Source organism: Pinus tabuliformis, chromosome 2_1 (assembly GCF_031772625.1).
Source record: "Pinus tabuliformis cultivar Carrire ecotype Pingquan chromosome 2_1, CPIR1, whole genome shotgun sequence".
NCBI lineage: Eukaryota > Viridiplantae > Streptophyta > Pinopsida > Pinales > Pinaceae > Pinus > Pinus tabuliformis.
Window position 1 is genome coordinate 823389915 of NC_142299.1, and position 72089 is coordinate 823462003.

The 72089-nt window shown below is 34.4% G+C and overlaps 2 long non-coding RNA genes across 2 annotated transcripts; one reads left to right on the forward strand and one right to left on the reverse strand.

The window, feature by feature from the left end:
• The first annotated feature begins 23101 nt into the window (after positions 1 to 23101).
• Positions 23102 to 46050, forward strand: LOC149203182 (uncharacterized). Its single transcript, XR_016253605.1, has 4 exons — positions 23102 to 23357; positions 23452 to 23651; positions 23755 to 23836; positions 45610 to 46050. It is a non-coding gene; the product is annotated as an uncharacterized LOC149203182 (long non-coding RNA).
• On the reverse strand, positions 38373 to 49709 carry LOC149203183 (uncharacterized). The gene is made up of 3 exons (XR_016253606.1): positions 49577 to 49709; positions 39394 to 39459; positions 38373 to 38714 (listed from the first exon to the last, which is right to left on the reverse strand). It is a non-coding gene; the product is annotated as an uncharacterized LOC149203183 (long non-coding RNA).
• Positions 49710 to 72089: the final 22380 nt, after the last annotated feature.

Here is a 72089-nt window from a genome sequence, read left to right on the forward strand (position 1 = left end):
TATCATTTATTAATTTAATAAAATCAAACATAATTACATCATCACATAGTTTCCATCCCATCTTCCATAGCCATTAAATCCAGCCATAATTTGAAAGTATAAAAATAGCCATGTCTGAAAGAGAAAGACATAGGGGTGTTACATCTTACCCCCTTGAGTAAACATTGTCTCTGGTGTTTCTTCAATTCCATATTTTCTAAAGACAGGGAAGGAAATTCCTCTTGCATTTCTATTTTATTTCTCATAATAGTCTCTTTAGTGATAAAGTGCTTGCCTTTCCCTTTATTTTGAGCGATGGCTAAATTTCAGAGTAAAACCCACTCTTGTATTCAATTCATGCTCATTTCCTAGCATGTTTCCATACATGTTGAAGATGTTTTTCCCATTTTATTTCATACATACCCGTAAAGGGTCATCAAACTACACCCAACAACGTTATCAACATGCACCCAACAAGATCAACAACATTAATATAGTATATCATCAATAACAACATGTCCTTATTTTCACACTTACCCACTGGCTATGCCAAGTGATATGGATCTCATTCAATGAAATATCCAATTTCGTCTAATGTCATTTACCCAACAACAAAAAAATTTAAAATTTCAGTTACTTACTTGGCTACTCCTTATTAGTCACAACTAGTGACCTGCTATATGAAATAACATTCTATTTTGTTTTATTGATATCATAATAAAATAAGTTTTAGTTATGCATACCTAAAGGGTAAGATAACGTCTTGTCTCTACCACTTTAATGAATGTTACATTATTGCTAATTCTGGCCCAAAGTGGACTTAGTCAGGTCCATCCTCGGTGTTCTACCACCTTTTTCATACATTTTCATAAGTACAAAGACTGAACCATTGAACCACAAAGGGATGAGGAAAAAACAATTAAATAATTCACAATACCACATAATTAATTAAGGGGTAGCTTGACATACTCAAATTTCCTATTCAAAATGACAAAATGTAGCTTCACAGATCTACAACATTACCTGTTTTTCTTCATCCCATATTTTCCTCTAACTCACTCTTTTTAGTTTTTCAACTTATCCTTTATTGCAGGTTATTGTTGTAGGTTATGTGCATCTTATTTTCGTGTGCAACTAGGAGTCTCTACCCCTTGCATTTCTATGCACATCGCTTACTTTAAAATACATTATATTAATATATGTATCTTCATCACTTTAAACCATTTTCTCACATATATATCTGTGTATAGATACATCATATCCACTAGAAAATATATGTTAAAATATTTCCTTCCATAGTTATAGATACATCATTCAACCATTATTTTTGCAATGTCCTTAGGTTATCACATCGCTATTTTCTTTTGGTAGTTTCACTCGTCTATTCCAAAACATCCATCAACTATCCACCTATTTATCCTATTATATCATTCAATCAATATTTATTTAGCTACCAATTCAATGAATGGGTTAATTATTTTTTATATGAACCATACTTATAAAATAAACCAATTGATTCATTCATCCATACTAATATGTAATTCATACAAACTTGATATCTATTTCATTCTTTAGGCCTAAGCCATAAAATATTTCTTTGCTTATTTCACAGTCTACCACAGTTTCATTTTGATAAATTGTAGGTTTTCACTTTTGATTTTTTCCTTAATCAACTTCACTCTTACCCATTTCTACATAAATCTGGAATTTTTGGCATCCTTTCAGGTTTTCCTAGTTCTTTGGATAACCAAGAATTCATTATTATTGTTAATTTCAATGTGATAATATCTAATTTATTTATTTATTTGTTATTTATGTGATTAATTTTGTTTTAATCACAATTTATTGGGATATTGCATCCCATCTTAAATACATACCACCGATTTAATATCTTCCCCATCAATGTGACCCTCCACTTATTCTTAAGTTATATTCTTGTTTATCAACTCTCTTGGTTACCAACTTTTTTTTCTTGTATTCTTATATACTTTTGCAAGGACATTACCAATAATCCATTATCCAAAAAAGTTTGAATATGTTAATTCATCTTGAGTTTCTCATTATGGCATTATGGATTATTTTGTCATGTAGAAACCTTATTTGATACTACTTTATTTTATATGTAATTTCATGGTTCCTCTGTTGAAATAATAAAGTTTTTGAGTTTCTTTACGCTCAACCTAGAGCACATTACTAATTCCCATATTCAACCCTTCTCATATTGTTTCATGTATTTAAAATTTATCTAATGAATCTATAGAGTATGTGTGAAAAACTCAATTTGGATATAATTTATACATCAGAACATAAGAATGATTTGTATTCTCTATTTATTACTTTAAATTCCTAATTTTGCATTCTCATATTGTAGTTTGAGTATACTCATGGATATATTTCTTATAGAGCATCTCAATCACTATTAGTACTTTCTTCTTTCTTAAAACATATTTAATATAATATACAAAATTTCCTTTGAACCATACCTTGTATGAATGGATGGTTATGAGGTTCTTGTGCTATTAAGTTGTTCAATTTCCATCTTATCATCCATTTTCTAGCTAATAAGGCTTATCGAGACCTTTCAATCCAATTTATATCTTACTTGTATGAGATTATCCACAAGATTTATCTCCCCTTTTTCTTATTCCTCTTAAAGTTTATATATGTTTATATATATATATATATATATACACACACACACACACACACACAATTATGGCTATATAATATGTTATTTAGCATTCTATTGTCATCTACCTATTGTTTTTTCTTATTTCTATCCTTAAGTTGATAAACACTTGTTATGACTTGTTGATTTGATTCATATTTCCCCACTTATTTTTTTATCATAGAAACTACATACATTTCGAAGTATTCTTGAATATTAATTAATCCTTGCACTCTGAACAGTTAGTTCCACAACCTTTATTACATCATCACACTTTTTATACTGTGGTTTCTCTTCATTATCCCATATTCTAAGACTCATCTCCAAGTAAGGAGTGAGCCACTAATCTTTACACTTAACCCAATGTACTTAATAAGTACCTATTTTGCACAGATTTTGCACCTTATATAATATTATCTTACACACTTATGTCACTGTTTATTTTTGGATAAACAATATTAAGCAATAATTTTCTAGTTTACATCCCTATATAACCTTTTAACATTGATTATGAAATTATTTGATGACAATTCTATGTTATAAAAATGTATACATATACATTATCTTTAGACATCCCATAGTTTATATCATTTCTTATGTAATAGTTATTGCATGCTATTCATGAGTCTCATTCCATTTCTCTCTCTTCATCATAACTAGCGAGTTAATAACATCCTTTCCATGCACAAATCCTGAATTTAACATCTAATGGGTCATCTCCCTTAGGTAGATTCCTTGACTATAATTCGTACGAATATGGAAAGGATAACTTAAAATAATGGTAATAAATGGACAAAATCCCTAGACAAGATTACTCAACAGTAATTTTTCCGTCATATCCATATCAAACAACAACATACTTCAAAGAAATAGGTCTTCTAATTCTAATTTGATTTAAAGCACCTCCAACTTATACCACTACATTCTTCATTTTATACTGATGGGATTTACATTATATTTCTTCTCTAAACTTTTTTTTTGAATTATGAATGAATGAATTTCATTTAGTCCTTCATTGGTACTATTTATTGAATCTATAATGGTTGGTTCTATCATTTTTATACTCTCTAATAGAGTTCAAGTCTACCTTAATACCATATGCATTCAATAGTCTATTTACTACAATGTGTACTACTTCCATACATTTCCTACAAGAACCATTATTGGACGACTTATTGTATTATTATTTCATTTTGAACCAGTAATGGAGCCACCTCTTTTGTTTTTATATATTTTAATTTCCTCAACCACCAACTTTGAATGGCTTAAAAAGGCTATCTATTTTTCTTATAACAAATGTGTGTATGGGTTTAATCCTATTATTGTGTTATTACATTATATCTAAGTATCTAAATCCATTCAATTATATATATTTTTGGATACGACTAATAAAATCAGTTCATATTTCTTTCTCATCTACAATATATTAATATTTCATTCATTTTATACACAGATAAGTGTATATATCCATCCTTAAATTCTTTGTTTTCTTGGAATAATAACTAGTTTAACAAAAGAGACTTTTTTCTTTCTAGCCTAGTTGTCACCACCATGCCCTTGTACACATCTCTCCCCCAATTCTTCATATTTAATCGTCTACAAAATTCTCTATATATGGTTTATTTAATGGAGAAACACACCTTTGGTTCCCTGCTCCTATTTATAACCATCTTCTATCAATTTCTCTTATAACCAGTTAGAATTATATCCCTTAGTATTTTTCTTCTTCCAATAATTATGTCATATGAGATGACAATTTATCTCTTATTTGCACTTAGATCTACTTTATTACTAGAATATCTAGTAGATATTTTATCATTCATGTCTTCTTTTCTTTACACAATTCTTTCAATTGTATATATTTTTGGACAGGATTAATAAAATCTTTGTCTTTCTTTCTCATCTACAATATATTAATATTGCATTCATTTTACTACATGAACAAGTGTATATATGCATCCATAAATTCCTTGTTTCCTTGGTATAATGACTAGTTTAAGAAAAGAGGCTTTTCTCCCTTTAGCCTAGTTATCACCAACACGCCCTTGTACACTTGTCTCCCCTAATTTCGCATATTTAATCCCCTATAAAATTCTCTAATGATGGTTTACTTAATGGAGACTAATATTTTTGGTTCCCTTCTGCTCTCTATAAGCATATTCTATCAATTATTTTACAACCAATTAGAATTATATCCCTTAGGCATTTTCTTGTTTCAACGATTATGTTGTAGGAGATGACAATTTATCTCTTATTTGCACTTAGATCTACTCTCATTTATTATAATATCTAGTAGATATTTTATCATTCATGTCTTCTTTTCTTTTATTTACACTTTTTTTTTTTTTAATTTTCCACTTAAGGTTGGCCTATAGGCCTTAAAGTTATGTACATCATTATGACATGACTATTTTAACTTTTCAGAGTACAACATTTTCTGTGAAATACGTTTAGTTGTGGTTTGACCTTTAGACCTCACATATGAACCTACAACTCTCATACAATATGTAACATACCTCTTTTCCACATACTAAAAATAAATTTCTTTCCTTTTATACCTATAATAAACTCAAAGGATTTCATTCCAGTGTAAAGAACTATATTGAATTTTGAACATTATTCTTAATCACACAAATTTGACTTTACACAGTTGTTAGATGCTATTGTCATATTATTATCCAATGTAAGGTTCTTGGTATGAGGCATCACTTTATTTTTATCATTAGATACCATTACATATAAATGACCTAATATTCTCATATTTTTTTATTTTTTTTAAATAATAATATGGATTTACCTTTCTTTCATTTCTCTTTGCAAAGTTTTGCAAAGTTGCAAAGTTTTGTTGTATGTAATATTATATCATTAATTACCTAGTTTAATTTATCAATATACTATGGTAAAACCTTGGTATTCCTTATATGACATTAACATTCCCTTCGTATTATATATAAACACTTTATCAAGGTTATACCCTATCGAATAATACCATACTTATAACTATACAATTTATTTGATCGACTCACCACAATTCATATGGACCATTTTAACCTTCTTACCTAGTTTTTAATATCTATTACAATGATTTCGTTATTTTATGTGTTATATATATTATAAGGCCTTGCGTTAGGCTACACATGGGACTTAGTTGAGTGATATAGTACCCTTATTCACGTGGCTTTCTCGTGGCTTCGACTACGATGTCTCCATCGACTATTCAGATGAAACATTTCAATCCAACGATGCGGATTTTTTAGGGTTGCTCAAAACCCTTAACCCAAATTTCGAACCTCATTTCATTCATCCCATTTGGTGAGAATGACCACAATGCTACTCAGCAACTCTATTTCAAGGAATTTCTACTTCTCATAATAGTGTTTTCTCTTGAAGGCTTTAATGTCAACTCAGGTTTTGAGCATAATGATTTCACTAGTTATTTTTAAGGAGAGGTATTTTCTTTCCCATCATATTGGTCTCGTGATGTGAAAATCATTTTTTTTTCATATTCTTTCAATTTCTTTATTGAATCCTAACTCATCATTTTCTTCAGATTCCTTCAATTTCTTCATTGAATCTTAAGTCTTTCATTTTTTTCCGCTTCTCTATGTTTACACCAAATTTGTGTAGAATTTTTATGCATTCTCTCTCACTTCAACCGAGGTTTTTGAACCCACTAAGGCTGTCGACAAGAGGTAACTCCCTTAGGCTTACTCTGGTGAGTATCTGAAGATTCTTTATATAATATTTCATTAATTAACTCTCTTGTTAATTTACAGAGAATGAGAGATGTCATTGGCATGAGGTTTTCATTATAGACATAGCTAGAGAAGTTACCACGTAACTAACTTTCCTTTACGATTTAATATGGATATTTTCAATTAGAATTCGGTTATATATCGGGTGTATGTGGTTGAAGGCTCTCGTGCTCTAGACGAAGAGCCAAATAACTTAACTCTTTTATCTTATTTTGTTATAAGATGATAGCAATATAATTTATTAAGTTCCTACGCGAATTTATAAAGAATTTTTCGCCGGGGTTATGGACATGGATTCCAACACATTTCTAACACCTAATAAGGGGTCAATGACATTTTTATATATTTACTTTTACCTCAAGCTCGACGATTTCCTTATATGAAAATATAAATTTTATTTGCTCTTAATTCTGGATTCACCTTCCTGTGCATTAGTCAATGTAGCTTGTAGTACACCGGACTATATATTTCTATGGAAGTTTTTAATTCCTCTGGTTATTTATATAAATTATATAAATATATAATGTTCCACTGATTTTCCATTTTATATTTGTTTTATAATGGAATACCATACTATTATACCTTACAGTCTACATTATTATTTTACATTTGTTATCCTTCCTTCTTTGCCCGACAATATTGTATTTTCTCTTGTTATATTATTGTATTGGACAATGTTTTGGTTGAATCAATTTTATATAAAGAGTGCCTCACGGGTCTATATTAAATAAATTTTTATTGTGTTTTGCTAATTTGAAAGTAAATGAAACCTTTTCGAGGAATAATCCCACTTGGATTATTAACTTGAATGATTTAACTAATCCTACTTCTCTAGATAGCATTAGAATTAGAAATATTAATTTTAGTTGTATAAATGAATTTATTACTTAACCTTACTTAAAACTAGACTATGTATATAAAATCACTCTCTTATATAATTAACTATTATATCATGTTCACAACCAAAATAATTAATTTGATAGTCTATGGTAAAACAGATTATATTCCATGTTTCCTTGTTTGTAGAATAAAATAGATGTCCTTTCCAGGCAGAACATATTCTCTATCTCCTCTTGTTTACAATAGTGTGTTACACTTATAAGAGGTTTAGTCCAATTGATTGTACCATTTCCCATGGTCTCCAATATAGTTTACTTATGCATGAGCTCATGTACATAAACCACAAGTTACTAAGTTGTTTTATTCTACTATTCCCAAGTTACAATAATAGTTAAAAGGGAACAAAACATTTTGTTAACCTCTTAATTTCTTCAATTTTGTAACTTATTCTATTCCTATACCTCTATAGTTTATACTTCCAATAGTACTCATTTAATTCTTCTCCTTACTAATCTATATTTATCCAACAAAATAGTTTAATTATGCATCCACTATATGTTCCATCACTAACTCTAATTAGAATACCCAATATAATTGTACATAATAATTCCATGTATTCATAGTTTAGTTGTTATACCACTATCTCTTACTTTCTAGTTCATCCACTTGTTTCAACACACACACATATAACCATTTTTGCACACATAATTTTACAGTTTTGTTACAGATAAATTCAGTATATATATATATATATATATATATATATATATATATATATATATATATATATATATATATATATATATATATATATATATACACACACACACACTCATTCATAACCAGAAAATTATATAGAAAAAATATATGAATTTCATTCTTGTACTAAAATCTAATCATAACAACTTAAATCAAGTTCATTATGAACTCATAAAGACACAAATATAATTTTATCTAACTATAACGAATGCTTGGGGAATATTAGGAATAAATCAGGTTCCACCCAACCATGAACTATATCCAATAGTTCCCCACTAGCTAAGACTTTCTTTCCCCTTAGAATCAACCCCCTATTTGGTTCCTAAAAGGTTTGTCTTATACATTATTCCTATTATTCTTTTATTGTTCTTTATAGCATGCCTTTCTCTCCCACTATGCTCAATTTATTCCGATTTTCACCCAACTTAGAATTTCTCTCTAACTAAGTTAATTAACAAAGTATTTCTCTTCTATTTTGTTAATATATATAACAACTTTCTCATAGGTATTTTAAGACACTTTTAGGGAAGGTCTACCACGTGGAATTTCAGTACTTAACAAAATTTAATGGAATTGCAAGAAGTGTATAAAAATATAGTGCTATTTCCATAATATTCCCAACCAATATTATTTAATAAAAACATAGATAATTACATTATCACATAGTTTCCATCCCTAGTATCCCGACTTCCATAGCCATTAAGTCCAACAATAATTTAAAATTCTAAAAATAGCCATGTCTAGAAAAGGAAGATATAACAGTGCTATACTTAGTTTCTTTACGATTTGATTCTATGAAGAAACCTCATTTAACAATAGTTGGTATATGAAGTTGTTACCCAATAAATATTATGTTATATTGATTCTTTGATGAATGGTTTATGTGTTGATAATGGTAGGATAATTTAGTTCTTGTTACTTACTAAGTAGTTGAAGTATCTTATTTACAATTTGGTTTATTTACCATTTCTCATAGAAACTTCCATTTCCCATTATGCATAGTTGTAACGACCCTAAACGGTTTATTTACCATTTCTCATAGAGACTTCCATTTCCCATTACTTATAGTTTTAATGACCCCATTATTATTATTAAATAAAATTATTGTATTTATTAGATATGTGTAAAAGGTTAAACCATCCTTTCGTACCCATAATTATATTTTTAGATAGAGGTGGAATGACCTGTTATAGAGTTTGGGTTCACAAAACTCTATAAAAGGTCATTCCTCCTCTATCTAAAACTATCCGCACCTGTATGGATTCATTATTTAACATAATCATATTGTTATGCTTCTCTCTAATTTGAATAAAATCTCTTTCCTTCTCTAAAGATCATGTGTTCCATTAATGTATCCTTATAGCACACACCACTAGCTAGTTTATTTGCATTTATAATAGTGTCATTTGTATATTTATATTTAAATACCTGTGATATAGTACTATATATTATAATGTCCTCACACTTTTCAATATTAAAATATGGCTTACATTTAGCACTATGCTATATTCAACTTATATATAATTTTACCACATACAATTGTTCCATTTTTTTTTTGTCTCCATTGCACAAACTCCTTATATAGACTCATATTTATGTTATATTAAATCTTTTTCTCTTCGCTTTTAATTCCTATGGTAAACCATATAGTTTTCTTCTTGGATTCTTTGATTTGGGAAAGTTTTTCCTTAAGATTTTTGAATCTCAATAATTAATATAAAATGTCTATACTTATAACATCTTCCTTCACTTGTCATTATATTCTCCATTGCACAAACTCCTTATATATAGACTCATATTTATGTTATATTAAATAATTAACATAAAATGTCTATACTTATAACATCTTCGTTCACTTGTCATTATATTCTCCATTACACAAACTCCTTATATATAGACTCATATTTATGTTATATTAAATCATTTTCTCTTCTATTCTAATTCCTATGGTCAATCATATAGTTTTCTTCTTGGATTCCTTGATTTAGGAAAGGTTTTCCTTAAGAATTTGAATCCCAATAATTAACATTAAAATTTCTATACTTATAACATCATTATGGCATGGATATTCCTTCATCATTATGGCATGGGTATTCCTTCAATCTCATTATGGCATGGATATTACTTCATCATTATGGCATGGGTATTCCTTCAATCTCATTTAGCAAGGGTATTCTTTCACTTTTCATTATATTTAACACATTTCTAATTAAGAGCTTGGTGTCTCATTATATTTAGTATTCCTTCACTTCTCATTATATTTAACACATTTCTAATTAAGAGCTTGGTGTCCATAAGTATTACGGTTAAACATCACTCATATCACAATTATGACATATAGTTGATATACCTTCCATGGTATACCTTGAGTACAATCACATTGTTTACTAGTGTAGCTTGGTGCACCATTATATGCCTGATTTACAATTGGGCATGGTTTAACACCTTGATAAACAAAATCAATCAATTCAAATTTTCGATGGCTAGGATTACTTTTTTGGATCCGATGGTGAAAAGGATGTAGGGCTTTCCAAAATGACCAACTATAATATTTTTTAGCGCACTTCTCTATGGTTTTGTTCTCTTCTTGAGTTCCATAATGTTTCTTTATCTAAATTAAACCATTCAAACTCTATCAATTTTTTTTTTATTATAACTAGTGGTCCTCAAAGGTTTCTTGCTTGTTGGCCTAGATGCACCTATAAGGAAAGAGCTAACCAGCCATATATTGGGTATTTAATGCCCTCAGAGCAGCACGCCACTTAGCCTGATAACACGGGAGCGGGCAAATATTATTTAATGCCGAATTGCCCGCTCCCGTGTTATCAGGCTAAGTGGCGTGCTGCTCTGAGGGCATTAAATACCCAATATATGGCTGATTAGCTCCAGCCCACCTATAACTTGACATTCAAAGGTATTTTCCTATGTTCAATAAGTTACATCGGTGATTGGTTCACTTCTTTGAGCATTATAAGGAATATAATTTATTCCAAAACTACGAAACTCTACACCCCCCAGAGGTATATTTTATTTTTATCTTTTCTTTCGAACCATAATCTGCCCTGAATTGATTTGGGATTATTCCTTAATTTTTTTTCTTGTATCTAAACTCTAATTTTGTTGTCTTGTTAAGGTGCCTACAAGGACTCGAGCAATAATTTCATCCTACACTCAGACTGTGATGAATTTGGTAAGTATTTACTTCACACTATCCTTACGATCGTCGCTTCTTCAAATGGAAGGATTCACTTTTCAATTCCGCACGGTAACCCAGGTTTTTCCTTGGTTTACCACGGATAAACTAATTGAAGGGTCTATTGACTTTTCTTTTCTTTGGTTTCTCGTTGTTCTAACAAACACTTTCGAATATCTCATTGCATTTTCAAAGTGTTTTTTCCTCTTTTATAACTACATCCATTACTTTACGGTCCATGGTGTCGAAAATGTATCTATCGTCTTCTTGTTTTAGGCATAGTGTTTATCTCCCTTTATCTGAATTTTTATTTTTCTTCCATAATTTTCTACTTGTTATATTTTTTATTTCATAGCCCTATAAAAAGTGTGTCCTGGTATTCATTTTTAAGGTATATATACAATCATGGGTTTCATATTTATTTTTTCTCAAGACTGCTTAGAATTTAAATCTATGCATTCATAAACCAGGGTTTCTAAACTTTGTCTTTAGCTTCTTGACTTCAGGTATGCCAGGAAACAACCAATATTCTCATGGGTCATTGTGCATCAAAACGTCCATCATACACTGGAGTTTAACAATTTGACTCACTATTTTATAGGTCAGCACCCTATAGTCTACTAACTTCTAACTAAGGTTGAAATGGCGTTCAACATGTGGGTAAATTGTATTAATTGATACTCTACTAAGAGGTGTTTCTTTTCTTTTTTATTTCAAACCCTGAATGGGCTTATTAGGTATATTCCATCCTTTGGACCTTAAAGGCTTTAGACTCGTAGCATGTAGTCTCTTTTTGTTTCGCGTTATTGGTTTTATATATATTAGTCGTGGTAGTTAATTGTTTGTAGTTAAGTTCAATAGTTATATAAATAATTTTAATTGTTATAATCACATCATATTTGCATCCTTCTCATTAATTTATTATTATCTTGTACTTTTTTTTATATCCTCTTGTATTAAAAAAATTTGAGTTATATGTATAATTGTCATTGTTTAACGAAGTTTAATACCATTTTTTATAATATAAGATGTAAGTTTAGTTGCGGGGTTTAGTCTAAGAAGGCTTCTAAACTTATGGTCTATCTTTGTAATTATAATACTTTAATATTAAGGCATACTCATATTCCTAAAACTATGGATAACTATAATCATATTGTTTATTGATAACCTAAAGCATTACTTTTGACTTACATTTTCCATAGTTTTTTATTGGCCAATTTTTTTTTACCAATTTTTTTTGGCATATACCAGAGGTACAAATTAGAATCTAGCTCATTTTACTAGATTCACAAGTTGGGAAAAAATTACTTTAATAGATTTATAGGAATATATTGAATATTAAATCTTTCTTTAAGTAAAATAAATAATTTAATTTTCATTATAGAAACATTTGACTTATGTTGCTTCTATGGAATTTTTGTGGGGTTCTAACCAACCCCAACCACATATTTATAGGAATGCATTTTCCTTCCTGTATATTTGTAGTATAGTTTTAACTTCTAGTACTCCAACACATGAAAGTAGTCCTAGAGTCTTATCTAAATAAGTATATAAATGCTTAGGTTTGATTCAACAACTGTACAATAATATCAATTTGAAGATCTTTCATAGCTTCTATTTTTACATTTCTATAGATTAATACTAATGACATAGTTCACTTACTTATTATGTTCATGCAAAGAGCTTATACTAGTTAGTTTAAAATTATCTAATAAGAGGAAATTTAATCATGCATGTGCATTTTATTTCATTCCCAATCGATACTTTTAACTCTCCAAATAATATTGTGGGTTTCATCATAATCATCTACTTTAATAGTTGTTCTTACGAAGCATTATTACTTTCTTCCACATATAGATAACTATTTTCTTCCCCTTCCATCTAATCATGCCAATAAGTAACTAATAATTTATAATATTTCAATCACAATAATCATATATCTCATTAGATGGATCTTTTTATAAAGAATTGAAAATATGCATGCAAGCTAGTAGCTTATACAACTGATTTTATGTTTTCCATACTCAATCTGAACTATAACGGATTTAACCAATTCCAATATTAGCATATATAAAAATATAAATATAATTCCCTCTTTTATCACTTTGTAATTTAATAAGCCTGAGAAATAATATTGCAGAGGTAACTAGAAAACCACTTTGGGAGTTGGGAATCTATCCCTTCCAACCCCAGAGAGGGATCCCTATGTATAATTTAGCTATGTTCTTCTGAATAATATTAGGCTAGCTATTAGGTTCATGTTTTGGATTTTAGAATTGGTTTGGGTTGAAACAAGGAAGATAAGTCCTTGGGAAATGGAGTCACGGGTTGAGTTCAATCAAAACACGTTCTACAGGAAACCCTATAGGGCAAGATAGGCACCTTTGCTGGATTATTAAGGTTGAGGTTTTAGAAGAAAATATGAGGGAATTAGATTATACCAGAGGAGTTAAGAATTCTAATATGAATTATCAAGTAGAAAACATTAATATTATTACTAAGTCGGAAGTAGAGTGTAGTTTGCAACAAATTATACTTGTTTACTTCTTTAGAATAATCTAGAAATTAATGAATAACATATGAAAACAGTGAAGACAAAGATACAAAGGTAAATTCACTTCACCAACATAAGTGAACCAAGAATCTTGTAATTGATGCAATTGTATTACTAAAGTTTGATCAAAGAGGCTCTATGAGCTACTTTACATCAATGAGTCCTTCTTCTCCACAGGTTCCAACCCTTGTTACTTCAAAATTTGAAGTATTATTACATGAATACTTACAAAATATCTTGAGTAAAATAAAATATCTAGTAACTAATTACATATGTTTCTTATCATTACATAAAATGGGAATTCCAATGTATCACTAAGTGACCGAATTCCTCCTTTAGAAAGTCAAAAGAGCAAGTTCAATGCATCTAGAAATTCATTTGCTAGAAATAGGGCAACACTTAATGAACCTAAACTAACTCGAAACAACTTGATAGATGTCACTGAATGTTAACCCATCCTTCTAGTTCATCTTATCATCAATATTAATCTCTCAAATACTTCTCATCTGACCTAATATTTCCCAAAATTCAAAATCTTGCCCAAAAATAGGCTCACTCCCATGTGAATTTTTTTCCTGTAAAACTGTAACATTTTGTCTCCAAGTTACCTTCATATATTTCACCCTATATTATATGTTTGAAAAGTGAAATAGGTTATTGTATATGAAGATGTTAGTAAGATAATCCTCCTTCATGTTTTATAAATTATCCTCCAGCTGTTCATAATCTACTCTGCAAAAACATGAGTAAAACAAGATTTTGCGCAATGAGAAACATAGGTTGTAATGATGTGAGTGAATATCCCAAATTGTAATACATGTGTGAAAAGTGAGATACATTTTTGTGCTTTAGAATCTTAGGAACAAAAAACTTCTCTAGTTTTCCAAGATTCATCTTTGTTTGGCCACAAAACAAATTTTAAAAAGATGGCTGAAACAACAAAAACTCTGAAAGTTTACATAGTCACAGTACATTTGGGTGCCAAAATTTGATGCTTTAAGGGGCCTGTTGATCTTTGTTGTATATGAAACTCTTTCTCCAACTGATACTCTTTGTGAAAATACCTCTTTGAACTTTGCATAGTCAAAGGGCAGTCAAGGTCAAAATGACTCAAAACATCTCTGAATCACAAAACACTGCTACAGTTGATGGTTTTTATTGCTTGATTTCCTCATTACGCAAAACTTGTATCCTCACAACATCTAAAATATCATGCTACCTTATGCAAAAATTTATAAAATGACAAAAAGTGACACATGGATGCAACAAATTAATTAGCTACTACTTCAGCCAAAATGTCAAGGATGCTCCTCCTCCCTTTGGTTCTTTCTTGTTTGGCCTCTCTTAGCTTCTTTCTGGTCCTCTAAAGCTTATTCTTTAGTATTCCTATTCTTTCTCTATGACTTAAATTTCTATCATAGTAATTCCTTGTTAGGTTTATTTGGAGGTCATTGTCTCTATTGGCTTTATGCACTAGGTTCTCTAGATGATCATTGACTCTTTCCAACCAATATCCCTTGTTTTCTTCAATTTTAGCTCTTACAGTGTCCACTTTGGCAGGTTGGGCTAGAGGTGGAGGCATATCTTCAGTAGCTTGTTCTTTCCTAGTCATTGTTTGGGTTCTTGGTCTTCTAGGCTTTGTCTAAGGGACATATGCCTCTTCAAGATCAATCACCTCTTTACCTTTTTCTTTGACTGCAAGTGATGTTGATTTAGGGAGTGTTTCATGTTCCTTGTGTGCTTGTGCCTTATTTACTTGATGCTACCAATTTTTGTTTTTCTTTTTTAGGAAATCAATAGTGTAATGGGCTTTCCCAAGTCTTTCTTGAAGCTCAGCTATGAGGAGGTCCTTCTCATCCTTTTTTCTTGACTGTCCCTCTTCAAAATGGCGTGTTCATTTCCTACAATCACTTCTTCTCCATACTATTGAGTCAAAGTTCTTTCGGAAGAACTGATGTCCCACTTAGGATTTTTTTCTTTTTCCTAGATCTTTGGGGAATCTTTCTCCTAGATCTTTGGGGAATCTTGATTTTCTTCAATGCAGCAACATTTTTTTCCTTTCGAAGTTTTGTCTCCTTTCTCTTCTTATCTTGTTCTCTAGTAATAATCCTCTTCCTTGTGGGATCTTCAGTTGATTCTTCTTGCTCTGGCGTGTTTTGATACACCTCAGGTGTAGGATTTTGTTCTTGGATATTTGACATTTTTGATTGGTTTATGAAATTAGATGCTACTAGGAAATCATCTCATTTGGTGACTCTCTTTTCCAACTCCTTCAAAAGAAGTAGTTTAATGAGGACAAATTGGAACAAGCTAGCTTCATGTTTTCCACCTCTAGTTTTCACTTTCTCTGCCATCTTACCCAAACTTGTGAACAGATAAAAATGCATATTTAGGCTCTTTGTCCCGGTGAAATGCATGAGAAGCCTAATATGATACTGATGAAATCTTCTAAATCTACCCTCATATGTGAAGTATCTCTGTATTTCTTTCAAAATTCTGTCAAATTTATGTAAGAGGAACTACCTTGGAATGTACTTTCCATAGTTTCTCCTATACAAGGGTTTGATAAAGGGCTTATATAGTGCAGGGTATAGCTCCATATTCTTAAAGTAGCAGTCTCCTATCAAAGGGATATGTGTAGCCAAATAAATGGTTTCTTTTGAAACTTCAAACTCAATGTTTCCTATCTTTACCATGTTTCCTTTAAGACCATGGGAAAATTGTTTTGCAACCTAAGAATGAAAACGTTGAACCTCACACTTTTTACAAACTTTTGCACATCCTACCTATTCAAATGTTGCCCAAATGGTTGGGTCACTTGTCAATATCTCTTTGCTCCTAGGTTCCACTCTGACGGGTTTTACTCTGATCCTTTTCTTTTCTTCTGATTTATAAATTTTGTTGATGAAGAGTATCACTGTTTTATGCTTAAATATGATGAATTTGAGTGAAGTTCAAGTGTAGAATGACCAAACTGCTAGGGAGTGGTAAACCTAACCAATTAATTAAGATGAAGGATGAAAAATGATATAAGGGGTAGGGTTTTTGTGAGTTACGCTTGAAACTAGTTGTTAAGGTGATAATGACATGCAATGTGAAGGTTTCTTGGTTGATAGATGAGATCGAAGGGAAAAATTGGTTGTGTGGCAGGGTTTAGACAAGGTAAGATAAAATGAGATTTTATTTCACCTAAACATGGAATCTAAGGGAAGAAATGATCAAAAAAGGAAATTACAAGGAATTTAGGTCATTTTAAATTAGCACAGGTCAATTCAACTTGGAAATTGGAGGGAAAATAAAAAAACTAAAAAAATTTGTCTTTGAGCAGTCAATGCAGAGTCACCTTAATTTTTTTTATTGCTTTTCATACATGGGGGGTGATTTAAGAAAACCTGGGACATGGGTTTTGTAGAGAGATACTTGTGTATGGGGAGGTGTTGGAGAAACCAAGATATTTTTTCGCCAGGTAAGGTCAAGCTGATGGGGAATGTTTGCGCAGTTACTTTGCGCAGTCTTTGCACAGTCAACCACAAAAAAATTTCTCAAACTCTGCAATCGATCTTCTTTTTGTGTTGGTATGGAAATGCTCACGTTCTCCTTGGGGAAATGAGGGATATGGAGTGAAATAGGGAAAGAAAATGAGAGGGAAAAGTATTATGAGGAGTGATTCATGAGTGACAACGAGGGGAAATTGAATGAATAGTTGGATGAGTGAAGTGAGAGGAGAGATAGATCTTTAATGGGTGGGGTAGTACAAATTCTTAGGTGTCTTTTCAATAGTTTTACCTTGAGATGACATCACTGATGATGACAAACCAAGATATTTAGTATCCAAATGCCATAAATTACCTTTTCATGATGACTTTACTCACCCTTTTGAACCACATTTCAAATCACTTGTTGATGACAATAGACTTAGGAAAATTACAAATTTGAGATTTAAGGCTCATTTATTACTCCTAACTTCACAAAATTTGCAGAAAATGTAAATCCCTTTATGATTATCCTAGAACTAATTTAACTGATTTTTCTATTTTCTAAGCTAGTAAATCACTATTAAAGAGTGTGAACAACTTCTAATTTATTTACATTTCACACCTAATTAAGATTAAACAGTGTAATCAACCTATTTTGTTTCTATTCTTATTCCAAGTGGCATTTAAAACAAGCTGCACACTCATTCTTTAGAAAAACTTTCAAAGACTACTTAACTGTTGTGTTTTTCTAATTTTGGTGGCACTTAGAGTTGCTCATTTAGGGGCATAAATTTAATATATTTTATTCATCATTTTTTCCTTTGTATAATTTTTTCTACCCCTACAATATTTACTTTTGCTTTATATATATATATATATATATATATATATATATATCTATCTATCTATATCTATATCTATCTATATATATATGTATATATAATTTTTTATTTATTTTTATTTTATTTTATGGAAATAATTTCAAAACTGAAACATTATTTACATCTCTCAAACCCCAAATAATCATGTAGAACATTAACTCATCCTATAAAAATTATAGCACCCTAACAATGGCTCCAATGGGGATGGCATCCTCCTTGTGAGGTGCCAAGAACACCGTAAAATAGTAGCCTAATCCATTGGGCTAATCCCAAATTTTCAACCTATTGTGCCGTAAAATATTTGTGGCTAAAAAACTCTCAAAATGGAATCAAAACCATTCTGCAAATTGAAATCTGAAATACACACAACACTGAAAGTTGTACTGCTATCTGAAATTGAAACTGACAATAATGCTTGAAAAATATTCTCAGAGTAATGAGCTTATTTGCACATAGCTACCTATCCTACATTGTTGAAAATCATGCTGAATCAAATAATACAAAAAATGCCAATGAACCCAGTTAAGTACCTATTGAAATATGTGGACTTCTTGACTGCTTGTTAGAAAAATCAAAAGGACAGCTTGACTATTGGTCCACAAAACCAAAGCTATAATGTGTAATGGAAACCACTGATGGATTCGGTCCTTAGAGTGAAAAAATGGTTGAACACTTAAGCTAAAAAGAACCTCCACGTAGTTTTCCACGGGATCAATAAAGGCATGATTAATTAGTTTACCTTTCAGGCCTTTAATGACTAGTTGAGCATGAATGATTTTTTCAGATGTATCCTAAAGGTTAAACCCTCAATCCAACTTTGTAGTTTTAGTCTTGTGCTCGAAAACAAAACTCTCATCAATTTGCAAATCAAAAGGCAACACAATCTCCTCTTGTTTTGGAGAAGGAATATTTTCTAAGAACTGTTTAGGATCTTGGAAATTGTAAGATAGGTTCTGAGTATCTAAGAATTGAATATCCTTATTATATCTTTCAGCAGATAACTATATAAAACAAACTTTAATTTCAGATGAAAGTTTGCATGATTTAAAACAATAAAACACTGTCGTTGAAAAAACTTAATCAATTTGATAATGCACAAACTCATTCCAAAATTCTTTTAAAGCTTCAATAGAGATAGGGTCTACCACATACCCTCATCTTATTTAGGTGAACCTTGATGAGTGTGTAGTGGAGTCACCATGAGTGCTCTGCAATCTAGATTCTTCGACAATGGAGTCTTTGGATCAAGTTGAAACTTGATTGGAGTCACCAGGTGAATGGTTCAGCCTTCTTGTGTCTAATCACCGCCCACCATCAATAATCAGATATGAAACTTGATTCTCTTTCTTGGGGAAGAAGAAACCGTTCATTCCCTAGTATGGTCGCGAGGATGTTATCACTCTATAATTTAATAAGGATAAGAAATAATTGTAGAGGTAACCATAAAACCACTTTAGGAGTTCAAAATCTAGCCCTTCCAATCCTAGAGAGGGATCTCTCTGTATAATTTAGCTATGTTCTTATGAATAATATTAGGCTAGCTATTAGGTTCAAGTTTTGGATTTTAGAATTGAGTTGGGTTGAAACAAGGAATATAAGTCATTGGGCAGTGGAGTCATAGGTTTAGTTCAATCAAAATAGGTTCTACAGGAAACCCTATAGGGCATGATAAGAACCTTTGTTGGATTCTTAAGGTTGAGGTGTGATTTAGAAGAAAAGATGAGGGAATCAGATTACACTAGAGTAGTTAAGAATTCTGATACTAATCATCAAGTAGAAAACATTAAGATTATTAGTAAGATGGAAGAAGAGTGTATTTTGCAACAAATTTTGTTCTTTTACTTCTGTAGAATAATCCAGAAATCATTGAATAACATATGAAAACTATGAAGACAAAGGTAAATGCACTTAGTTTGTGGAATTCTTTTGCTCATTCATCATAGTACTTCTCATTCAGATAGAAGGATTTGAATTTCTGCTGAAATTCTTTCCACAATACCATATTTTCTTCTAGCAAATGTACCATCTTTGTCTCTTCCCCCTAGAGAGTGGCTTTTCCCCGCAACCGATAAACTTCTAACCTTTCTTTCAAGTTTCTTTCATATTCGTACACTTAAAAGTATTTAACCATATTTAATAGCTAGGCTACAAAATCTTCTTCCTTCTCTTTGTCGTAGGTCGGTGGTTTTATCTTCCAGAACCCCCTCTGGAGTTCCTTCCTTTTCGTGACTTTTTGATTCTTAGAATCTTATTTTTCATCTCCTCACTTTCATATTTGTTTGGTGACATTCTTGGTTGTTTTGTTTTGACCCTGCTAGTTCCACACTCTTATGACTGGATTTCCCGGTCCATACTCTAATAAAATTCTCTTGTTCTTGACTAAATTTTATCAATCGTTCATTTCTATTTTGGAGTTAAGCAAGTTTCTATTGTAAATTTCAGATTACCCTGACCAACTAGTTGTAAGAGGACATACCCCCTTCTCCCAACTCTACATACACCTCTTCCCCTCTTGCAGTGTCTAGATGAATATCCTTCATTGTAACACCCCTCCCTTGTGTGTTAGCCTATTGTAACCTAAGATGGGAAAATCTAAGTGTGATATGTAATATTGGAAAACAAAAATGTTATTAAATAAATCACTTGGAAAAGCGAGACACCAAGAGATGAGATTCTTGCCAAATCCCATTGAGGAATGGGATAAGGATAAATCTTTCATGATAAGCTTCTAGATGTGATTATAGATAAGCTTGGATGGATTGGAGATAAATATCCATCAGATGGATTAGAGATAAAAATCCATCAAGGAAAACACATAAAAGCTTTCCGGGAGATAAAGGCAAGCTTTTATGAAGAAAAACCTCGTGCGAGATAAAGATGATCTTTTCTGGAAAAAGACCTAGGCAAATGGAAAAATCCATAAGAGTGGGATGCCACTAAGGGAAACTAAATCATGAAAGAGGGTATTAAATAACAATTTAATAGATCAATTGGAGGCAGTTGATCTATGGCAAGAGCCTCAGCTCAAGTGGAATCAGAGGTGATTCATGGTTGGGTGGCGATGCTATGCTCTCCAAGTGATGTTTTAGTTGGTTTCATGATGCGTGGAATGTCTATTTGTTGTTTTCTTCCCATCTCTATTATAATTTAAGTTGCCTAAGAGAAGGTTTGCTCAAATTTCCTCGCCATAAGAAGGACTAAATTAATTGTATGGAATGCTTATACATTAGTAGATTTACTGATGTTCTGCACCATTCTGGTCAGTTATTACTTGCATGAAAAATGGTGAATGGTTACTCTTGACATTTTTATGTGGATGTATATGTGGCGTTATCTGTAAGCATGAGAATAATGAAATGTGTTACTTGGGGTAACTATTCAGAAGTGGACTTATCTATGTTTATGTTTTTAGGAGTTGAGTTTTAGATAAATGCATGTGATTTTTATTGCTTTCCAAAGTGGGGACTTGGTAAGTAGTTGTATTACTTGGGCCATGGAGCCATTTTTACTTTGCTAGAATTTACATGTGACCATTGTACGTAAGAATTATGACAACATTTGTTGAGTACGATAATGGTAGGGTGTTATGTTAATGATTTCATTAATGTTGTTAAGAAATTAACTCTATGGGATGGCCATATATAAATTAAAGTGTGAAATAACTAATGGCATGAGATGTGGATACATGCAAAACCAGTTAGGGGACAATGCTCCTAAATATTATAATCAAAGATTCAATGTTTTCTAAGCCATGCATGTCAAAAGAATGGTATCCTATGAGGCTAGTCTAGCTACTTTTTCATGTTACATAAAATGGTTATCACTAAACTATTCAACTCTGCATGTAGGAGTAAGATCAAGATTCCTAGCTATGCGGTCATGATGGTTACCTTAAGTTCAAATCAATGTTCATTAATGCTTGTGTGATGTTGTAAAAAAGTGTTGCTAACTGTATGCTGATATTGAATCCTCACTTCCAATCGTGAAGTATGACAAAAGATGACTGACATAATGTCTTATAGATGGAAAAATTCCATGTCATGGATCCACCTTATATAAGAAATAAAACGTTATACAATTATGAACTCCATGTACTCTTGGCAAGAGCCAAATCTTAAGTGTAAAAGAGAAAATTTTTGAGAATAGGGAGTATAGGGGCTAAATTTCAAGGTAGGCTGAGGAGGTACATTACAATCATTTTTGACTGAGAGTGATATAACTATATAGAAGAAAATTTTTCATTATCAAACATTTCTTGTTATTGAAAATACTGCTATTGTAACCTGTGATGGAACTTATATGTAGGCTGAGTGTAGAAATCTGGGCTCTGATACCATTTGTCATGAACCCCAACTAAATTTGTTTTTTTCTCTATAGAAAAATTGTTATTATTCAATAGGGATACTGATGGTATTTCCATAGCATACATACAGTAAATTCTATAAAGGAATGGTTTTGTTCATTTGTACTTCACTGCTCTAACAACCTGATCACCATACTCCCTATGCATTAGGATCTGCATTTTCCTCATGCATTTTCCTTATTAATTTTTAATCACCTATATCTAAATTATGAACACCCTTACATGGCTATAACCATCAAGCCTTAGTGGGTGAATGCATTCCCCCAACCCACCATAACCTAGTATGCTAACTATAGGTTTATGGGTTATAGGGTCCCCCTTATACTATGACATTCGATTTATATTATTTTGCATTAACTTACTTCTTTATACTTTGGAATTAACCTTCTTTATTAAAGGGTGCACCTCTCTACCCTTACTATCTACGCATTCAATGGTTTCTCAAGCATCAATGGTACCCATGGTCAATAGAAGGGTGCCACATCCCTTGGGCCATGTGGTCTTACCCTCCCCATGTACCTGACCTCATTGGTTGACTACACGTTGGTTGAAAGGAATTCAAGGGTGGCGAACATTTGGTTATAGAGCGAGAGTTAACAATAAACCCTCAAACCCTAAGTGCATGAAAGCTTTAAGCCTTACCTCATTCTCATCATTGCATGTTACAACTCTGTGGGTTGCATTCCATGACTCTCTATGCCTTAGTTTTCTTTCTTTATGGTTGAGGTATGACTTCCTAGTGTTATAGGCTTAAGGAAATCGTTCTAGGTTTCATGGCGGTTCTCTGTGGTGACAACGCTAGTGATGCAGGGTTTTCATGTGCATCCTTCTTAGCTTGGTTCCTTGTGCCTGTGAGGTTTCAGTGTTTTATGACTTGCCAACATTTAAGGTAACTGTTGCTATTATTTTTTCTGTGAATTCGGTGATTTCTGTGTACTTTTTGTTATACGATCTTTGATAGATTTTGTGTTCTTCTCTGCAAGTTTACCTCTGGTATAGATTTGGAAAGGTCAGTGAATATCATACCATGGCCTTCACCCTTGCATGCGATGTTGTGGGTTAATTTACATTCGACCTTTTAGCAGTTTTTCATATGAATTTCATTTCTCAGTTTTCACTCAGCAAGCCTAATATGCCTATAGGTGACCTCTCCAATGAATGGTGGTCCTTAACCTCTTCAAAGGTATTCACTAGACTAATGGGTTCCTCTGTTGCTTAATTTGTTTTGCTTTCATAAAGGTATTTTTGATTCATTAACTGAAGGTTGTCGTATTGTCTCATGGCAGGTAAATTTTGACCCCTGTAGCGATTAGGGAAGACTTTCTCCTATAATCGTCGAGATAACTCTATGATGTGCTCTACTACAAGGTTTTTCCTAGAATCTCTAGTTCTCCTAATGGCTCCTGTCGTGGTTATGCTTACTACATTAAAAGATACTCTGCTTTGGTTGCCCTATTTCCTGAAATGGGTATAAGTTCAACCTTCATGGCTGCCATCACCCAGTGTTATTTCTTATAGTCTAGTATGTTTTTAAGGTATTTGTTTTTCTCTTAAAAATGTCTTCAGATTCCTGTAGGAAATTCGCTATATTGTAATTTATTTGGACATTTCTTTGTGCCTTCTGTTTGACAAGGACATCCCTCACCCTGTTGGGTTTATGAGGTTGATATATTTACTATTGTACCTTGAAGGCAATACTGCCTAAGTTATATGAACACTTTTATATATGTTTCACTTTTAAATGGTAACTGCCTTGGTTAATATAACTTGATTTGGGGTACTTCATTCTTCTGTGCATGAATTTTCTTGTATCATATGAAAAGTTGCTATTATTTGCTACTCTGTATATCTTCTTGCTACAGTTACAGTTTTTATTGCAATTATGTTTCATGGTTAATGAATAGTCATGTTCCATCATGATCGTTATGTGTTTTCCCCTTTTGTTTGTTTTCCTTTTTGTTGAAATTGGGAAGAGGCTCTAGAGTGTTCAACTCTTGAATGCCTCGGTTTAGTACTATAAATGATGTGATGGCATACTAAAATAGCTTGCGACATCTGCCTCCCTTCCATTCATCTATATACTCCATGATACTTGCTTTTCATGTGGGTTTATAGTAGTCCTTTTTCGAATGTGTTTTCATTTGGATTTACTTGATTGTTCTAGCATTCTCGGTTGACTTTATACATGTGGATTTCCATAGCTTTATTCAAATAGAATTTCATTCAACTTACTTTAAGTCCATTAGCCTCTTACATTGTTATTGGGAAATCTAGTGTCTATTCAGAGCTGCTAGTCCCACTAAGATGGGTAGCTATCTTAGAAACAAACAGATTAAAGTCACTTGTTTTTCCTTTATGAGAGAGATGGGAAAGAACAAGAGAGTACCAACCTCAGTCTTCCGCTTGGCTCCTTGCTTGTTTCCTTTCCCCTTTGACAGAATCTCGCCACTGCTTCCTTACTTGCCCAACTTCAAAGAACACCTGTAGATTCACAGCAGCATAATACCATCAAAGCATAGATATATTTCACTGTAAACAATATAGGATCATATATATATTGACCATACAAATGCATATATCAACACAATATTCAGAGATACAAAAGAATATGGAGGAAAACTCAAATAGATTTATTAGTAAAAGTAGTAGAAGAGAGGATTACAACCACTTGGTCTGACCCAGTGCCATCCTCCCAGCTTGAAAGCCCTCTTCACCTCACACAAAGCAAGATCACCCAACAATGTCTTCAAAGAGAAACCAGCAACACCTCTTTGAAAATTACCAAATTCCAACCTCTGGATATTTGGGATGAGGGATCCATTTATAGATATCTGCAGGGGGGTGAGTCAGCTTCTGGGATTTTGATTAGTGTCATCTCTCTGATAGTTCTTGGTTCCACTTGGAGATTTCATGATCTCTTACTTATCCTTGGGCGAACTCAGGGAGGCAAGTGTCAAATGAGCAGCCTCTAAAAGATTCTCAGGTTCTCCACTTAGCAAACTGCTTGTGCCATTTGTCTGCTCTCACTCATCACGCCCTACAGAAGGGATTTTCAGTAAGCATCACACCTTTTGCATGTGGCAGGTGAGATGCATTGCACCCTTTGCACTGGACAATCTATATGGTCCTGCTTTGACCAGTTCTGAGTGGTTTCTCATGGAAAAATTCTGGGAGATGATGTAATTAGCTGACCTTACTCCTTTAGGGTATGAAACAACACTTTTAGGGACTTAGAAGCCCTTGGTTTATGGACATATGTGATTGGGGTTGTAGTGCCCAAATATGTCTATAATAGTTTCCCCCTAAAGCATGAGGTCATAAATCTTTTGATGTTGGGTGAAATGCTTTATAATTAGGATTCGAGGTTTTTCACACTGGAAGGTGACCTGTAATAAGATATAATACAATACATTATCTTCATAATATTTTCATGATCTAGTTGAGGCGGGAATTCCCATGCTCAGCTTGATAAATTCATTTTCATGTACATAGGACAGACAATCATCTGTGTGTAGACTGATGGTTCTGGTAGAGCCATCATCCCTTAGTTTGCATGATTATCTGTGCAGCAATGATGCACATTTGAAGCTTTTATTTTCTTGAATATATCGCAGCCCGAATGGATGAAACTAGATCTGGGGTCTTCAAAACTCATCCAATCTTCGCCCGAAAGTACAAGTTGATCCATGTGAAAAGATGTTCTGATGTCGAACATGGAAGGAAATCCCCTTATTACCAGCCAATGATGTGAGCTATTAAGAGGAACGAGAGGAATCACTGATAATGATGATGACCGTCAAGGTACTGCAGTACAATTCATGTGGTGCGAATACATGAGTTGATGTCGAACACCATGTAAAATATTTTAGTCGAAGGCCATTAGTGTAAACCTGTCGCCCGAAGTGAGAAACTTGCCATTGAGGCATGCATGCTTCAAAGTACTGAAAGGGTTGTTCCTAGGTCGGCTTCTTGGATAATGAGCTGATGTCGACAAGAAGTGACTTGTCGTAGGAGGGCATTAATGGATCCCACATCTACGACAAGGAATGGAGAAAATGATTTTTTGGAGGTGAAAACGATCTAAGGATACAAGGTTCGCGGTGGCGGTCATGAAAGAATGAAGCGTGAAGGTATTGTAGCGGATGAGACACAAGCTTGGTAGGTGAATTCTCTAAGCGACTTCTCTTGAACATATCGGCGACACTGAAATGGATTGGTAGCGTTAACCCCAAAAGTGGATGGTACGGTGGAACAATGGTGATATGACCGGTGAATAGATTAACCCAACCCAACTCAGTCATGGTGATTGAGTGAAAGTGTCATGTTTAAGAGTGACCTGCTACCAATAAAGTTTCTTTGAGTTTTCTTCCCAATTTTCCCTAGTCATTTCTAACAAGTACCTCTTTATTTTTTGTCAATTTTGAGGAGGATAACATATGCTTGTTCTATAATTTGCCCTTCAAGGAAACCCGTTGCTATGTTTTAACGAGCCTAGCAACAGCAAAACTCGCTCTTGTCTGAATGGACAAGTTTGTCGCTATTGTTTTAATGAGTTTAACGACAGGGATAACTCGGTCCTTTTCAATTTTAGAGAGTCTAAAAAGAGACAGAAAGAAGACTCCAATATTCCTTTTTCGTAATATAATCCCTTAAGTCCGAAAAAGTATAAAACAATGCGAAAGGGATGACTTTTCCATAGTTTTAACGAGCCGAACAAGACAAACGCTCGATCTTTTTGTGTAATAATCCCTCAGGTCCAAAAAGATTAAAATCTAGAGGAGGGATAGCACTTCCAATCACTTTAATGAGCTGGAGAGGCCAATCACTTGGCAATATTTTCATATTTTACGAGTCAGATGAAAAGAGCTTAAAGGAGACTCGTTTTTTGAGGAACGAGTGATGTTTTCATATTTTTATAAATGCTTTATTTTATACCATTGCTTTTTTCATTATTTAAGTAAATATAAAATATAAATTCATTGATTTATTTTGAATTTAATTGATCACACTAGTGCTTTGCGATCATCAATAAGCCTATTCATTAATGGAGCCCTTTAAGGAGAGCATTCATTTGGTAAAGGTATCCACTTTGTCCTTGACACAATCTATATATGTATTTGAAAGTATTTAAGATCTTAGCATCAATTTTTTTTTGTCATTCAAAACAAATTTCATTAGATTTTCATGAAAGAATTGTTTACAAAGATAATGTCGAGAGTCCCCTCTCTCTCATTCTGACCATACTTGTTTAGACTGGGGACTAGAGGAAACCATAGAAGACATTTGACAACTATTATTTCTGAGAGGCATGGTAGCCTTAACATATTAGCAAAAAACAAAAAGATGACCGGAATTGATCGTAACATATCAAGGAGTGGGATTGGGGTCCATTACAAGGGGAGATGCAAAGTAGCTAGCACGATCATGCATATGGAAATCTGTGTGTTCCACCTGTGCTTTCAGGTTGCATAAGTGTTTGTTGGTGTGACGATGGTTATGGCGAAGGTTGTCTAATTGTTCCATAATTTCACATTGAATGTATTGGACGTCCTTAATATATTCCATGATCTTGTTGTGGTCTTCATACTAATGGTCCCTAAGAATGTCCATGTTGAGTTGAATATTCCGAAGCTGCTTAGCTATGGACTCCATGGTAGTAGGACCCACTATATGACCTCGAGAGCGAGTTGGAGAGATAGGTGTAGCTTTCGCTATTTCCAAACTAACCGAATTGTGTGAGGATGATCTATGACCTTGCTCGAGATACCCTACATGGAAGTGATGTTGCCTCCCTCCCCCCTTGGTGAGGTTAGCCTCGTTGGTGGGGCATGCTTAGAATGGCATGAAAGAATAGCCTAATGAAAGGGAGTGTCAGGTAAAAATCGTCATTGCACTTGCAATAACAAGAAAAATAGCTAAAAACATGAACATGATGCCCCAATTGAATACTTACCAATAAATAGAAGACATAATCGATAACATAAGGAGATCCTGTATTGGAAGAGTCCAAAGGATTGGGCGGGGAATTCAACCTCCATATCCCACTTAACCCACTTGAAATAGGAACACAACCCCATGAGCACGAGCGAATAGAAACAGTGACCTCTAGCCCTCACGGGCACCCAAAATACTATTATGGATGATCAAAGACTGGGGTAGCACCCTCCCACATAAAAGAACCAAAGGTAATTCATAGCAGTGAGGAGACAACGGGGCAAGCCTAGATATGCATAGACAGAGCCCCCCTATTATTATGATAAGCGAACGAAGTTACAGACACAAGAACCTTACACCACCCAGTAAGCATGAGTTCCTGGAAATTTTATTTCATTGTTGAGGGTTTGAAGGTGTGAAGATGATTTGACGCCCTCATCGTTTGAGTTCCTAGATCGCACGAACAAGCCAACAATCCATCTCTGACCCAAACCAAACGAACACATACATCCACAACACTGCTCAACCAAGGTTGTGACCTGAGTGAGATGTCATGGAACCTGTCACACACACATATGTTCTCCTCCCTACTAAAATTCATCACCCAATGGACAAGACAAGAGTATCAAGCTCACATGCCCAGTATTTAACTACAAAGTGTGTCAGAGTCTTAGCATTCACTTCTAATGAATGCAGGGTTGGCATATGATCCAGAGTTAAATGTGTGCGTGGAGGTGGGATGAGCCCCAATAGGCGCACATGTGATAGGTGTATGGCTCAAAGGTCACCCCATATGGGGGACATTATTATTATTATGGTTCTCGAGTTTTGAACTAGTGAATTTGAGTTAATGGTGATTTTTTAAATTATGTAATTATAACTGATTCTTCTAATGGTTGCAACTCCCTTATTTCCTTATTACAATTAGGAAAACTTTGATGTTTCCCATGTTTCCTTATTACACTTGATAGTGGAAGCTCATCTATAGATTGTTACAAAAACTTTGACTTCTACACCATATCTACATACAAATAAACTAATTAGAAACTTTCTTATAAATTGGAAAATTAGTAATTTTAAATTATTAATGAAATTCCTTTAATTATTTCTTATTTTATTTAATTTTATTATTTGAAAATTTAATTAATAATTTAGTTTGATTTTGATTACACATACTCTTATTTACTCTCATTTAATGAATTCTTCACCATTTTTAGTCCCCGTCCCTTCGGGGCAGTAGGACTATTGTAATCGATTTGTAGCATTTTCAATAATAGGCACAGAAACCAAGCAACAAACGGAATTCATTAACCTAAGTTTCAAGTTTATATTCCATAAATCACTTTTTTTTAACCAATACGAAATTTCTACCGCTATTTCGACCACTAAGAATTTTAAAGATCTTATTTGGCCTCATATCGAGGCCAGGATTTGGGCAAACTTAGGATAAATCTTCATTTAACTTATGGATTCAATGAGTTTCTGAAAATGGAAACTAATGCTAGCATTAATTAATAAACATTAAATATTTGTTATGTGGATACTTGGTAATGTTTGGTAATGTTTACTTAGTTAGTATATCACACGACACACCACCAAGTTAATATATCACATGACACACCACCAAATCAGGACATCAGGTGCACAGATGGCTCTGTGCATGTATTGGTGTGGTGTCAACCTAACCTCTGTTAAAGAGATGAATAGGAGGGTGCGACTATGATCTCCTTCTATTTCTTCTCCTTCGAACCTCTGTTAAGAGAGTTGAAATCACGTTCTATTTCTTCTTGTCCGGACCTCTGTTAACAGAGTTGAAATCACGCACAGCTGAAATCTCTAGTAATCAACAGCAGCGGGCCACTGAAATCTCTATTAATCAGCAATAGCGGGCCACTGAAAGTTTCTTTACATCCGAAATCTGAGAGGGAGCCCTGTAATGGATTGCGAGCCTAACCACACAACCCTTATCGTCCTCAAGCAAGGTCACTATCATGGTTCTTCTAAGCGCCACCATGCACAACGTTCCATACACACCCCGACCATGGTGGACTTCTCCAACCTGCAACCCCATGAAAGAAATAAAACTCAATTGTTGCAGGGGAATGGTAGAAGCTAAGCCCCCGCGGTGTCTATGAAATGGAAGTCTAATGTGCCTCCTACTTCATCGGCCTCTGTCACGTGGGTGAAATGGTCTAAATCGTGGAGTTGGAGGAGCGCTCGCTCGTCAAATATCTCTGAGGCTAACCTTGCAAGCGAGACCGTTAAGTCAGCCAGCGTGTCCACCAGCATGTCCACCAACAATTTCTTCGCCACCAGGTTCTCTACGATCAGGTGATTCTTCAACCTTCACCGCTTCAGTCGTCTTCTTCGAATGTTGCCCTCCCTTCCTGGTTTCCTCTTTCTGCTACCCTCAGTTCTGCTGCCCTTAGTTCCGATTCAGGTCAGGTCCAGGCTAGCTATTAGCAAGCAGGTCCAGCGCAAGGGTTCAAGGTGATTTGCCAGGTCTTCTCTGGCTTGTTGTGCACAATGCCTACTGTTCAGTCAAGGTGGCAGAGGCTTAGTCTTGTTGGGCTGAGCCAGGTGTTATCATGGAAGATGCACAAAGCCCTTATGAGCATGAAGCAGATATCATAGGTGAGGACCTGAATGGGATCAATTCAGAAACTGAGTCCAATGGACAAACAAATAAAAAGACCTCTCCCAATATTGCACAAACCATGAGGAGCTTGACAGTAGAACTTCAAAGCTGCAGAGCAGATAATGAAATGTTGATCAAATCTCAGGAAGAAAGGAGTGCCTCATCTCCTTGATGGCTTCATAAACCTAGTTGATGTATAGAGTGACTTTCAGATGCACATTTAAGGGTTACAACTAATGTTCTTGTTTTTGTAATTATTAGGCTCTCTTGTAAAAAATTTTACTGGCAGTAACTGGATTGAATTATCTTGAATTGATTTATACTTTGCTTGGATAGCAAATAATTCTAATGGAGTGAATTGTGTGTATTAGCTAATTTCATTGATGTGTGGATAGTTCTCTACAATGAACTGTGTATATTCAATTCTCTAAGGTCTGGTGAAAGTAGTCTTCAAATCCGATCTCATTGATACAACATAGCATGCCAAACTATGCTCTGACCATAACCTCATACGATGCATCCCCGAAATACAAGAAGCCAAGAAGTCGCTCCCACCACTCCTGCTATCAGCGCAAAGATGACGAGGAAGCCTGTAGCAGCGTTTCCCATCGGAAAATACACCACCCAGAAGGGGTTGGGTAACGGAATTCCCACGCCTACATGTCCACCATTACATTATTACCGGTATGCATACTATTAATTGCATCACATTTTGTGTAATTTGTAGACTAGATTACGTTGCGTAAATTGTAAAATAGATTATGCTACATTTCTCGATTGTAAAATACATCTGGTTTTTCTCAACACAATGAAAGTGAACAACTAAAACATTTTGTTGTAGTTCTTTTTTGGAAACATCGTTAAATAATGGCAAAAACCTAATTTTGCATCTTTGAAATGCAGCCTTCATTTTCAAAGATAATTCAGCAACAAATTTAGAAAAGATTCCATCAACATTATTGTTGGTAAGTGATTTTGTTACAAAGCTCACTATATTTGGTTCTTGTGAATATCTTTACACTAGTTAGTAGAAAAAGTAATAGATAAACTTTCAGTAATATTTGTTTTAATTAAATATTAACTATAATGATCAACACCCAACTGTAGAATGGTGTTTCTAGCTCTTCGATGGTTGATGTCAAATAGAGGCTTCAAGGTGATAGTACAGGTGAGAACAAGAGCACAAACTGGAAGTTCACTGAGATAATGGAACCAGTCCATTGTAAGTCTATTAGATTAACAGATACACTGCCAACAGGAAAGGAAAGTTCTCTTCTTATATATAGTAGTTTGAAACTACTGGTTTTCATGTTATCTCAATGCTCCCAATGTCATACTGCACCCTGCTTCTGTAAGAAACTCTATTGTCTGTTGAAGGACCAGTCTATTTGATCTATCTTCAGGTTGATCCTTCACCTTTCCTCAGTAATCATCCTCCATCACCCAATTGGGCTTTTAGTGAAGCTGAATTGATGATTACTGGTGTAGTCTCCTTTCCTAAGATTACTTTCCACAGATTTCAAAGCTTTTGTGCTTATGCTAAATTGCCAATTGCTGTGATTATTTCGATGGAACTTATGGGAGAGAGTGAATAATGTTGTGTCCTGGATTTCCATCTTTTGAATCCAGTAAACCCCTTTTCTTAATAGGCTTGTACCCCATTGAAAACATATTGATTCCTCCAAAGTAAAACACACCTATTCACATTTATCAACCAAACGAAACCAACTCTGAGGCCTTCCCAAAATTGATCTAGGTCTGTTTTTCCAAGGCTGGTAAACTCACATGGACTTTCTTTCTTATCAAAAACTCTCGCTCTACTGCATACAAAAGTACTATTATTGTTTGAGAGACACCATATCTTACAGTCTAGCAAAAAAAAAAAAAAAAAACAAGGCTTTAGATTGACAAATTTGTTCAAATCTCTTTTTGCCCCTGCTAAACATATTTAAGCTTTCTTAAAGGATATGAAGAACTGCTTGAAATGTGGGGGCAGAATTGAAACAAATTATGAAGGATTTCAAGATGACACAAACTTAAGGAAAAAAATATTTAACCTCTGTTCAGGTTTCCATGTTGGCTGTTACTCTAGAAAAGGCCTGTTTTACTTGAGAAACGACCAGCACTACTTGAGAAATGATCATTGTTGCTTAAGAAGCACCTGTTTCTTGTGTAAAACATTTCCATCAAGAAACATGAAATGGTTGCCAGAAATGGCTTTTCTGACACATTTCTCAGTTTGGACAGGTTTCAACCAGAAGTGACATAGCTGTCGTTTCTGGTAACAGAGCTATTTACAACATATTCACTTGGAAAATTAGGGAATACCTTAAAAGAATATGGTTTTGTGCTTTAAAATAGACTAGAAATCATTTGATATTGCATAAATTAGAGAGAAAACAGAGTATTTAAACAGATAAAATAGTGCCTATGAGAATTTGAAATGTAACTCGCAAAACTTACCGAATTTCAAGAATGATAAAGCATAGCCAACAAACTAAGAGACCATTATGCAAGTGACAAATAGTAGAATAATGTTTCTTTATGGTTGCCTAATGGAAAAGTTCAAGTGGGGACGTGATTGCAAATTTATTAGGAATTACAGGCAAGAATTGGTTACTAACTGTTTGCAACATTTTTACTAGAAAACATATGCAAGACTTTAACAGAGAATGGTGTTATGTAGATTATACCGTGCTCACCACAAAAGAATTCATCTTTCCAACAACTGTTTTCTCTTCCCACTGAAGAGTTTCTTATCAATGACTTTGCATGTGCCGTAAGGATCAGAGTTCCCTTGTAGGTTGAGATTCTTCTCCTATCAGACTCAATTTTCACAAACAAATCCATGCAACCAACCCTTTCACACATTCCCCTGCACGTGTGTATGTAATTCAGCCCAATTGCATAATGCATTTGAATAGCAATGCTGCACATAAGCTATGGATGTGGCAATGTAATGCTTTGAATCCATCTGGCAAGGTGCGTCTTCAACTTTGGTTTCACTTGCAGTAGTTGAATGCCTCTTCCATTGTCGATTTAAGTTCAATTAATCTTTCGAACATACTTTACAGGTTAAAGAAAATTATGTTCAACCACACATTTTGCAACCACCAAATAGCACCCTTATGAAAAATGATACCAGTGACAGAAGCCTAGAAGAGGTTGTCCCTTAGTTAGCTTCATCAAAGAATGATTCATATATAATGTCTGCTTGTGGTGCGAGAGCATCCTTGTTCAACATGGCAACATCTAAGGTGAGGAATTCTTCTGCTATCTACACATGCGGTTCTGTTGAATTCATGAGTTTCTATAGTGTAACATTATAAAGCATGTATTACATGAATAAAAGGGACCGTGAGCTCTATGCACTATGGTACAAAAGCACATAATCCAATGGTGCCACCTAAATACTTGAATGCCATCTTTGTTCCATTGGAAATCTAATAGTACCACTCGAATTCTCGAATGAATAGCCATCCCTGTTCCATTGGAATTGTTTTCGTTGTGCTGAGGAATAACCTCTGCTTGTTGCTGGTAGTCCTGCAGGATGGTTGGCAAATCCTGGCACTCCTGTACAATGTGCTGCAATAGCTTCTGGTGCAGCTTCTCTCTTTCCACCTCTAAATGCAGGTTAGATAGTTGATATTCTATAGGTCTAATTTCATTGATGTGTGCATGCAGAAGTGGCACTTTCTCAGCATCTAGTTCACATTTTGTTGTAGTTCTTTTTTGGAAACATCGTTATAAGTGATTATTAGCTATACTTATTTCATGTTATGTTCAGGCCGCTCTTTCAAAAGAATCAGTGCCAGTAACCTTAATTCAGAAGAACCAAAAAGTTGCAACCAACTTTGTTTGCACTATCAAAACAATGCAATGCCAATGCAATATCAACGTTGCAATGTATATCAATGTTGGAGCTCAGTAAATACTCTTTGTTCCGAGAATCCCTTATGCATGGGGCAGGTCGTTGCTGTGCATTACTATACAACTCTGATCATTTATTAAGTTCAATAATAGTGCTTTCGTATGAACTACACATTTTTAGTTTATTCAATTTCGGGTGCTTAGCCTCTGCACTATCAAAATGATGCAATGCCAATGCAATATCAATGCTACAATGTATATCAATGTTGGAGCTCAGCAAATACTCTTTGTTCTGAGAATCCCTTATGCATGGGGCAGGTCGTTGTTGTGCATTACTATACAACTCTGATCATTTATTAAGTTCAATAATAGTCATATGGGTGCAAGCATTCTACCACACTCAATGCAGGGACTTGCTGCCTCGCAACCTCCTTGTATTAAATAACAAATTTCATCATAAATTAAGTGACAATTAACTTATGGGAGTTTTCTCTTCGTTGAAATTAAGTGACAAGTTAACTTATGAGAGTTTTCTCTTCAAAATTTAATTGCTTCTTAGTTGTAAAATGTTGTACAACTTTATTTTAAATTTTTATTTTTATTTATTTATTTTCTTTTCATAAAATGTTTCAAAATCAAAATTTCTATATAATTAAGATTTATTTTTTAAGATATAATATTTGAATTTTTTTTATGTTGATTCATGTTTTATTGATTTAGTTTTTATCTTATTATGAAGTTTTCCTGTTTGGATTTTTTTTTTTATCATTTTCTATTTTATTTAGCTTTTATAAAAGTCAAGCTTTTGAAAAGTGAACCAAAGCAAATATATGAATGAAAAAAATTATATAATTTAAAAATTGCTGGAAATTCCTTGTTTTAGAGGTGGCACTCACCTGTTTCTTGTGTTAACTCCCTTGTAATAGTGACAACACCCATGACACTTTATTAAAAGTGAGTATTGTATTTTTGTTGAAATCTATGTTTTACATGTTGCAAATTATATTATTGTTGTGAGGTTTTTGATATCTATTTATAAGTTGGTAGTCATAAAGGCCTATTATGTTCTACCTTTTTCTTTCACTACCTACTTTTGATTATTCAATTTCTCATAATTTGATAACTTAACTTAAGATATCAAAATGATATATTCAAATAAAAAAAAACTATCAAAAATATGATTATAAGTTTAAAATTTTAAAAATTTTATAATTTTTTCATAAAACTATACCATACACCAATTCTTAAAATTATGCCAATTTTTTTACATGAAACCTGGAAAAACTAGGGAAGTAAAGTGGATAATGAACTTGGAAACTAACCCACTAAAATGGCCCAGAAGCTCAGCAAACAAACCACGGAGGCTCAAGCTCCCAACCACGAGGTTGATTCGCAGAAGATTCTGATGTTAGATCACTAACCTGCCAATTCCTTCAGTGGTTTTGAAAAGCCTACCCACTCGCCTACCTACTCGTGTTACTCGATCGATCTGAGGGAATCGAGCAGATTTTATATCCAATTATACAAGTTATGGTTGTGCATTTTGAATATCACCATTTTTTGCTACTTTGTTGTACATAGAAATGATTAGCATTGCACGTATTATCACTCCACCTTAAAGGTGTATAAAATATTTATGGTTTTTTTACTCATTAAAGTTGCAAAAGATATTTGTTTCAATTTGATGAAAAAAGTAATCTTTGCCAATTAAATTAGGTGATGTATCTGACATCAAGGGAAAATCTCAAATGAATTCTTGGTGTTAGATTGCAAGTGAGGTTTTGGCAGTTGAGTGTGACAGGCTCGGACTTCTCGTTACACAGACGAAAGGATATGATAGTCAGCAATATGGCAATCTATAAAGGGAAAGAGTGGAAGTAATGAGCGGAAGATACATACCCATAACATAAAATGGCTAAGCTGTGGTTATATGTGTTTATTTTATAGTGTTTCCACAAATCTTTGTGAACTCTCTGGGCAATGCCCAAGCTTACGTAAACATATACTAGATAACCAAGTATGGTATAGATCCTGTGTTTGGAAACTCTGCAGACCTGGGAGCATGAAGTAATCAGTCTATGAAACACATGTTTAGGCAACAGGTTATCATGCCTTATGGGGCAATTTACAGTGTTTGTTCATTTCATTCCTCTCAATATTGATCTAGATAGAACATAGGAATAATTGGGTGAAGCATATAATAAATTACAATAATGCACAACCCAACTGGAAAAAGCACAAGCACAGACCATGGTAGAGCAAAAGCACAAGAAACTGCCTCAATGTTTCAAAATGACCCAATTTAAAAGACACCATGCTTCCTTATATCCTTCATAGCACCAAACTATAATCTCTATGCCTTAGACCGAACTGTGTGCTTCTGCTATAGACTGTAGCATTTAGAACAAACTTGTATCTTTACTAGTCACTGTAACTGTGATCCAAACTTCTTTCTATTCCTTGTCACTACAACTGTGTCTAGCCCTAAAGCTCTTCGTTGCTCCTTCATCCCTATCTGAGTTCCTTTGACATCCGAACTTCTGAAGTATCTGAACTTACTGACTGTAATCCTATCTGAATTTCAGAGAGATATCCAAATTTATGACTGGAAATGTGAAGATCATACTTGCATATATATAGTTGTTCGTCTACATAAATAAGCCAACATGATCTATTGAGGGCATGTGTCTTCAAAATAAGTTAGCCGACATGAGTTTCACTTCAACTTGAGGCCGACTAAAGGAGAAACATGTGCTTGTCTTGTAGGGTAATTAGACAATCCTATAGACTTAAATACATTTGTAACATGCCCAAGAAGGGCTCTCCCTTACAGTGTTTATATGAGAGCTCAGATTGGTATGGAAGTCCTTCCACAAATCACAAGAGATGTCATACAATCCCTATTGGTGAAGTAACCCAACAATGCAAGATATATGCCAATGAGAAGGTATGACTGTAGATTGCTTATTATGTCCCTGTTAGGTGTTTATATCACTGCTGTAGGTGATATATCAGATCTAAACAATCCTCCAAAATTCACTGCAATCCTTCAAACAAGAATCCCTATAAATTAGATTTATTTCTTTATGAATTTTAGAGACTCTAGAATCCAATTTTTACCATTGCTTTATTAATGATCAGATTTAATGATGCATATATCAGACTTCTAATTTAACATAAAAGTCCTTCAAAAACTGTAAGGAAAGCCAAGCAATGCAAGCCCAATAATGCAAATGATAAATCTAGGCTATCCTCAAGGCAAAGGGAAGAGATTTATGCGAATAATGATTTTAAGAACACCACTGTAGAGTGAAATCAAACCTCTACAAACTTATATCATATCCTAGAAGCAGTATATTAGACCTCCCAGAATCACAAGCAAGTTAGAAAATCAAGGCACAAAAGGTATCACCAGGATGCTAGGAATACTGCCAATAACAAAATCCAAGCTTATGTGCTAGAAACAATGTAAAGATGCCACTGCATAATCACTGCAAGGAAAGATCAAAATGTTGCAAACTTGTATCAGAGTTCTGCAATGATAATGTTAGTCTTTTAATAGATTCAATCAGTCATCAAAATTACGTAAGGTGACAACCAAACATTTGTGACAAGTAGAGACATGACCTTCAGAATTGAAGTCTCTTTAAAGTGATATTAACTGAGTGTTTCCTTGTTAATAAAGTTGCTTCTTGATCAGCTTTTGTACAAACCACAGAGTAAAAGTGGCAACATAAAGCTCTTCTAAATATTAGCTTACAAAGAAGTAGCCAAAGGGCCACCAAAAGAACAATACTTGATATCCTGAAAATACAAGCAACAGTTGCTTAAAGAACTTATTATACACACCATATAATATTGCAAAAACAAGTTCCAGCAGTTGACCTCTCTATCATGCAACATGCCTAAGAAAATTCAGAAACATAAGCCTAAACGCAATGTCGGGTCATGATTTTCTTGTTTAATTGCTGACACAAAGTGGAAAGGTTAGAAAGGACACGAAATATAATTAATAACAAGGCTTGGCAAACTTCAATTTTGAGACCAAAAAGCAACTAAAACCATTTAATAGTACCAGGTTAAATTTTACAAGGTTTAAACTTTATAAGAATGACAGACTTTCTTCTTTTTCCAAAAAGCTATAATACTCACAGCAATGGTTGGACCCGAACCCTACAAATGGCAGTGAGTTGGTAATTGATGGAAAGTAAAGTGGATGATAGGCACACAAGTAGCATTCAAAGGCACTCTTTATGACTAAACACACTTACTGTAATAGGTATAGAGATAAAGTACATAATCCTAGCTCATTACATAGGTTAAGCTTAGTTAGCTTCATTACCTTGGATTCATAGAACCAGGCTACCAGTAACACGGACAAGATATAAGTGTTTTTCAGATATAAGAGAGCTTTGATCCACAAGAAACTGCCTCAATGTTTCAAAATGACCCAATTTAAAAGACACCAAAGAAAAATCCATACCTTTTCCACCCATGCCTCCTTATATCCTACAATGTAAGGATGTTTAATGCGTGAAATGAAAGCCATCTGCAACCAACAAGAAGAGACATGACCTTCAGAATTGAATTCTCTTTAAAGTGAGATTAACTGAGTGTTTCCTTGTTAACAAAGTTGCTTCTTGATGAGGTTTTGTACAAACCACAGAGGAAAAGTGGCAACATAAAGCTCTTCTAAATATTAGCTTACAAAGAAGTAGCCAAAGGGCCACCAAAAGAACAATACTTGATATCCTGAAAATAAAAGCAACAGTTGCTTAAAGAAGTTATTATACACACCATATAATACTGCAAAAACAAGTTCCAACAGTTGACCTCTCTATCATGCAACATGCCTAAGAAAATTCAGAAACATAAGCCTAAACGCAATGTCGGGTCATGATTTTCTTGTTTAATTGCTGACACAAAGTGGAAAGGTTAGAAAAGACACAAAATATAATTAATAATAAGGCTTGGCAAACTTCAATTTTCACACCAAGAAGCAACTAAAACCAATATTTCAAAATTAGCAGGAGTAAAAACATAAAGGAAAGAAGGTTGAACAAAATTATTACTGTCTAAAATACAAGTTCTAATTAAAATTGGATCACTTTCAATGAGATGGAAGTTTAATAGTACCAGGTTAAATTTTACAAGGGTTAAACTTTATAGGAATGACAGACTTTCTTCTTTTTCCAAAAAGCTATAATACTCACAGCAATGGTTGGACCGGAACCCTACAGAAGGCAGTGAGTTGGTAATTGATGGAAAGTAAAGTGCATGACAGGCACACAAGTAGCATTCAAAGGCACTCTTTATGACTTGCACATTGGTTGAGTTGAAGGAAATCATGTCCACCCATTAAGTACTATGATGAATAAAGAGCAGTATTCAAGCCTAATTACTTATATTGCTCAGATCTTAGCTATAGAGAATTCCATAATATGTACAGGTATGAACACGTGGCCGTAAACAGGTGTAAATGACTAAACACAATTACTGTAATAGGTATAGATATAAAGTACATAAGGTTAGCTCATTACATAGGTTAAGCTTAGTTAGCTTCATTACCTTGGATTCATAGAACCAGGCGGCCAGTAACACAGACAAGATATACGTGTTTTTCAGATATAAGAGAGCTTTGATCTTGCATTAAAACACTTTCGAAAAGGTAATGTGGCTATCTAAGCTATGAAAATGGCCAATGGTTAATATACTCTTGCTTCTCCTGCTTTTTTGTCGAATCAATTAATTAACTACTAAGTCGTTGAAGCAAATGATGACTATATGCTTGTGATTTCTTGTTTACCTATCCCTTATGGTTTCAGCTACAGGAATCAAAACGAAAACATGCAACTGTAACAAGGGAATTTTACCATGACCCTCACAACATGATATCTCAACAATGCAACAATCAAGTCATTGCTACCATTCACCTTGTTTGTCTTTTGATAGTGCAAACAAAGTTGCTGCCAGTAAAACATCTTTACAAGAGAGCCTAATTATTACAAGAACAAGAACATTAGTTGTAACCCTTAGATGTGCTTCTGAAAGTGACTATAGTGACTATATACATCAACTGTGTTTATGAAGCCATCTAGGAGATGAGGTACTCCTAGAGTGTGCTTGAGATTAGAGAGAAACACACCATGAAAACTGAAAAAGTCAAATCCTACAGAGGGTAAAATATGTCAATCTGTACAGACAATGACATCCGAACTATCCAACAGAAAGCTGCTATGTACGTGGAAATCTTGTAAATTGTATGTAACATCAGCAACGTCTTCTAGATATTTTTCATATGTCAGACCTGTTAAAGATGGACAAAGTTCTAGCAGCAAACTGTCTTTTAGAATGCACTTGTACTGAACATTTGCCTCTGTTTGGATAATGCAATGCAATTGTAAACTGTGTCGATATGTGGTTAACTTTCTGCATGTGGAACAATTAAGTTGATCCATGAAAACTGTTCCAAATGTATCCGCGGGCAGAGAGCAATTGTTGCAGATTGTAACAAAAGGTTCTGCATGTATATTTGCTATCGTCAACATTCCTTTAACATGGTCCATGTTTCAGTACAGTTTTAGCGTTAGATCTTGTAATAAAAATGCTAGGAGGACGTTAAATGAACGAGAATAATTTAGGAGAACAACAAATAAAGAATTATAATTTATATTTTGTGCACTATGAAAGAACTTTTGTTGTTGACACAGTTAGTTTACTCAGGTCTGCACGTACTCTGTTCGAAGTGACGGCTGTAATGAAGGTGGATTTGCAAGTGCGTAGTGATCCATGTTCTTTTCCTCTGGAAAGATTTCGAAACAGCGTCATTGGTGCTTCTTGTTTCGAAATTTGTTTTTATATGGATTTGAAAATTTCTTGAAATTACTGAAAAGATAAACCTGATTTTCAAAATGTACTAGTGTTAAATGTAATTGCTTTTAAGTAAATGTTAAAAAGTATAAATTATTTAAATGTTGAAAAGTATAAATAATTGAATTTGTATATATCGTAGCTTTGTCTTTTTGAGATGGGCCATCCTTGATATTTAGCACAAATTGTCCGCTTATTTTTTTTGCAACTGTTAGAAGACCAGCTATTGTGCCGATTGCGAATGCAGTTGTTGTGCTTGTGAGTTGGCTAATAGTGGTTGTCGGTACAAATGTGTATTGGGTATAGATGGCTGGAAGTGTTTCTACGATGCTTTTCTCATGTAGAACAAGTATGCACGTACAGTCTCCATGGTCATAAATTGTTTTAGGAGAGATCTTGAAATCTCTAATACAAATTCCCTGGCCAACTACAAGTTTGTCTTCAATAGTAGCAATGAGGTTATGTGGCACATTCAGTGTAATTGCCATATTCCCTTTTCTATCCACTAGGTCAGCACGTAACAATTGAATTCCGTGTACTTGATCGACCATTGTTTTGTATATTACAAGAATCTGACCGTGAAAGATTGTTCCCAGTTTCAGGCTTTTCAACTCCTGTATTGTGATCAGTTTGCATAGTTGATGCTTAGCTCTTATTTCAGATTCATTTTCCTGTTTCTGCCTGTAGAACAATATTAAAAGAATCTGAATTAACATTATGTTTGTACTATAAAACTTGTAAGAATAGATTTAAAGGTTATTTAGTTACTTTTTATTAGTTTCTGAGACGTTGCAAGTCTCTGAGAGAGAGCAAGCCTCTGGAGCAGTAACCTCTTTGTGTTGTCTTTTCATATTAGTTATCTGTACAACACGAGTACAAGCTATTAGGTTTACAAGCAAAATGTGTTCTATGTAATAATAAATCTGTGCATAATGTTATTCTATGTGTGGTTACATACCTAGATTAGTTTGCACAGAGTGTTGCAAGGAAGCTACAAGAAATAGACTTTTAGTATGGCCATTGGAGATTGATATTGCTCGCATAACAGCGAATTTGTTCGAATATGAAGTTTAGCAAATTGTAGAGAAACTTGTATATCAATGCTACATTGATTTTGCTACAGGCTAAAACTGGTTTGTACTAAGGGTCGTTAGAGCTGTAGTAGCGCATAGAATATGCTGTGATCAGACCAATATGCCCATGTTACATTTATTTCACACTGTTTTATAGGCAAAGTTGTCCAGATATGGTCTATTATTGTTTTTCGGTGCGGAGATAGTTTGCTTGTTATTTCATGTAAGTTTTCCATTTCCATAAATTGTACAAAGAGTTTGCTACGAGTTGTTTCTTGTTGTATGTCAATGTTGAAATCACCAATAACTAAAAAAACACAATTAGTATATGTAGTTTGCGATTTTTCTTCCTTAATTATTTTCATTATTGTGGATACTTGTTCAAATGGTGCTGCATAAATGTTCATTAAAAAAATATGCCGTTGAAAGTACCTGTCAATTAGGGTAAGCTCAATTTTGTTTTTGCAAAATGTCTTTGTTGCTTTAATAGATATTTTTTTGTTTATGCAAGTAAGAATTCCATGTGTAGAATGTGCAATGGCAAAATTGAATGATAAGAATTCTTTGTCTATTGGTCGAGTGTACAAATGAGTTTCTTGAAAACAGAGAATCATATTGTCCATTAAGTCATTGTGATGAATCACGTCACTAAGATGTGCATGTAGACTACGTGTTTTTAGGCTTGTAATTGATAAAACATCCTTGTTAGCAGATTTCTTCTTTGCGAATTCTAGTTTCCATGCACCAATTGTTTCTAGCCATGCCATCTCATTGATTATCTTGTTTTTGACATGGAAGTTTTGTTGTGTCAATTTGTTAATCAAGTATAGTGAGTCGATAGTTCTAACACGTGACAATGTAGTGTAGACTAGACCATGTTTTGTGACACCAGTTGGGTCAAATGCAAGTTGATCTAATGTCAACCCTTGTGTTCGGTGTATTGTTCACGCACAGGCTAATTGGATTGGAAATTGTTTTCGAATTGTAATTTGTAATTTGTTACGAGAAATTGCTAGCGATTTTGCAATTTGAAAGATTGGTGTCCAATTTGGCAATATATTTATGTTGTATAGTTGTTTGAATTTGCTTCTTTGTTGTTTCCCAATTTCTGGGTCTGAAAATTCTATCCAGACAACGTCAGGGCTGTTGTTATTAGATGAATAAGATTTGAAAATCCCTTCAGCAACATTAACCAATCCATCGTTTGTATTGTAGTTTCCTACATATAGTTCAACTAACATGTTCTTTTTAACTGTAATTGTTGATGGCAATGAGATTGCTTTATCAAAAGCAAAATAACTCGATCCAGGAATCTTGTAATTGTCAATTGCAACGAGCATTATTTGTTCCCCCTTTGTTAGTGAAAGCATTTTCACATTGTGAATATGGACATCTTTGTTTCGATAGAAAATGTATGAGAAAACTGGGCTTAAAGGTGGGATCCTATAGCAGTTATTGTTTACATAAGCAATATCTTGATTTGTTTGCATGTTTAATCTCATCCTATTTAGTACATCAATGAACAATGGGTCTTTTTGGCACATTGTTGTGTGCAATTGATAACATTTTATTTTCTCTGGCCAGAAGTCGTATTGAATTGTGCTCTTGTTGATTTTTGGGTTTTCAAAGATCAGAGAGTCTCTAACTGGGTTTGCCTGGTAAAGATCACTGGAGAATATCATGTCAACATTACCAAAGTATGAAGTTGGTGTGTGTAAGATTTGTCATAGTCGCTTATCAATTTGATATAGTGTTGTTGCACCAACGAGCGATGCCTCATCTATGAGAAGTACACACAATTGTTGGAAATGCTTTGATAATGTGTCCAACTTTTCATTGTTTAGTGAGGGGCAATCTGCTTTGTTAAAGGGAAAATAGAATGCAGAATGCAATGTCACACCACTAGCATTAAAGGCAGCTTCGCCCGTGTATGTAGTGATTATTCCTATTAGTTGTGACGGGCTATAAGGCAATGCCACATTGTGTATACATACTAAGGATTGGAAGATTGCCTTGGTTGTGTGTGTCTTTCTTGTTCCTGCACCTCCTGTTAATAACAAATAGATCAGCTCATCTGGTCTGTACAATTTTCTTGTTATAACATCAGTAACTATGCTTGCTTGTTCTGTGTTTAATTGTCGCATTAATTCATAGTACTCTACGTCTTCAAGTATATGTGGTTGTTTGATGATTTCATATGGCCTTGTGGATAGTAGAGCAAACTTCTTCGTATCTTGCAAATGTTCCAAGTCATTTTGGAAGTTGTAGTTTTCATATTTGTCATCTATCGATTTGTTAAATGTTATAGTTTCTGTTTCATTTGATTTCAAACTATCTATGTCGAATATTTGTTCAGTTTCTGTTTCTACTGTGTGCATTGCGTCATCTATGTCACCCCATGGAGTTGTTGTAGCGAATTTGAACTTTTGTTAATTTTTCTTGACTATTTCTTTGAATGCAAGATATGCAGATTGCCAACTTGTGTGATGTTGCTTAATTGCAGTTTCACTTCCTCAATAGGGATAGTATAACATTAATTGCTCTCTACAGTGATTTTCAATGTCCTTGTATTTGTTATATCTAACAGATCGAATGACATATATTCTACTTGATTTTATGTGTTCTTATCCTTTCTTTGTATAACTAGATGCAAATTCTGCTAAGCATACATGTTCAATAGCGATAGGTCAAAGAACATAGTAGTCAATAATTGATGGGCACATTATGTCTTCTGAGTCATCTGCTTCCTTTCGCAGGTCTTTTTTTCTTTTAAGAACAAATTCACGATCATCGACAGGAGATGTGTTAATGAATACACACTTTCGTGAACTACAGTTTAGTGGAAGTGATAACACAATATGCACTGCTTGTTTTGCAGACATTTGTTTCAAGTTGACCAAAGCTTTCCCTAAAGAACTAATGGTATTTAGGATATCAGATTTTGTTTTCACATGATTGTCGCTTATGCTTTTAAATGTTCTTGTGAGTGTTTTATCTTCTTTTGTCATATAGGAACTGCAATACATTGCAGCTGCATATGAGTCAAGTACAAATTGGGAATCAGTGTTTGCAATCCAAATTCCTGGAATATGTTTTGCGAAGTTATTTGTCCAGGTGTCAACTGGTTTTCTTTGCAATAAGAGCGTTGTTCGATTTAGTGTACACTGGATAGCATGTATGTATTCATTGTGTACTAGTCCAAGGTTGGCCAAAAAGCTATCAAATGTATCATTTTCACTGTATCTTGTGTTGTTTATTGTTTCGAAGATTAGCTTTGCATGTGCTTTTGTTTTATCACTATCGAATTCAAGAGGCTCAAGTATTTTTGTTGCTTTCATCGGTGGTATTGGGAAATTAAATCTGCAATTAGAATTTGCACGCTTCCTACAACTTTTTGTGTGACAATGGTGTTGTAGAACTCTAAGTTCACTTGCAAGTAAGAGTGAATTAGTTGACAAGTAATTGTCAACGAATTGTTCGACTTCAATATTTGTATTTTGACCGTAGATTGGTGCAGATTTTATCCAAAGTAAACCATGTTCATGTTCACTGCCTCGATTTTGGAATTCAGTTACATAGAAGTGGTCAGTGAGCTCTCCATAATACTTGTGATCATGATATATCAATTGATGTAGTGCATCCCTCCTAGATCTATAGTAACGTACACAAGTAACAGGGTCGTTTCTTATTAATGAGCTAGGTTCATTTTCATCAAGTTCATTTGTATTTGGTCTTCTAGTGTTTTGTTTTATGTCTCTCAATGCATGCATTAAAGGATCCCAAAGATGCTTTGCACTGCTAAAGTAGACAAAGAAAGTGGGCGGCCCTAGTTGTCGTATCATTGCATAAAGTTTGTTCTGTATTCGCTGGTGGTAGTCAGGTGAGGTACGAATTGTTTTTAGGTCCATGTACCCAATGTCAGAATTTAAAATACGATCTAGGTTTGGTTTTGACTTAACATCTTTTGCAACTAGTTTTCTACCTTTTAACTGCCCTTTTCTAATTCTAATCCACATTGTATTCAAGACATTATTTATGATAATGCGAATTTCTTTATAAAACAGGTTTATAGTATGATAAGAAAAATCGTGGCTTTTATGCAGCACTTCCTAGTGACAAATCTTTTGATATGTAAAGTTTTTGGAGATGTCAGCTAGGCATTTGTTGCCATAGAAAAGCGATGGGAAACTCATTTATTCTGAGTACTTATCTTTGAAGATTCCTAATGGCATGTATCCAGCAGCAGGTGCAATGTTAATTTGTTTATTTACAAGGTCATGGACAGTGTGTGCATCAATGAATCCATGGACCAATGTTTTTGTCGTTGGTTCATCATTGTCTTGGTTATCGTGTTCGCTATCTTCAGCTTCACTTGAACTTTAATATGCCTCTTGGTTCTGTAGGAATGCCTCTTTCCAATTGTCATTTATGGTAGTGTTCTCGAGCTTGTAAAGCATCCTTTTGCATAATTGTTTTAATGCTTTCATCACTTTGTGAACTCAAACTCAACCAAATGCATAAGCACTTTTGAATCTTAAACTCTTTTTTAGAACAATGGCAACCATGTTAGTGTCCTTTATAGCTCGAGGCAATGTAGATTGAATTCTGGAAATGTTAGTGGGGACATTGATGACTCCTCCAGTTAAGCCTAGTTGCGGCTTCTTATGTCGATGGCCCATTTCTTTTATTTGCAAGAAGGGAAATCTTAATGCAACTAGTCTTTCTTCTAGTTCAGTGAGTTGTGTGAGTGTTCTAGTGGCATTGTTTCTTCTTATCTGTTCAGGAACTGCATATTTAGCAATTGTTTCATGTTCAATTGCTTTTTTGCAGTGTTTACAAATGTAGCAATTTTCGACACGAGATTTAACATTCTCGAAACTAGTTGATAGTTTCCTAATCTTATTTTGTTTTGCTTGACTTTCTTGTTTCACAAAGCAAATGTCTCTTTTGAAAAAGGTTGTTTCACATGATGAACAATTGAAAATAGGTGTGTCAGTTACTTGTCTTTGATATATTTGATCAAACTTTGATAATTCTGTTAATTTGTTCATTGATCTTGATTAAATCGATAGGCCTTATTTTCTTGATTTCTTTGATTGTGGTGAAAGATCCTTTGATCTTGTTGCAAATGGATTGTAGTCCATGTTTTCTATGACTATTTCTTGTTTCATTGTTGTTGTGTTGAATGCAAGTCTTATTTTCTGCGTTTTTGTTTTTTCCGAATAATTCCTTTTAGCAAACGCAAAGATAAAATTTTTGTCTCTTTTCCTAATGGACAAGGAATTACAATTTTGTTTGTGCGTTGTTTCTAATATGTTTTTTCAAGTTTCTAAGTGATCAATATCTCAATGTCTCAGATTTTCCTGATTTCTTTGATTGTGCTGAAAGATCCGTTGATCTTGTTGCAAATGGATTGTAGTCCATGTTTTCTATGACTATTTCTTGTTTCATTGTTGTTGCGTTGAATGCAAGTCTTATTTTATGTGTTTTCAATTTTTTCCGAATAATGCCTTTAAGCGAATGCAAAGATAAACTTTTTCACTAGTTGTCTAATGGACAAGAAGTTACAATTTATGTTTGTGCATTTCTTCTAATATGTTTTTTCAACTTTCTAAGTGATTGAAATCTCGGTGTGTCACTAACATCTTCTGTGTGCGATGTGTCACAAACATCTTCTGTGTTTTCTAGAACTACTTGTTGTTCCATTGTACTTTTGTTATATTGGATGCCTATCTTTTGCCTTTTCAAATTTTTCTGAGCAATGTTCTTAAGCACATGCAAAGATAAACTTCTCTTGTGCTTGTTTAAATGACAATCACTAACATCTTCTATGTTTTCTAGAACGACTTCTTGTTTCATTGTAATTTTGTTATACTCAATGCCTATTTTTTGTCTTTTCAGATTGTTCGAAGCAATGTCCTTAAGCACATGCAAAGATACACTTCTCTTGTGCTTGTTTAAGTGACAAGATGGTTTTAATTTAGCTTCCATAGATTAACATTTTGTTTCAGGTTGTGGTTCAATATTGTTCTTTGAGGTATCGGTTTGTTGTTGGAAGGTACAATCAATTGTAGGCTGCCTACGAACCAAAGGCTCGAAATGCCCATTTAGAGGATCCTCATCATGGAATAATATGTCACGAGTATTTGTTGTAACACTTGAATTGAAGTGAAAATACACTCTCATCTTTGTTTTGGACCAAACCCTAATTGGAATTTTCAACCAGTTTGACAACCAATGGATACAAAAAATATCTCCCCATAGACCTCTAGATGCTAGGGGTATATTGTTTGAGGCAGATCTATCCATTTTGTCTAAACAGATTTAACGATTGCTAATGTTATGCATTTCTTTAAGTGAGGCTTCATGTAGTTCATGTTCATAAGACAAAATTGCCTCACTATCTTTTTTTTCGAGACAGTCTCTAAAATATTCTGTTGTTCCTTTCCTTAGCTCTACTGATGTGTATCAGAAATCTAGCAAAAGTTCTAAACTATCAAATAAACAGTCTCCAATTAGATATGAGAAATTGTCCACACGAAATAAGTGATGCTTTTGCAATACTAATTGCAAATTGTGTTTCTCAGACATAGGAGACATGATGACGACTAAGTGTTTGATGCAATATTATGTTTAGTGATGCAATGCAATTACAAGTCACAGAATCATAATAGCAAGTTGAACAATGAAAATGAATATAGAACAGGAAGTGATTGTCTGTACCTTTGGTACTGCAAATGTCTACTGAGTTGCTCAGACTGCTTATGTCAGTTAGCATCCAATGCACAGTTTTGATACCAATGTTCAAAATATGACTGCCAAGATAAAAAAGAACATATAAAAGTCATGGTACATAACAGAAATTATCCAGACATAGGAAAAAGGTAAAGAACCGAGTACAGTAGTCTAGACTGAAAACACAAATGGTAAGCTAAGGGTTTAAACCTTCCAAATTATTGCAGGAAGGCCATGGAAATTCACAAATTTTAGTGATTTTCAATTTAAAAAGCAGGATTGTTTCACAGATTTTATTACATTAGCTATATATCATATATACACAAAAATGAGAGGTAAAGCATTATACTATGTTTGGCTTGATGATCCATGTATCAGTTTCTTTAGAATAACAGAAAGTAGTTGTGTAAAATTATAGAAATGTTCTCGTGTTCTTCATGCTATTTGCATATTACCAAAAATGAGAGTTCAGTTGTGGATTGGGTGCTTTGGTTTTACTGAATATTGGAATCAGTGATTGGTAGAAATTTTCAAATATATATGTCAACAAATTTGAAAAGATAAAGCATTATACGATATTTGAAACATATGAATATGTTGGTCAAAGATTCAAAGGACTGCGACTCAAATTAAAATAGCTACGGTGCTACTAGAAAGTGACAAAGTCACCTTTTGAATATTTGTGAAGCCTATTTTGAACTTGAAAAGAAATTAAATCTAAGATCGGACTAGCTGTTCCCCTTTCTCAGAATGGCAGTGACTGGAGTTGGAGATATGGTGTCCCTTTTTCAATATACAAAACAGGAGAATTGTACAAGATGATGATCCCCAGATTTTCTTTCGAAACTAAACTTAAAAGCTACTGGAATATTGAAGATGATGAATGCAAATGGATTAGAAGTATGCAGGCTTTATATAGCATGAGAATTTGCTCCAAAATCAGTCTCCTTTCTCTGTTCAACATAGATTTAGTGTCCCTATGTAAAGGAAGTCCTCATAAAATTACCAGGGACAGTGGATTGTTAGATGTTAAATTAAAATAGCTACAGCTGAACCAGACAACATATTAGTACAAAATTCCAAGAACTGATTGGCACTTGGAAGACTTTCAGCCTCTCATCAAAGTGCAGGGAGAGAAATTTCCAGTGCTTCCGTTTACATCTCCACACTTTTTTCTAAACTCTTGCCTACAAGGGGTAGACTCTTACAAACTGATTGTCTAACTAATTACAGAAATGTCTGCAAAGTTCAATCTTCATTTGCATCCATTAAAATTCACACTGGTTGGAATTTGAGGGAACACATATTTTCTGAGATTGAGCGTGGGGCACCTTTTATTTCTCTTTGCATAATCATGCAATCATTGAATGGCCTATCCTAATGCTGCTAAATTCCTGTGCACAATCATGGCCAACCTTCTATATTTCTCATCAATGTTATGATACAGAAGCTAGAGCATAAAATCTAAGAGGTCTTATGTTGAGGCAACTATTCTCAAATTTCAGTGTAAAAAAGGAGAGAAATACACCAACGGTATGATTCAGAGCAAGGAAACTCCGGTTTTATTATTTTAAGAGTTTCCCATCTATTGCCCCTAAGATCTAATACCTCCCACGAGAACAAACCTAGACACCTGGAATCCTCACACCATGATATATATCTCAACAATGCAGCAATCAAGTCATTGCTACCATCCTGCACACAGTGGAAAAGTGGGCACTCATTCGTGCAAGGACCTGGGCACTCATTCCTGCAAGGACCTAATATTTATCATCAATGTTATGATACAAAAGCTAGAGCATAAAAGCTAAGAGGTCTTATGTTGAGGCAACTATTCACAAATTTCAGTGTAAAAAAGGAGAGAAATACACCAATGGTATGATTCAGAGCAAGGAAACTCAGTTTTTATTATTTTAAGAGTTTGCCATCTATTTCCCCTAGGATCTAATACCTCCCTTGAGAACAAACCTAGACACTTGGAATCCTCACACCATGATATCTATCTCAACAATGCAGCAATCAAGGCATTGCTACCATCCTGCACACAGTGGAAAAACGGGCACTCATTCGTGTAAGGACTTGGGCACTCATTCCTGGAAGGACCTAAATGTCATATAAGGACCTCTGTAATAACAATGAGGAGCTGAATATGACATACTGAGTTCCTGAAATTAAGCAACCAAAAAGGGAAAGAGAACTATGAGTGTCCATATTTGAAGTCTGTAAACATGCACCCATACTACGTCATCCAAGACAAGAGGAGAAACCAGGAATCAGTGACTGGTAGAAATTTTCAAATATATATGTCAACAGATTTGAAAAGATAAAGCATTATACGATATTTGAAACAAATATGGTGTCCCTTTTTCAATATACAAAACAGGAGAATTGTACAAGATGATGATCCCCAGATGATTAGAAGTATGCAGGTCTTATATAGCATGAGATTTTCCTCCAAAATCAGTCTCCTTTCTTTGTTCAACGTAGATTTAGTGTCCCTATGTAAAGGAAGTCTTCATAAAATTACTAGGGACAGTGGATTGTTAGATGTTAATTTAAAATAGGCTATAGCTGAACCAACCAGCATATTAGTACAAAATGCCAAGAACTGATTGGCACTTGGAAGAGTTTCAGCCCATCAAAGTGCAGGGAGAGAAATTTCCAGTGATTTTGTTTACATCTCTACACTTTTTTCTAAACTCTTGCCTACAAGGGGTAGACTCTTACAAACTGATTGTCTAACTGATTACAGAAAACAATATACTAAAATATTATATTTGCCTTTTAACCTTTTATTCACCGTAGTGGGTATCATCCTGCAGTCGAAGACACTAAGATATCTGTTTTGCTAAATATTCAACGATTAACTAAATTATTATATTGAGAAAATGGCGGCATGCTGAGCTGTCTCACTTACAGCATTGCCACCAGCTTTGCCATTTATCAAAATTGATGCCTACCTTTGACAAATGCATTTGTGGTTCATATGTGTAGGGACTAGCTATTATGTTGATGTCTACCTTCATTGAATAATAACAGGAGAACAAATAAACAAAAATTCATAAAATTCTAGAAGTCAAATGTTTCGTATAAATTGTTTGCCATTTAAGTCTAAACCTAGAGCATAAAAGCTAACAGGTCTTATGTTGAGGCAACAATTCACAAGTTTCAGTGTAAAAAAGAAGAGAAATACACCAATGGCATGATTCAGAGTTTCATTGGGTGCTTTGGTTTTACTGAATATTGGAACCAATGATTGGTAGAAATTTTCAAATATATATGTCAACAAATTTGAAAAGATAAAGCATTATACGATATTTGAAACATATGAATATGTTGGTCATAGCTTCAAAGGACTGTGACTCAAATTCAAACAGCTACGGTGCTACCAGACAGTGACAAAGTCGCCTTTTGAATATTTGTGAAGCCTATTTTGAACTTGAAAAGAAATTAAATCTAAGATCGGACCAGCTGTTCCCCTTTCTCCGAATGGCAATGACTGGAGTTGGAGATATGGTGTCCCTTTTTCAATATACAAAACAGGAGAATTGTACAAGATGATGATCCCCAAATCTTCTTTCGAAACTAAACTTAAAATCTACTGGAATCTTGAATATGATGAATGCAAATGGATTAGAAGTATGCAGGCTTTATATAACATGAGATTTTCCTCCAAAATCAGTCTCCTTTCTCTGCTCAACGTAGATTTAGTGTCCCTATGTAAAGGAAGTCCTCATAAAATCACTAGGGACAGTGGATTGTTAGATGTTAAATTAAAATAGGCTACAGCTGAACCAGACAACATATTAGTACAAAATTCCAAGAACTGATTGGCCCTTGGAGGACTTTCAGCCTCTCATCAAAGTGCAGGGAGAGAAATTTCCAGTGCTTCCTTTTACATCTCTACACTTTTTTCTAAACTCTTGCCTACAAGGGGTAGACTCTTACAAACTGATTGTCTAACTGATTACAGAAATGTCTGAAAAGTTAAATCTTCATTTGCATCCCTTAAAATTCACACCGATTGGAATTTGAGGGAACACATATTTTCTGAGGTTGAGCATGCGACACCTTTTATTTCTCTTTGCCTAATCACACAATCATTGAAATTCCTGTTCACAGTCATGGCTAGCCTTCTATATTTCTCATCAATGTTATGATACAGAAGCTAGAGCATAAAAGCTAAGAGGTCTTATGTTGAGGCAACTATTCACAAATTTCAGTGTAGAAAAGGACAGAAATATACCAATGGTATGATTCAGAGCAAGGAAACTCTGTTTTTATTATTTTAAGAGTTTGCAATCTATTGCCCCTAGGATCTAATACCTCCCTAGAGAAAAAACCTAGACACCAGGAATCCTCACACCATGATATATATCTCAACAATGCAGCAATCAAGTCATTGCTACCATCCTACACACAGTGGAAAAATGGGCACTCATTCGTGCAAGGACCTGGGCACTCATTCCTGCAAGGACCTAATATTTCTCATCAATGTTATGATATAGAAGCTAGAGCACAGAAGCTAGAGCACAAAAGCTAAGAGGTCTTATGTTGAGGCAACTATTCACAAATTTCAGTGTAAAAAAGGAGAGAAATACACCAATGGTATGATTCAGAGCAAGGAAACTCTGTTTTTATTATTTTAAGAGTTTGCCATCTATTGCCCCTAGGATCTAATACCGCCCTCGAGAACAAACCTAGACACCTGGAATCCTCACACCATGATATCTATCTCAACAATACATCAATCAAGGCATTGCTACCATCCTGCACACAGTGGAAAAATGGGAACTCATTCGTGCAAGGACCTGGGCACTCATTCCTGCAAGGACCTAAATGTCATATAAGGACCTCTGTAATAATAATGAGGAGCTGAATATGACATATTGAGTTATTGAGTTATTGAAATTAAGCAACCAAAAAGGGAAAGAGAACTATGAGTATCCATATTTGAAGTCTATAAACATGCGCCCATACTACGTCATCCAAGACAAGAGGAGCAACCAGGAATCAGTGATTGGTAGAAATTTTCAAATATATATGTCAACAGATTTGAAAAGATAAAGCATTATACGATATTTGAAATAGATATGGTGTCCCTTTTTCAATATACAAAACAGGAGAATTGTACAAGATGATGATCCCCAGATGATTAGAAGTATGCAAGCCTTATATAGCATGAGATTTTCCTCCAAATCAGTCTCCTTTCTCTGTTCAACGTAGACCTAGTGTCCCTATGTAAAGGAAGTCTTCATAAAATTACTAGGGACAGTGGATTGCTAGATGTTAAATTAAAATAGGCTACAAATGAACCAGCCAGCATATTAGTACAAAATTCCAAGAACTGATTGGCACTTGGAAGAATTTCAGCCTCCCATCAAAGTGCAGGGAGAGAAATTTCTAGTGCTTTCGTTTACATCTCTAAACTTTTTTCTAAACTCTTGCCTACAAGGGGTAGACTCTTACAAACTGATTGTCTAACTGATTATAGAAAACAGTATACTAAAATATTATATTTGCGTTTTAACCTTTTATTCGCCGTAGTGGGTATCATCCTACAGTCGAAGACACTAAGATATCTTTTTTGCTAAATATTCAACGATTAACTAAATTATTATATTGAGAAAATGGCGGCATGCTGAGTTGTCTCACTTACAGCCCCGCCACCATCTTTGCCATTTATCAGAATTGATGCCTACCTTTGACAAATGCATTTGTGGTTCATATGTGTAGGGACTAGCTATTATGTTGCTGTCTGCCTTGGTTGAATAATAACAGGAGAACAAATAAACAAGAATTCATAAAATTCTAGAAGTCAAATGTTTCGTATAAATTGTTTGCCATTTAAGTCTAAACCTAGAGCATAAAAGCTAACAGGTCTTATGTTGAGGCAACAATTCACAAGTTTCAGTGTAAAAAAGGAGAGAAATACACCAACGGCATGATTCAGAGCAAGGAAACTCTGTTTTTATCATTTCAAGAGTTTGCCATCTATTGCCCCTAGGATCTAATACCTCCCTCGAGAACAAACCTAGACACCTGGAATCCTCACACCATGATATCTATCTCAACAATGCAGCAATCAAGTCATTGCTACCATCCTGGACACAGTGGAAAAACGGGCACTCATCCCTGCAAGATAATTCAGCAGCAAATTTAGAAAAGATTCCATCAACATTATTGTTGGTAAGTGATTTTGTTACAAAGCTCACTATATTTGGTTCTTGTGAATATCTTTACACTAGTTAGTAGAAAAAGTAATAGATAAACTTTCAGTAATATTTGTTTTAATTAAATATTAACTGTAACGATCAACACCCAACTGTAGAATGCTGTTTCTAGCTCTTCGATGGTCGATGTCAAACGGAGGCTTCAAGGTGACAGTACAGGTGAGAACGAGAGCACAAACTGGAAGTTCACTAAGGTAATGGAACCAGTCCATTGTAAGTCTATTAGATTAACAAATACACTGCCAACAGGAAAGGCAAGTTCTCTTCTTATATATAGTAGTTTGAAACTACTGGTTTTCATGTTCTCTTAATGCTCCCAATGTCATACTGCACCCTGCTTTTGTAAGAAATTCTATTGTCTGTTGAAGGACCAGTCTATTTGATCTATCTTCAGGTTGATCCTTAACCTTTCCTCAGTAATCATCCTCCATCACCCAATTGGGCTTTTAGGGAAGCTGAATTGATGATTACTGGTGTAGTCTCCTTTCCTAAGATTACTTTCCACAGATTTCAAAGCTTTTGTGCTTATGCTAAATTGCCAATTGCTTTGATTATTTCGATGGAACTTATGGGAGAGAGTGAATAATGTTGTGTCCTGGATTTCCATCTTTTGAATCCAATAAACCCGTTTTCTTAATAGGTTTGTACCCCATTGAAAACATATCGATTCCTCCAAAGTAAAACACACCTATTCACATTTATCAACCAAACGAAACCAACTCTGAGGCCTTCCCAAAATTGATCTAGGTCTGTTTTTCCAAGGCTGGTAAACTCACATGGACTTTCTTTTTTATCAAAAACTCTCTTTCTACTACATACAAAAGTACTATTACTGTTTGAGAGACACCATATCTTACAGTCTAGAAAAAAAAAAAATAAAGGCTTTAGATTGACAAATTTGTTCAAATCTCTTTCTGCCCCTGATAGACATATTTAAGTTTTCTTAAAGGATATGAACAACTGCTTGAAATGTGGGGGCAGAATTGAAACAAATTATGAAGGATTTCAAGATGACACAAACTTAAGGAAAAAAATATTTAACTTCTGTTTAGGTTGCCATGTTGGCTGTTACTCTAGAAAAGGCCTGTTTTTCTTGAGAAACGACTAGCACTACTTGAGAAATGATCAGTGTTGCTCAAGAAGCACCTGTTTCTTGTGTAAAACATTTCCATCAAGAAACATGAAATGGTTGCCAGAAATGGCTTTTCTGACACGTTTCTCAGTTTGGACAGGTTTCAGCCAGAAGTGACATAGCTGTCGTTTCTGGTAATAGAGCTATTTACAACATCTTCACTTGGAAAATTAGGGAATACCTTAAAAGAATATGGCTTTGTGCTTTAAAATAGACTAGAAATCATTTGATATTGCATAAATTAGAGAGCAAGCAAAGTATTCAGACAGATAAAATAGTGCCTATGAGAATTTGAAATTTAACTGGCAAAGCTTACTGAATTTGAAGAATGATAAAGCATAGCCAACAAACTAGCAGACCATTATGCAAGTGAAAAATAGTAGAATAATGTTTACTTATGGTTGCCTAATGGAAAAGTTCAAGTGGGGACGTGACTGCAAATTTATTAGGAATTATAGGCAAGAATTGGTTACTAACTATTTGCAACATTTTTACTAGAAAATGTATGCAAAACTTTATTAGAGAATGGTGTTATGTAGATTATCCCGTGCTCACCACAGAAGAATTCATCTTTCCAGCGACTGTTTTCTCTTCCTGCTGAAGAGTTTCTTATCAATGACTTTGGATGTGCCGTAAGGATCAGACTTCCCTTGTAGGTTGAGATTCTTCTCCTATCAAACTCAATTTGCACAAACATATCCATGCAACCAACCCTTTCACACATTCCCCTGCACGTGTGTATGTAATTCAGCCCAATTGCATAACGCATTTGAATAGCAATTCTGCACATAAGCTATGGATGTGGCAATGTAATGCTTTGAATCCATCTGGCAAGGTGTGTCTTCAACTTCGATTTCACTTGCAGTAGTTGAATGCCTCTTCCATTTTCGATTTAAGTTCAATTAATCTTTTGAACTTACTTTACAGGTTAAAGCAAATGTTCAACCACACATTTTGCAACCACCCAATAGCACCCTTATGAAAAATGATACCAGTGACAGAAGCCTAGAAGAGGTTGTCCCTTGGTTAGCTTTGTCAAAGAATGATTCATATATAATGTCTGCTTGGGGTGGGAGAGTGTCCTTGTTCAACACGGTAACACCTAAGGTGAGGAATTCTTCTGCTATCTGCACATGCGGTTCTATTGAATTCATGAGTTTCTGTAGTGTAACATTATAAAGCATGTATTACATGAATAAAAGGCACTGTGAGCACTGTGCACTATGGTACAAAAGCACATAATCTGATGGTGCCACCTAAATACTTGAATTCCATCTTTGTTCCATTGGAAATCTAATAGTACCACTCGAATTCTTGAATGAATAACCATCAATATTCCATTGGAATTGTTTTCATTGTGCTGAGGAATAACCTCTGCTTGTTTCTCGTAGTCCTGCAGATGGTTGGCAAATCCTGGCACTCCTGTACAATGTGCTGCAATAGCTTCTGGTGCAGCTTCTCTCTTTCCACCTCTAAATGAAGGTTAGATAGTTGATATTTTATAGGTCTAATTTCATTGATGTGTGCATGCAGAAGTGGCACTTTCTGAGCATCTAGTTCACATTTTGTTGCAGTTCCTTTTTGGAAACATCATTATAAGTGATTATTAGTTGTACTTATTTCATGTTATGTTCAGGCCGCTCTTTCAAAAGAATCAGTGCGAAGAACCAAAAAGTTGCAACCAACTTTGTTTGCACTATCAAAACAATGCAATGCCAATGCAATATCAACGCTGCAATGTATATCAATGTTGGAGCTCAGTAAATACTCTTTGTTCCGAGAATCCCTTATGCATGGGGCAGGTCATTGCTGTGCATTACTATACAACTCTGATCATTTATTAAGTTCAATAATAGTGCTTTCGTATGAACTACACATTTTTAGTTTATTCAATTTCGGGTGCTTAGCCTCTGCACTATCAAAACAGTGCAATGCCAATGCAATATCAATGTTGCAATGTATATCAATGTTGGAGCTCAGCAAATACTCTTTGTTCCGAGAATCCCTTATGCATGGAGCAGGTCGTTGTTGTGCATTACTATACAACTCTGATCATTTATTAAGTTCAATAATAGTCATATGGGTGCAAGCATTCTACCACACTCAATGCAGTGACTTGTTGCCTCCCAGCCTCCCTTGTATTAAATAACAAATTTCATCATAAATTAAGTGACAATTAACTTATGAGAGTTTTCTCTTCGTTGAAATTAAGTGACAAGTTAACTTATGAGAGTTTTCTCTTCAAAATTTAATTGCTTCTTAGTTGTAAAATGTTACAACTTTATTTTAAATTTTTATTTTTATTTATTTATTTTTATTTTTTCTTTTCATAAAATGTTTCAAAATCAAATTTTCTATATAATTAAGATTTATTTTTTAAGATATAATATTTGAATTTTTTTATGTTGATTCATGTTTTATTGATTTAGTTTTTATCTTATTATGAGGTTTTCCTGTTTGGATTTTTTTATCATTTTCTATTTTATTTAGCTTTTATAAAGGTCAAGCTTTTGAAAAGTGAACCAAAGCAAATATATGAATGAAAAAAATTATATAATTTAAAAATTGCTGGAAATTCCTTGTTTTAGAGGTGGCACTCAGCTGTTTCTAGTTGTGTTAACTCCCTTGTAATAGTGACAACACCCATGGCACTTTATTAAAAGTGAGTGTTGTATTTTTGTTGAAATCTATGTTTTACATGTTGCAAATTATATTGTTGTTGTGAGGTTTTTGATATCTATTTATAAGTTGGTAGTCATAAACGCCTATTATGTTCTGCCTTTTTTCTTTCACTACCTACTTTTCATTGTTCAATTTCTCATAATTTGGTAACTTAAGGTATCAAAGTGATATATTCAAATACAAAAAAAATCTATCAGAAATATGATTATAAGTTTAAAATTTTAAAAAAATTTAAATAATTTTATAAATTTTTTATAAAACTATACCATACACCAATTCTTACATGAAACCTGGAAAAACTAGTGAGGTGAAGTGGATAATGAAACTTGGAAACTAACCCACTAAAATGGCCCCGAAGCTCAGCAAACAAACCACGGAGGCTCAAGCTCCCAACCACGAGGTTGATTCGCACAAGATTCTGATGTTAGATCACTAACCTGCCAATTCCTTCAGTGGTTTTGAAAAGCCTACCCACTCGCCTACCTACTCGTGTTACTCGATCGATCTGAGGGAATCGAGCAGATTTTATATCCATTTATACAAGTTATGGTTGTGCATTTTGAATATCACCATTTTTTGCTACGTTGTTGTACATAGAAATGATTAGCATTGCACGTATTATCACTCCACCTTAAAGGTGTATAAAATATTTATGGTTATTTTTACTCATTAAAGTTGCAAAAGATATTTGTTTCAATTTGATGAAAACAGTAATCTTTGCCAATTAAATTATGGAAGTAAAAGAAATACAATAGATAATTGAAAATTTACATGATAAGAAACAAACAAGTGGCAAATAACAAGAGAGGAATGGAAGGTATTGAAGCAAACACCCTCTCCCTCGTCAAATTAGACACAACTAACTTTAAATATGTGGCTTTTATAATTATCCTGACAATGACCAAGAACCACTTGCCTTCCCAGAAATACATGACCGAGGACGAAAACACACTCCTGCTAAAAGTGCCATAATTGTGCAAGAACAACGATATTTTAAATCATCTCCACAGCATTGAAGGCCTCTGTATTACGACTCTAAGTTGATGGCGTTGGGTTTGTTACAACACCTTTCGCAGAAGAAGTGAATGTAGTCAAATATGCTACACATCGACTTGCTCCATCTGGTATCTCAAGCATTAAAAATTTGCCAACTTCCAGGTACAGGGATCGACCCCGGCAGGCGCTGCGAGCAGCGACGTCCAGGTACAGGGATTGACCCTCGCAAGTGCTGTGACTTCCATGGATCGACCACGCAAACCCGACGCGTAACAGGAATTTGACAGATGTCAAGGTTATATGGTTCACAAATGTCTAGCTTAAATCGATTTGATAGATGTCAAGGTTATACGGTTCACAGATGTCCAGCTTTTAAAAAAGAAGGTCGACTCATTCAAAAAGAAGGCCTAACGGCCTAACTAACTTTTAAAACCACTTGTAAAGTCCCATCTATTGTGTTGCATGTTATCGACATTTTAATATTTCTTAACATTATGCTTTACCTAGTGTAAAGCACAAAATATATATTTTAGAGTCTCGTTTTAAGTTTCTTTAAGGTGAATTTGATTGGATCCACTCGAGGTAGAAATATCCTTTTTTTTACTAGGTGTGAGATAAAAATAAGAAAGACTAAATCCAATAATCATTGTGCAAAACTTGTGCAAAACCATACGCACACTACACTAGCTACACTAGCTATTAGACTAGCTACATTGACTCAAAAGAGCTTCCATCATTGACTCAAAAGAGCTTCCATTGGATCAACTAGTGGCTATTAGCTGATGGCTATTAGCTAGTCTAATAGCCAAGTACTTGTTGTAGATTCTTATGCTCCTCGTTCGAGATGCTATTTTTTTCTTGGTTTCTTGTTTCTTTTTGCTTCTACTTTTACGATGTCCATAATGAGAAGAGTCATGAGAACAAGTGCTAAGAGAAACAATGCTGCCAATTGAGTAAGTTGGCTTATGCTAATGGATTCCATGTTATGTGAAGCAGAGAGATGTATGTCAATATGTAGGTGCAGAAGGTGGTTTTGTTTTGTAGGCGAGAAATTAGGCATTGCTTTTGCCAATTTATAAAAGAGTTCAACGTGTTTGCAAGCTGGTTTTAAGTGTGAATGGAACTGAGTTTTTGAGAATATTTTACTGTGCAACCAAATAAGGAAAGCCGTGCAAGATCGCAAGAGTTGAATGCGGGATAAATTTCTAACACGTGCAGAAGTAAGTACATATACGGATTGATTGAAATGGAGCTGAAATAATTCAAGATCAGATTGGAGAGGATATAATCCAATATGAGGAGCATTTATTGGAGGAAACCGGTATTTAATGATCGCCATAAAACAAAAAACTTACCATTTCAATGTTGCAAGATGGAAGGTGTGGAATTTGATATGCAATCGGTGCAGTTAAGTGAGAAATCGGTGCAATTAAGTGATCTATCTAACATCAGAGGCAGATGGCATATGATATGATGTATGTGACGGAAAAAGTAAATCGGAAATTAGGTGATGTATCTGACATCAGGGGCAAATCTCAAATGAAATCTTGGTGTTAGAGTGGTTATATGTGTTTATTTTATAGTGTTTCCACAAATACTGACATCAGAGGCAGATGGCATATGAAATGATGTATGTGACGGCAAAAGTAAATCGGAAATTAGGTGATGTATCTGACATCAGGGCAAATTTCAAATGAATTCTTGGTGTTAGATTGCAAGTGAGGTTTTGGCAGTTGAGTGTGACAGGCTCGGACTTCTCGTTACACAGACGAAAGGATATGATAGTCAGCAATATGGCAATCTATAAAGGGAAAGAGTGGAAGTAATGAGCGGAAGATACATACCCATAACATAAAATGGCTAAGCTGTGGTTATATGTGTTTATTTTATAGTGTTTCCACAAATCTTTGTGAACTCTCTGGGCAATGCCCAAGCTTACCTAAACATATACTAGATAACCAAGTATGGTATAGATCCTGTGTTTGGAAACTCTGCAGACCTGGGAGCATGAAGTAATCAGTCTATGAAAGACATGTTCAGACAACAGGTTATCATGCCTTATGGGGCAATTTACAGTGTTTGTTCATTTCATTCCTCTCAATATTGATCTAGATAGAACATAGGAATAATTGGGTGAAGCATATAATAAATTACAATAATGCACAGCCCAACTGGAAAAAACACAAGCACAGACCATGGTAGAGCAAAAGCACAAGAAACTGCCTCAATGTTTCAAAATGACCCAATTTAAAAGACACCATGCTTCCTTATATCCTTCATAGCACCAAACTATAATCTCTATGCCTTAGACCGAACTGTGTGCTTCTGCTGTAGACTGTAGCATTGAGACCGAACTTGTATCTTTACTAGTCACTGTAACTGTGATCCAAATTAGAGAGATCCAAACTTCTTTCTGTTCCTTGTCACTACAACTGTGTCTAGCCCTAAAGCTCTTCGTTGCTCCTTCATCCCTATCTGAGTTCCTTTGACATCCGAACTTTTGAAGTATCTGAACTTACTGACTGTAATCCTATCCGAATTTCAGAGAGATATCCAAATTTATGACTGGAAATGTGAAGATCATACTTGCATATATATAGTTTTTCGTCTACATAAATAAGCCAACATGATCTATTGAGGGCATGTGTCTTCAAAATAAGTTAGCCGACATGTGTTTCACTTCAACTTGAGGCCGAATAAAGGAGAAACATGTGCTTGTCTTGTAGGGCAATTAGACAATCCTATAGACTTAAATACATTTGTAACATGCCCAAGAAGGGCTCTCCCTTACAGTGTTTATATCAGAGCTCAGATTGGTATGGAAGTCCTTCCACAAATCACAAGAGATGTCATACAATCCCTATTGGTGAAGTAACCCAACAATGCAAGATATATGCCAATGAGAAGGTATGACTGTAGATTGCTTATTATGTCCCTGTTAGGTGTTTATATCACTGCTGTAGGTGATATATCAGACCTAAACAATCCTCCAAAATTCACTGCAATCCTTCAAACAAGAGTCCCTATAAATTAGATTTATTTCTTTATGAATTTTAGAGACTCTAGAATCCAATTTTTACCACTGCTTTATTAATGATCAGATTTAATGATGCATATATCAGACTTCTAATTTAACATAAAAGTCCTTCAAAAACTGTAAGGAAAGCCAAGCAATGCAAGCCCAATAATGCAAATGATAAATCTAGGCTATCCTCAAGGCAAAGGGAAGAGATTTATGTGAATAATGATTTTAAGAACACCACTGTAGAGTGAAATCAAACCTTTGCAAACTTATATCATATCCTAGAAGCAGTATATTAGACCTCCCAGAATCACAAGCAAGTTAGAAAATCAAGGCACAAAAGGTATCACCAGGATGCTAGGAATACTGCCAATAACAAAATCCAAGCTTATGTGCTAGAAACAATGTAAAGATGCCACTGCATAATCACTGCAAGGAAAGATCAAAATGTTGCAAACTTGTATCAGAGTTCTGCAATGATAATGTTAGTCTTTTAATAGACTTAATCAGTCATCAAAATTACGTAAGGTGACAACCAAACATTTGTGACAAGTAGAGACATGACCTTCAGAATTGAAGTCTCTTTAAAGTGAGATTAACTGAGTGTTTCCTTGTTAATAAAGTTGCTTCTTGATCAGCTTTTGTACAAACCACAGAGGAAAAGTGGCAACATAAAGCTCTTCTAAATATTAGCTTACAAAGAAGTAGCCAAAGGGCCACCAAAAGAACAATACTTGATATCCTGAAAATACAAGCAACAGTCGCTTAAAGAACTTATTATACACACCATATAATACTGCAAAAACAAGTTCCAGCAGTTGACCTCTCTATCATGCAACATGCCTAAGAAAATTCAGAAACATAAGCCTAAACGCAATGTCGGGTCATGATTTTCTTGTTTAATTGCTAACACAAAGTGGAAAGGTTAGAAAAGACACGAAATATAATTAATAACAAGGCTTGGCAAACTTCAATTTCTAGACCAAAAAGCAACTAAAACCATTTAATAGTACCAGGTTAAATTTTACAAGGGTTAAACTTTATAAGAATGACAGACTTTCTTCTTTTTCCAAAAAGCTATAATACTCACAGCAATGGTTGGACCCGAACCCTACAAAAGGCAGTGAGTTGGTAATTGATGGAAAGTAAAGTGGATGACAGGCACACAAGTAGCATTCAAAGGCACTCTTTATGACTAAACACACTTACTGTAATAGGTATAGAGATAAAGTACATAAGCTTAGCTCATTACATAGGTTAAGCTTAGTTAGCTTCATTACCTTGGATTCATAGAACCAGGCTACCAGTAACACGAACAAGATACAAGTGTTTTTCAGATATAAGAGAGCTTTGATCCACAAGAAACTGCCTCAATGTTTCAAAATGACCCAATTTAAAAGACACCAAAGAAAAATCCATACCTTTTCCACCCATGCCTCCTTATATCCTACAATGTAAGGATGTTTAATGCTTGAAATGAAAGCCATCTGCAACCAACAAGAAGAGACATGACCTTCAGAATTGAAGTCTCTTTAAAGTGAGATTAACTGAGTGTTTCCTTGTTAATAAAGTTGCTTCTTGATGAGCTTTTGTACAAACCACAGAGGAAAAGTGGCAACATAAAGCTCTTCTAAATATTAGCTTACAAAGAAGTAGCCAAAGGGCCACCAAAAGAACAATACTTGATATCCTGAAAATACAAGCAAGAGTCGCTTAAAGAAGTTATTATACACACCATATAATACTGCAAAAACAAGTTCCAGTAGTTGACCTCTCTATCATGCAACATGCCTAAGAAAATTCAGAAACATAAGCCTAAATGCAATGTCGAGTCATGATTTTCTTGTTTAATTGCTGACACAAAGTGGAAAGGTTAGAAAAGACACAAAATATAATTAATAATAAGGCTTGGAAAACTTCAATTTTCACACCAAGAAGCAACTAAAACCAATATTTCAAAATTAGCAGGAGTAAAAACATAAAGGAAAGAAGGTTGAACAAAATTATTACTGTCTAAAATACAAGTTCTAATTAAAATTGGATGAATTTCATTGAGATGGAAGTTTAATAGTACCAAGTTAAATTTTACAAGGGTTAAACTTTATAGGAATGACAAACTTTCTTCTTTTTCCATAAAGCTATAATACTCACAGCAATGGTTGGACCGGAACCCTACAGAAGGAAGTGAGTTGGTAATTGATGGAAAGTAAAGTGCATGACAAGCACACAGGTAGCATTCAAAGGCACTCTTTATGACTTGCACATTGGTTGAGTTGAAGGAAATCATGTCCACCCATTAAGTACTATGATGAATAAAGAGCAGTATTCAAACCTAGTTACTTATATTGCTTAGATCTTAGCTATAGAGAATTCCATAATATGTACAGGTATGAACACGTGGCCGTAAACAGGTGTAAATGACTAAACACACTTACTGTAATAGGTATAGATATAAAGTACATAAGGTTAGCTCATTACATAGGTTAAGCTTAGTTAGCTTCATTACCTTGGATTCATAGAACCAGGCGACCAGTAACACGGACAAGATATAAGTGTTTTTCAGATATAAGAGAGCTTTGATCTTGCATTAAAACACTTTCGAAAAGGTAATGTGGCTATCTAAGCTATGAAAAGGGCCAATGGTTCATATACTCTTGCTTCTCCTGCTTTTTTGTCGAATCAATTAATTAACTACTAAGTCATTGAAGCAAATGATGACTATATGCTTGTGATTTCTTGTTTACCTATCCCTTATGGTTTCAGCTACAGGAATCAAAACGAAAACATGCAACTGTAACAAGGGAATTTTACCATGACCCTCACAGCATGATATCTCAACAATGCAACAATCAAGTCATTGCTACCATTCACCTTGTTTGTCTTTTGATAGTGCAAACAAAGTTGCTGCCAGTAAAACATCTTTACAAGAGAGCCTAATTATTACAAGAACAAGAACATTAGTTGTAACCCTTAGATGTGCATCTGAAAGTGACTATAGTGACTATATACATCAACTGTGTTTATGAAGCCATCTAGGAGATGAGGCACTCCTAGAGTGTGCTTGAGATTAGAGAGAAACACACCATGAAAACTGAAAAAGTCAAATCCTACAGAGGGTAAAATATGTCAATCTGTACGGACAATGACATCCGAACTATCCAACAGAAAGCTGCTGTGTACGTGGAAATCTTGTAAATTGTATGTAACATCAACAACGTCTTCTAGATATTTTTCATATGTCAGACCTGTTAAAGATGGACAAAGTTCTAGCAGCAAACTGTCTTTTAGAATGCACTTGTATTGAACATTTGCCTCTGTTTGGATAATGCAATGCAATTGTAAACTGTGTCGGTATGTGGTTAACATTCTGCATGTGGAACAATTAAGTTGATCCATGAAAACTGTTCCAAATGTATCCGCGGGCAGAGAGCAATTGTTGCAGATTGTAACAAAAGGTTCTGCATGTATATTTGCTATCGTCAACATTCCTTTAACCTGGTCCATGTTTCAGTACAGTTTTAGCGTTAGATCTTGTAATAAAAAATGCTAGGAGGATGTTAAATGAACGAGAATAATTTAGGAGAACAACAAATAAAGAATTATAATTTATATTTTGTGCACTATGAAAGAACCTTTGTTGTTGACACAGTTAGTTTACTCAGGTCTGCAAGTACTCTGTTCGAAGTGACAACTGTAACGAAGGTGGATTTGCAAGTGCGTAGTGATCCATGTTCTTTTCCTCTGGAAAGATTTCGAAACAACATCATTGGTGCTTCTTGTTTCGAAATTTGTTTTTGTATGGATTTGAAAATTGCTTGAAATGTACTGAAAAGATAAACCTGATTTGCAAAATGTACTAGTGTTAAATGTAATTGCTTTTAAGTAAATGTTAAAAAGTATAAATGATTTAAATGTTAAAAAGTATAAATGGTTGAATTTGTATATACCGTAGCTTTGTCTTTTTGAGATGGGCCATCCTTGATATTTAGCACAAATTGTTTGCCTATTTTTTTTGCAACTGTTACAAGACCAACTATTGTGCCGATTGCGAATGCAATTGTTGTGCTTGTGAGTTGGCTAATAGTGGTTGTCGGTACAAATGTGTATTGGGTACAGATGGCTGGAAGTGTTTCTACGATGCTTTTCTCATGTAGAACAAGTATGCACGTACAGTCTCCATGGTCATAAACTATTTTGGGAGAGATCTTGAAATCTCTAATACAAATTCCCTAGCCAACTACAAGTTTGGCTTCAATAGTAGCAATGAGGTTATGTGGCACATTCAGTGTAATTGCCATATTCCCTTTTCTATCCACTAGGTCAGCACGTAACAATTGAATTCCGTGTACTTGATCGACCATTGTTTTGTATATTACAAGAATTTGACCGTGAAAGATTGTTCCTAGTTTCAGGCTTTTCAACTCCTGTATTGTGATCAGTTTGCATAGTTGATGCTTAGCTCTTATTTCAGATTCATTTTCCTGTTTCTGCCTGTAGAACAATATTAAAAGAATCTGAAATAACATTATGTTTGTACTATAAAACTTGTAAGAATAGATTTAAAGGTTATTTAGTTACTTTTTATCAGTTTATGAGACGTTGCAAGTCTCTGAGAGAGAGAAAGCCTCTGGAGCAGTAACCTCTTTGTGTTGTCTTTTCATATTAGTTATCTGTACAACACGAGTACAAGCTATTAGGTTTACAAGCAAAATGTGTTCTATGTTATAATAAATCTGTGCATAATGTTATTCTATGTGTGGTTACATACCTAGATTAGTTTTCACAAAGTGTTGCAAGGAAGCTATAAGAAATAGACTTTTAGTATTGCCATTGGAGATTGATATTGCTCGCATAACAGCGAATTTGTTCGAATATGAAGTTTAGCAAATTGTAGAGAAACTTGTATATCAATGCTACATTGATTTTGCTACAGGCTAAAACTCGTTTGTACTAAGGGTCGTTAGAGCTGTAGTAGCGCATAGAATATGCTGTGATCAGACCAATATGCCCATGTTACATTTATTTCACACTATTTTATAAACAAAGTTGTCCAGATATGGTCTATTATTGTTTTTCGGTGTGGAGATAGTTTGCTTGTTATTTCATGTAAGTTTTCCATTTCCATAAATTGTACAAAGAGTTTGCTACGAGCTGTTTCTTGTTGTATGTCAATGTTGAAATCACCAATAACTAAAAAAACACAATTAGTATATGTAGTTTGCGATTTTGCTTCCTTAATTATTTTCATTATCGTGGATACTTGTTCAAATGGTGCTGCATAAATGTTCATTAAACAAATTGGTCGTTGAAAGTACCTGTCAATTAGGGTAAGCTCTGTTTTGTTTTTGCAAAATGTCTTTGTTGCTTTAATAGATATTTTTTTGTTTATGCAAGTAAGAATTCCATGTGTAGAATGTGCAATGGCTAAATTGAATGATAAGAATTCTTTGTCTATTGGTCGAGTGTACAAATGAGTTTCTTGAAAACAGAGAATCATATTGTCCATTAAGTCATTGTGATGAATCACGTCACTAAGATGTGCATGTAGACTACATGTTTTTAGGCTTGCAATTGATAAAACATCCTTGTTAGCAGATTTCTTCTTTGCGAATTCTAGTTTCCATGCACCAATTGTTTCTAGCCGTGCCATCTCATTGATTATCTTGTTTTTGACATGGAAGTTTTGTTGTGTCAATTTGTTAATCAAGTATAGTGAGTCGATAGTTCTAACACGTGACAATGTAGTGTAGACTAGACCATGTTTTGTGACACCAGTTGGGTCAAATGCAAGTTGATCTAATGTCAACCCTTGTGTTCGGTGTATTGTTCGTGCACAGGCTAATTGGATTGGAAATTGTTTTCGAATTGTAATTTGTAATTTGCTACGAGACATTGCTAGCGATTTTGCAATTCGAAAGATTGGTGTCCAATTTGGCAATATATTTATGTTGTATAGTTGTTTGTATTTGCTTCTTTGTTGTTTCCCAATTTCTAGGTCTGAAAATTCTATCGAGACAACGTCAGGGCTGTTGTTATTAGATGAATAGGATTTGAAAATCCCTTCAACACCATTAACCAATCCATCGTTTGTATTGTAGTTTCCTACATATAGTTCAACTAACATGTTCTTTTTAACTGTAATTGTTGATGGCAATGAGATTGCTTTATCAAAAGCAAAATAACTCGATCCAGGAATCTTGTAGTTGTCAATTGCAACGAGCATTATTTGTTCCCCCTTTGTTAGTGAAAGCATTTTCACATTGTGAATATGGACATCTTTGTTTCGATAGAAAATGTATGGGAAAACTGGGCTTAAAGGTGGGATCCTATAGCAGTTATTGTTTACATAAGCAATATCTTGATCTGTTTGCATGTTTAATCTCATCCTATTTAGTACATCAATGAACAATGGGTCTTTTTGGCGCATCGTTGTGTGCAATTGATAACATTTTATTTTCTCTGGCCAGAAGTCGTATTGAATTGTGCTTTTGTTGATTTTTGGGTTTTCAAATATCAAAGAGTCTCTGACTGGGTTTGCCTGGTAAAGGTCACCGGAGAATATCATGTCAACATTACCAAAGTATGAAGTTGGTGTGTGTAAGATTTGTCGCAGTCGCTTATCAATTTGATATAGTGTTGTTGCACCAACGAGCGATGCCTCATCTATGAGGAGTACACACAATTGTTGGAAATGATTTGATAATGTGTCCAAATTTTCATTTTTTAGTGAGGGGAAATCTGCTTTGTTAAAGGGCAAATAGAATGCAGAATGCAATGTCACACCACTAGCATTAAAGGCAGGTTTGCTCGTGTATGCAGTGATTATTCCTATTAGTTGTGACGGGTTATAAGGCAATGCCACATTGTGTATGCGTACTAAGGATTGGAAGATTGCCTTGGCTGTGTGTGTCTTTCTTGTTCCTGCACCTCCTGTTAATAACAAATAGATCAGCTCATCTAGTCTGTACAATTTTCTTGTTATAACATCAGTAACTATGCTTGCTTGTTCTGTGTTTGATTGTCGCATTAATTCATAGTACTCTACGTCTTCAAGTAAATGTGGTTGTTTGACGATTTCATATGGCCTTATGGATCGTAGAGCAAACTTCTTCGTATCTTGCAAATGTTCCAAGTCATTTTGGAAGTCGTAGTTTTCATATTTGTCATCTATCGATTTGTTAAATGTTATAGTTTCTGTTTCATTTGATTTCAAACTATCTATGTCGAATATTTGTTCAGTTTCTGTTTCTACTGTGTGCATTGCGTCATCTATGTCACCCCATGGAGTTGTTGTAGCGAATTTGAACTTTTGTTCATTTTTCTTGACTATTTCTTCGAATGCAAGATATGCAGATTGCCAACTTGTGTGATGTTGCTTAATTGCAGTTTCACTTCCTCGATATGGATAGTATAACATTAATTGCTCTCTACAGTGATTTTCAATGTCCTTGTATTTGTTATATCTAACAGATCGAATGACATATGGTCTACTTGATTTTCTGTGTTCTTATCCTTTCTTTGTATAACTAGATGCAAATTCTGCTAAGCATACATGTTCAATAGCGATAGGTCGCAGAACATAGTAGTCAATAATTGATGGGCACATTATGTCTTCTGAGTCATCTGCTTCCTTTTGCAGGTCTTTTTTTCTTTTAAGAACAAATTCACAATCATCGACAGGAGATATGTTAATGAATACACAATTTCGTGAACTACAGTTTAGTGAAGTGATAACACAATATGCATTGCTTGTTGTGCAGACATTTGTTTCAAGTTGACCAAAGCTTTCCCTAAAGAACTAATGGTATTTAGGATATCAGATTTTGTTTTCACATGATTGTCACTTATGTTTTTAAATTTTCTTGTGAGTGTTTTATCTTCTTTTGTCATATAGGAACTGCAATACATTGCAGCTGCATATGAGTCAAGTACAAATTAGGAATCAGTGTTTGCAATCCAAATTCCTGGAATATGTTTTGCGAAGTTATTTGTCCAGGTGTCAACTGGTTTTCTTTGCAATAAGAGCATTGTTCGATTTAGTGTACACTGGATATCATGTATGTATTCATTGTGTACTAGTCCAAGGTTGGCCAAAAAGCTATCAAATGTATCATTTTCACTGTATCTTGTGCTGTTTATTGTTTCAAAGATTAGCTTTGCATGTGCTTTTGTTTTATAACTATCGAATTCAAGAGGCTAAAGTATTTTTGTTGCTTTAATCGGTGGTATTGGGAAATTAAATCCGCAATTAGAATTTGCACGCTTCCTACAACTTTTTGTGTGACAATGGTGTTGTAGAATTCTAAGTTCACTTGCAAGTAAGAGTGAATTAGTTGACAAGTAATTGTCAACGAATTGTTCGACTTCAATATTTGTATTTTGACCGTAGATTGGTGCAGATTTTATCCAAGGTAAACCATGTTCATGTTCACTGCC